At 40.0% G+C, this 71,917-nt stretch overlaps 11 protein-coding genes across 11 annotated transcripts in view; 8 read left to right on the top strand and 3 right to left on the bottom strand.

The window, feature by feature from the left end:
* MELLADRAFT_85306 (uncharacterized protein) overlaps nt 1-950 on the top strand; it is a gene marked incomplete at both ends in the record, with an annotated part of 3,696 nt that extends 2,746 nt beyond the window's left edge. Inside the window, 7 exons of the mRNA XM_007408700.1 lie at nt 1-6; nt 90-117; nt 213-304; nt 414-445; nt 547-560; nt 670-766; nt 849-950. The exon at nt 1-6 is cut by the window's left edge and continues 81 nt beyond it. Coding sequence (XP_007408762.1) covers nt 1-6; nt 90-117; nt 213-304; nt 414-445; nt 547-560; nt 670-766; nt 849-950 — 371 coding nt within the window. The remainder of the gene's footprint in view (nt 7-89; nt 118-212; nt 305-413; nt 446-546; nt 561-669; nt 767-848) is intronic.
* A 1,326-nt stretch (nt 951-2,276) lies between these two features.
* MELLADRAFT_35148 (uncharacterized protein) lies at nt 2,277-3,092 on the top strand (the record flags this gene model as incomplete). The annotated part of the gene is made up of 1 exon (XM_007408701.1): nt 2,277-3,092. A coding segment is annotated over one exon (816 nt), but the record flags the coding sequence as incomplete, so codon positions are not given.
* A 1,581-nt stretch (nt 3,093-4,673) lies between these two features.
* On the top strand, nt 4,674-7,553 carry MELLADRAFT_43054 (family 2 glycosyltransferase; the record flags this gene model as incomplete). Its single annotated transcript, XM_007408702.1, has 5 exons — nt 4,674-4,939; nt 5,012-6,349; nt 6,417-6,575; nt 6,651-6,816; nt 6,897-7,553. Coding segments are annotated over 5 exons (2,568 nt in total), but the record flags the coding sequence as incomplete, so codon positions are not given.
* A 468-nt stretch (nt 7,554-8,021) lies between these two features.
* Nucleotides 8,022-9,084, top strand: MELLADRAFT_71596 (uncharacterized protein; the record flags this gene model as incomplete). Its single annotated transcript, XM_007408703.1, has 3 exons — nt 8,022-8,071; nt 8,137-8,382; nt 8,484-9,084. The coding sequence occupies 3 exons, from the start codon at nt 8,034-8,036 to the stop codon at nt 8,548-8,550; spliced, it is 351 nt and encodes a 116-aa protein (XP_007408765.1).
* Nucleotides 9,085-14,134: 5,050 nt separating this feature from the next.
* MELLADRAFT_71595 (Hypothetical protein) lies at nt 14,135-16,282 on the bottom strand (the record flags this gene model as incomplete). The annotated part of the gene is made up of 7 exons (XM_007408677.1): nt 14,135-14,710; nt 14,804-14,953; nt 15,019-15,579; nt 15,668-15,807; nt 15,888-16,005; nt 16,095-16,103; nt 16,174-16,282. 7 exons carry the CDS (start codon nt 16,254-16,256, stop codon nt 14,452-14,454), a joined length of 1,320 nt encoding a protein of 439 aa, XP_007408739.1.
* A 3,609-nt stretch (nt 16,283-19,891) lies between these two features.
* On the top strand, nt 19,892-20,172 carry MELLADRAFT_35139 (uncharacterized protein; the record flags this gene model as incomplete). The annotated part of the gene is made up of 2 exons (XM_007408704.1): nt 19,892-19,944; nt 20,043-20,172. Coding segments are annotated over 2 exons (183 nt in total), but the record flags the coding sequence as incomplete, so codon positions are not given.
* Nucleotides 20,173-31,523: 11,351 nt separating this feature from the next.
* MELLADRAFT_35170 (uncharacterized protein) lies at nt 31,524-32,480 on the top strand (the record flags this gene model as incomplete). Its single annotated transcript, XM_007408705.1, has 6 exons — nt 31,524-31,589; nt 31,669-31,693; nt 31,789-31,832; nt 31,918-32,030; nt 32,129-32,251; nt 32,447-32,480. Coding segments are annotated over 6 exons (405 nt in total), but the record flags the coding sequence as incomplete, so codon positions are not given.
* Nucleotides 32,481-43,646: 11,166 nt separating this feature from the next.
* Nucleotides 43,647-44,487, top strand: MELLADRAFT_85302 (uncharacterized protein; the record flags this gene model as incomplete). Its single annotated transcript, XM_007408706.1, has 2 exons — nt 43,647-44,441; nt 44,482-44,487. 2 exons carry the CDS (start codon nt 43,647-43,649, stop codon nt 44,485-44,487), a joined length of 801 nt encoding a protein of 266 aa, XP_007408768.1.
* Nucleotides 44,488-53,437: 8,950 nt separating this feature from the next.
* MELLADRAFT_85301 (uncharacterized protein) lies at nt 53,438-54,017 on the bottom strand (the record flags this gene model as incomplete). Its single annotated transcript, XM_007408676.1, has 3 exons — nt 53,438-53,581; nt 53,642-53,767; nt 53,835-54,017. The coding sequence occupies 3 exons, from the start codon at nt 54,015-54,017 to the stop codon at nt 53,438-53,440; spliced, it is 453 nt and encodes a 150-aa protein (XP_007408738.1).
* A 6,354-nt stretch (nt 54,018-60,371) lies between these two features.
* On the top strand, nt 60,372-63,690 carry MELLADRAFT_105483 (Hypothetical protein; the record flags this gene model as incomplete). Its single annotated transcript, XM_007408707.1, has 7 exons — nt 60,372-60,506; nt 61,168-61,540; nt 61,631-62,265; nt 62,999-63,138; nt 63,237-63,320; nt 63,377-63,385; nt 63,603-63,690. 7 exons carry the CDS (start codon nt 60,372-60,374, stop codon nt 63,688-63,690), a joined length of 1,464 nt encoding a protein of 487 aa, XP_007408769.1.
* Nucleotides 63,691-64,664: 974 nt separating this feature from the next.
* MELLADRAFT_105482 (uncharacterized protein) lies at nt 64,665-65,858 on the bottom strand (the record flags this gene model as incomplete). The annotated part of the gene is made up of 4 exons (XM_007408675.1): nt 64,665-64,711; nt 64,741-64,759; nt 65,210-65,469; nt 65,834-65,858. 4 exons carry the CDS (start codon nt 65,856-65,858, stop codon nt 64,665-64,667), a joined length of 351 nt encoding a protein of 116 aa, XP_007408737.1.
* Nucleotides 65,859-71,917: the final 6,059 nt, after the last annotated feature.

The raw sequence follows: 71,917 nt of genomic DNA, 5'->3' as shown, positions 1-71,917 counted from the left end.
TCTTTAGTGAGTTCCGGCCATCATATCCGAAGCCGCACTAAATAGCTTCTTCCAGCGGTTGATTTTTGACATCCGGTGTCCATATCCAGTCTATATGATCTCGTTTGGATTAAGTTGGTATGTACAACCTTTGAATTCAAAACCATCAAGCGACTTTACTATCGTGGTCTAAGACAAGTAGCTAATTTTACCCATCGTTTCAAACATCATAGGGGCCCAGTACCCTGGGCGATACCTTCTGAAATCTTTCCATCTTCACTTCGTGCCAAGGGAGTGGCAGTAAGCACAATGTCGAATTGGATTAGTTGAGTCTTATCTTATCTTCAAAATCATTGTCAACTATGAATCATAGAGAGTTCCTTCTGTAGCTACGACTTTCTCCATGGCTTACTAATTGGTTTCCAATTTTTCAGATAACTTAATCATCGGCTTGATTACCCCACCAGTTTAGTTCGAACTCATTCCACAAATTCCATTCATATTCTACAATTCGAGTGTCACACATAGCTGATACATGGATGTATCCTTCATTTTTTTGATGCCCAGTTGATTGAAAGAACGTAAGCAAGTTTCATCTAATCTAACGTCTTCTTGACTATGATGTTTCCCTTTTGCAGTGAAACTGTCATCAGTATTGAACCCGTTTTTTCCCACTTCCTTTTACAATAGAAATTCAGGAGCGTTCATATTCTTTGCAGCAAACTCAGCTTTATCATTCGTGTTTGTATGGTTCTTTGTTCCCGAAACTGCAAATCGATCATTGGAAGTTGAGTCCATGACTTTATTCAATATATTGAGATTTTATTCGGATGGAACTAATCCAATTGTAAATGACTCGAAATCGATAGGATATGGATCAAATCTTTGGAGACTCTAAAGGAAATGTAGAGGAAATGAAGAAGAGAGAGTTGTATGAACAAATGATGTTGAATGAACAGATTAGGGAATAAGTACAAGATAATTATGTATATACGCATTTTACTTCGTGGTTGCCTTGTATATGATTGAGCAGGTTCTTTTTGTCTTATAATTTCTTGTCATGAAAACCTTTTTTCGAACCTTTCATTTTGAATGTTTCTTATTGAGGTAGAATTGTCTATATGTTTCTTTACATGATATCTTGTAGCAGAGTCAAGATTTCTTCATGCAATGTGTTTTCTTTCTTTTTTTCTTCGATGTATGATTTTATAAGATGGCGATGATTGCAGAAGAGGTTTTTGTAAAACCTGTATTCTATTACATCAGTGTACATACATGTCATTATCTGTCTCAAGCAAATATTTAAAGATGTGAATTTGTAGCTCTTGTGCATCTTCTTCTTTTTGTTGACCGACAATAAGGCATAACGAGCATATAACTGTTCAGACGCATTAGAAGATGCCGCGTTCAAAAGAAACAAGATGAATAAACTCCAGTCAAGTCGAAGATCACATGAGTGGCGAAGAACAAGAGGTAGGAGTGACAGTGTGATGAATTGTAAGTAAAGAGAGCATTCAGAAGTTGTTCCTGATTTCTATGATTATGTATCCTATGAGACTAGAGTCACATAGTCAAATTTTTAGTGAATTGCTTGAGTAAAGATGCTGTGTTGGGTTTGAAGTTTTAATCGATTACACAACAAACCACTTTACCATTCTCCTTCTCTTTCTTCTCATCCTCTCTTCCCTCTCATCATCACTCATTCTCATTCTCATTCTCATTGACTTTCTAAGTTTCATCGTCAACTTTCGTCCATCCACCACCATCATCATCAATCAATCCATCAGTCAATCAGTTCATCGGTCAAATCAATCAATCAATCAATCGGTCAATCAATTCACCTCATCATGACTTCAAACACTTCAGATCCTGTCTCACTTCATAATTTAACTCAAGTCTTACCAAATCGAACCGCATCTCAATCTATTTTATCAATCCCTTCCGAAGATTTAATCCTGTCAATCCTCAATACCCGATATCGTTCGGAACTTAATGATATTTATATTGGTCAAGCTACTTTACTTCATATTAATCCACTAGGTCCTACTACAGATCAAAATGACGAATCAGCACGTTCTTATCTCAACATCGACCCCTCTTCACCTTCTAATCCTCCTCATCTCTATGATCTCGCTTCTCGTGCTTTCTACACCATGCGTCGATCTGGAAAGACTCAGGCAATTGTCTATAGGTATCTCATCTCCTCTTTCATTTCACTCTATAACTTCAACACTAATCTGTTCCTCAATATCCATCGTTTTCACAGTGGCTTGTCGGGTTCCGGAAAGACGACCAGCATGTCACTCATCAGTAATCAGCTCATCCGTTTATCCGATCCGCTTGGGTCCAATTCTCCTAGCGGTAATGCAAAACCGGCTGATAAGCTTCAAAGACAACTTCCTCACTTCTTTCACCTTCTCAGTTCGTTTACTCAGGCAAAGACATATCAGAATCCAACTGCATCACGTATCTCAACCATGTTTGAGATCCATTTCGATGATCTTGGTCAATTGGCTGGTGCAAAAGCTTTAGTCTTTGGTTTTGATAAAACTCGGCTTCGGAATCCTCTTCGATCATCTCAAGATCGAGCTTTTGATGTCTTCTACCAGTTGATCGCTGGCTTTAGTCCCAATGATGATCCTAGCCTTATTCATCTCATGCCCCAACCCTCTGACTATCAGTTACTCGCCTCCTCAGGTTGCTATCGGCTCGCCGATCGTCCTGATGCTGATCAAATGGCCTTTGAAGACTTGAGAGCAGCTTTCAAAGCGCTCGGATTCAAGCCAAAGCATATTCAATCCATCTTCAAGCTTCTCTCCGCAATCCTTTTGATGGGTAACCTCGAATTTGACCTTTATAATTCTCGCGATTTCCAGGATCAATCTTGCTTTGTCACCGATGTCGAAACCTTGGCCGTCGTTGCTGGACTCCTTGGCGTCACTCCTGACGATCTTACTCGTATCCTCACAAATCGGGTGCAATACATACGCAAAGAAACTGTCACTGTCTTTTTGCGTCCTGATGGGGCTCGTAGGCAAAGGGACGATTTCATGAACGCATTATATGGAATTCTCTTGGCTTATGTGATTGAGACCGCCAATCACAAAATGTTTCCAGGAGATGAGATGATTCAAGAGATCCAAAGCCAAGGTGGCAGTAGTATCATTCAGCTTGATATTCCTGGTCTTCAAGGTCGGACGGATCAATTAGATACAGCAGAGAAGCGTAAATCGGTCAATCGTAACTCGACTCTCCTTGGTCAAGCTAATTCCTTTGGTGCTTCGGGTTATGAGGAATTTTGTATCAATTATCAAACTGAACTTGTTCAAACTTGGCTTAACAAGATGAACTTTCGTGATGATCAAACTAAAGCGGTTGCTGATGGGGTTGCCCTACCAAAGGTTGAACTTGCCGATCTGGCTTCCTCTCGTCTTGAGATGCTTCGTGGTGGATCCTTAGGCGGAAAAGCTGATGGGAAGCCCGGCGGGATCATTGGTGGCCTTACAAAAACAGCTCATTCTCACAGAAAAGGAAAATACTTGAGTATTGAAGAGGCTGACAATGACGTCCTAGACGGAATGCGTTCACATTTTGCTTCACATTCCAGTTTTATCTCTCGGCCCAATCACTCTACCTCTCAATCCGTTTTTGGAATCCAACACTGGTCTGGTCCTGTCAGTTATGATATCACCGGCTTCGTAGATTCAGATCTTGCACTAGTCGATGTCGAATTCGTTAGCTTGCTTCGTAATAGCGAAGATTCATTCATCTCAAGGCTCCTCTCAGGCCCTTCTCTTGCGCTTGACCGGCATCCACTGGATCACTCTGTCATCGTAGGGGCTCAGGTCTCAAGTAGTCCGCTTCGACGACCCTCGCCAATCATCCCTACGTATCGTCACATTGACGCCAATGACACCCAGGGTGGCTCACAAGTTGCATTTGATTCAACAGTGCCTCTCATAGATCATACTACTGTCCATTCTACGTGCTCTCAAATCAATGCTACTGTTTCTCAACTTCTCTCTCATTTCAATCAGTGTCAACTTTGGCATATCTTGTGCATCAAGCCTAATGATGATTTATACGCCAATCATTGGGAAGCCGCTCGGGTACATACTCAATTGCATTCTTTCAATGTTGCAGAGCTCGTGGCACGGAAACGAGTTGAATACCTCATTGATTTCGATCCCACTTTGTTTTCTATGAGGTTCAAACTAGTCGGAAATGAGTTGTCAGATATCAGAAGTCACCTGTCCGGCGAAGCCTTTGGTTGGATTGAAGGAGAAGACTACGCAATCGGTCGTTCGAGAATTTGGCTCACGTTCAACGCATTCAAGGCTTTAGAAGATCGCTTGAGCCTCGAAGAAGGTGGTGATGGAGGTAACGCCTCTGAGAGACGACGCCGTTCAATCGCGGGCCATCTTGCGGAAGTCTCGATTCCAGATTATGGAGCCCGACGAACAGGATCCTCTGGAGACGCTTGGGGAGACCTTGGTTATCATCAATCGACTGGTAGCCGAGAAGATTTATTGAACAAAAATGGCGCTTATGATAATAATGCAAACATTCCGCAGTCACCTGGCTACTTGGACACCAAGATGCGCGACTTACCTTTTGATGCGCCTGGTGAAGCTAGACAGAGCGTTTGGGCATCCGAATTCCAGGATAAACACAATGCAAGAGGAGATGCGAACGAGAAAGATCCACGATTTATGGACGGATTAGCGAAAGATTCAGCTGCAGGTACCGTTATCGATCACGATAAGGCACAAACATTGGAAGAAGTAGAATCTAGTCGGACAAGACGGATTTGGGTTAAACTAGTTTGGTTATTAACTTTTTGGATCCCTACTTTCATGTTGAGTAAGGTAGGAAGGATGAAAAGACCTGATGTACAAATGGCATGGAGAGAAAAGGTGGCGTTGTGTATCATCATCGGATTAATGTGTGGCAGTGTCTTGTAAGTTTCCTTTTGAATGTGTCTGCTTTCATCATGCTAAAAGATGAACTTTTTTTTGCGGTGTCAAATCAGGTTTGTCATTTTGGGATTGGGTAAAATTCTTTGTCCAAACCTCGCAAAGGCGTGGAATTTGACCGAATTAGGTTATCATGCCCGAGAAGATGATTACTTTGTAGGGGTCAGAGGTGGGGTATACGATCTGACCAAATTTTGGCGTGGTCAACATTCTGATATACTTGCACAACAAGTCACCAATTCTGATATGCTTTCACTGGCTGGTCAAGATTTATCTAATTACTTTCCACCTCCTTTGAGGCTTGCATGTCCATCGATTCAATCAGATCTAGTGACGCTTCAGTACTCAAATTGGACAGCTGAGGTTCCTAATGCGGTCCACACATCGGGAGCTAATCAAGTCGTGAAAACATCAAAGCTTGCAAGTGATCGATGGTACCCTGATAGATTCTTACCATTTATGACTCCTTTCTATAAAGGACCGATTGTCTATTCTAAGAAGACACTTGCGGGACTCAGCGAAAATCGATCGATTGCCATCTATGATGGTGGTGTCTATGATCTGACGGATTATTTGTATACATACGGCCTTCAAAACCAAAACGCGCAATTTTTGTATCTTGATAAATCCATCACTGACTTGGTTCAACAACAGCCGGGTTCCGACATCACTAAGGAGATTGATAAATTAGCACTCAACGTGACAGAGAAATCGGCCACACTTGCATGTATGAAAAACGTCTTTTACCTTGGTGATACTGACTTTAGGGAAGGACCACGCTGTACGGTCGGGAATTATATTCTCTTGGCATTTACGATTGTGATTGCATTAGCAGTAGTAGCCAAGTTTGTAGCCGCCTTACAATTGGGAACCAAGAGAATGCCAGAGCTCAGGGACAAGTTTGTGATCTGCCAAGTACCTTGTTATACAGAAGGAGAAGAATCATTGAAGAAGACGATTGACTCGTTAGCCACTTTGAAGTATGATGATAAACGAAAATTGATCTTTGTGATTTGTGATGGGATGATTATTGGATCTGGAAACGATCGACCTACGCCACGAATTGTATTAGATTTACTTGGAGTTGATCCTTCCATCGATCCTGATCCTCTGTTATTCCAATCTGTCTCTGAAGGTTCCAAGCAATTGAATTATGGAAAGGTGTACTCAGGTTTGTATGAAGTTGATGGACACGTGGTACCATATGTGGTAGTTGCTAAAGTAGGCAAACCTTCGGAACGGTCTAAACCTGGCAATCGTGGTAAACGTGATAGTCAAATTATGTTGATGAGGTTCTTAAATCGAGTTCATTTTGATTCACCCATGTGTCCATTGGAACTTGAGATTTGTCATCAGATTAAGAATGTGATTGGAGTTGAACCTCAACTATATGAGTCAGTACTTTCTTTTCTATTGATCTTTTATGAATGTTGAACTGACTGAATTCTCCGATACGATCAGGTTCTTGTTTACGATTGATGCTGATACGGAAGTTTATCCTGATGCCTTGAACCGATTGGTATCTGCTGCATCTGATGATGGAAGAATTATTGGAATCTGTGGAGAGACTAAACTTTCAAATGAGAAAGTTTCTTGGTGGACGATGATTCAAGTTTATGAGTTGAGTCAATGTTCCTTTTATCCTGATATATGAGAATAAGAATGTTGAGATTTTTTGCCATCAAACCGCCACAGATATTATATTTCTCATCATCTTGCGAAAGCTTTCGAATCTTTGTTCGGCAGTGTGACTTGTTTGCCGGGTTGTTTCACCCTTTATCGCATTCGTTCTGCTGATAAAGGAAGGCCATTGGTGGTTTCGAACTTGATCATTGATGAATATGCTGAGATTCATGTTGATGTGAGTATCTATGAGAGCCCAATGTTAGTTTGTACTTGGTTTGTAAGCTGACCCTTCACCATCACTCATTCTATCCACAGACTTTACACAAGAAGAATTTGTTCTCTCTTGGTGAAGATCGATTTTTCACTACGCTCTTGATGAAACATTTCCCGCACTACAAAACCAAATTCGTCTCGGATGCAACAGCCATGACAGCCGCACCTGAAACTTGGGCCGTCTTGTTATCACAACGACGAAGATGGATCAACTCGACCATTCATAATTTGGGTGAACTGATGTTTTTGAAGGACATGTGCGGATTTTGTTGTTTTTCGATGAGATTCTTCGTCTTCCTCGATTTGGTTGGTACAATCGTCCTACCGGCCACAACCGTCTACATTGTTTACCTGATTGTGATAGTATCTACCAAACAAGCTGCTGTTCCTATCATCTCTCTCATCATCATCGGCGCAGTCTATGGACTTCAAGCGGTGATTTTTTTGCTCAAACGAGAGTGGGGTTTGATCTTTTGGTTGATAATCTATCTCTTGGCTTATCCGATCTATTCATTCTTCTTACCAATCTACTCGTTTTGGAACTTTGATGATTTCTCTTGGGGTAATACAAGAGTAGTGGTAGGAGAAGGAAAACATAAGAAAGTCTTAGCAGATCAAGAAGATGTAGCGTTTGATCCATCAATGATCCCACTGAGAAAGTTTGGTGATTATCAAGCTGCGATGTGGGAAGAAGAATCAAAATCGAACTTCGGAGGACGTAGACCTGAATCGATTGGTGGATTCAGTTTGGCCTCTAGAAATCATCTCTCACAACATCCTGGACTCGGCAGTTACAATGCTCCATCACTTCATCATTCAGGTCGTTTAGACGTTCAAAACACTGGGGATTATTATCGTGATGGTCCTAAATCGGCTTATCATTCTCGATTACCTTCTAGAGCTAGTGGACTTAATATTCGTTCGCCTTCCCATCACGGTAGTCAAGTAGGTACACCTGGGGAATATGGTGGTGGGCCACTTCCGATGATGACGGGTGGACCGATGTCAATGATGGGCATGGGAGGTGGTGGACCTGGGTCAATTGCCTTTGGGCATGCTCCGATGAGCTTTATGGGACCAGCAATGGGAGGTGTTGGGGCTGGATCCATACGGGGATCAGGTATGGATTTCATGGGTGCAGCAGGTGGTCAAGGAATGATGATGAGTGGTTACCCTTCAATGGGTGGAATGGGAGATATGCATGCTAGAAATATGAGGTAAGTTCATTGATATTTTCATTGATATTCTTCATGACACTAACTTGATGGTTTAATTTTTTTAGTATGTTTAGCATGGGAGGTGGTATGATGGGAGGAGGAGGAAACATGATGATGATGGGAGGTGGGGGTAATGGAAATATGCCTGGTGTTCCTGGATCTGGAGGAGTTGGAGCACCACAAATGAATCCAAATCCGAATCCAAGTGATGATGAAATCGTTCAGGCTATTAGATCTTATCTTTCTACTCAAGATCTAATGAGAGTCACCAAACGATCAGCTAGAGAAGCCATCTCGAATTGGTTCCCAAAGTTTGTTTTTGTTCTATTTTTTAATATTCCTCTTTTTTTAGGTTTTGAAAGCAAAGGAGACTGATCTGTTTATGTTTTGTTTTTTTTTCGTATCTCTTTAGTGCTAATCTTGGAGAAAGAAAAGCGTTTGTAAATGAAATGATTGATAGTATTTTGGCTGGAAATTGAAGAAATCTTTAGAAGATGCGAAGAGTTTTTTTTTTTGATTAGCTTTTCATTGATTCAATGATGATTAGATATGATTGGTAAAATGCAAAAGAGAATGAAAATTGATGAGGAAATGCGTTTTTGGTTTTGTGTAATGTATTTTGTCTTTGGCCCTTTTTAGCATTAAAGTTTTTTTTGTGTGTGTCTCTTCTTTCTTCCCTCATCTTTTTTTTGTGGATTTGTTTACTGTTGTTTAGCAAGGTAATCTTTTTATCTTTTTCTTTAATTATTAAGTTTGCAAGATCATTTTTGTTTTTGTTTTGTGAATTTGTGTGGATTAAAGTTTTTTCATAGTTTCTTGTGTGAAGTGATGGTTTTTTTTATGATTTCTAGAAGTTACAATTTCAAAGAGTTTATCATGATAGAGATATGGGTTAGAAGTTGAACTTTTTTTTAATTTAGATTATAAGATTAGAAATGACTTTTTTTCATTAATTACAAATACAAAATTGATTTAACTTTTCAAGTAAAAGGTTCTCCTAAAGTGTCTGATATATAGAAGTTCAGAAAGCTTTATGGAAACTTGGTATGATGAGGATTCACGTGGTTTTTACAGAGAAAAGAGGTAAAAGTAGGCAATACCAGAATTCTGACAAGGAAATTTTGAGCATGATAGATTTCTGAACCTTGTTCATCTCTACATAATCATTCCTGAGTCCCAAATCTGATGGAGCTTCATGATTGGTGTTTATTGCAGATCTTTGGTGCTTGCACTGCATTCTTCACATCTTATTCCACCTTGCAGCCACTAAGTTGCAACCAATGGGCAGTAAGTAGCTATTACCTTCATCAATCATATTGTGTTTTCTCCATCTGAGATTGGTCTTTTTACATATGATTGAATCAATGTAAATTTGGAAAAATCTGTTTTCTGGCAAAAATTCTGCTTATGGCAAGGAACATGTGCACTGACCTTCTGATTGAACACAGAGAATTACAAGATTACACTTGTCTATGACACACCTCAGTTGCATCCACCAGAAATCATTCAAAATCATGATTTGCTAATACGGTGTGTGGGCATTTAAACTGCTTTAGCCTCCTTGAATGGTTAAGTATTTTTGTCAGTTGCTGCCCAATATAAGCAACATTATAAATACATCTAATCTGATGCTTGAAAGGTGCAATAGATTATGTCAAACTAAGCATAAAAGCATATCTGGGGAGAAAGTGAACCTAATGCTTATTTTGGGAATCAAATACCATATTTGAGATATTGTATCCCAATAAATTATGGTTTTTAGACAATTGCAACAGTCTTTTTAAGCATATCAAGCTGATGTAAACATAGTTATGCTTATAGAACTGCCCCTTGTAAGCATATTTTCACAAAAGATATGCTTTTAGCCTATATGCAAATATGTCCAAATCAAGCTCCCTGCATTTGTGTTTCATCAAAATTTGGTATCTATAGCATGATATGCTTACTCAATGTGTACTTATATTGAGTTGGAACTGTATTGGATTGTTGATCATTTGGCTTCAACTCCCTTTCCCTCTGCATTTTTATGTCTCATTGTTGGCTGGTATCTTTTTCAGTCTAGCCTACACCAATCAAGTTTCCTAATACAGTCAACTCTCTCTAAGTTGATGTCTCTTGAAGTGCATAAGAATTGTTTCTACCATTTTTGGTGGAACCACAACTGAGTGTTGGCTGCATAAAATCCCTTGACTCTACATAAGGTTTTGAGCTGCCATAAGTCCATTTAACTGCATAAACGCTATGTAAAATCCAAGTTCTTTCAGGTTCTCCCTGATTCTGCATGTTTCTGCAATCCCACCAACCCTTCAGAACCGCCATACTTCATCTACCCTATCTTCATGGAAGCTTGTTTTTGTTCCATGATCATTTCTGCTTGACTGCCTTTGGTCATGTTTATACCTCCTTCCTCCCAATCAAGTCCATGTTTTTGTAAGTAATTGGTGTGTGCATGTTGAATCTCTACAAGGGAATTGACACAATGTAGGTGAGCACCAAATCTGGCTTGCAGCGCTGCACAGCACTGCAACCCTTAGATTGGCAAGTGCAGCAAAAGTCAGGCTTTCTCAAGCTCAGTAGCTTTACAGGCAGTTTGATCAAAAGATCTTGGTAAATGTCACCCAAATTCCAAACTTGTAGGCTCTCACAAAAAGAGTGCCTACATGTGTGTTCCCATAAAAAAGGGCCAAATCTTGGTTTCAGGCAATGGAATTGGCAATGTAGGTGCTTGTATGTTGTAAAAGCGCCTACATTTCAAAATTTAGATGTAGGTGCTCAAAAAGTGGCAATTATTTTGCCAAAAGGATATTGGAGGATGGGAGAACCATTTTGGGTTGAAGAAAGGATATTGAAGCTCGGAAAACTTATTTTGAGTTGCAAAAAGGATATTGGACAACAGAAAAAGTATTTTGAGTTGCACAAAAAATAACACAGGGCGGAAAAACTAGTTTGAGTTTGAGACACGATAACAGAGGTCAGGAAAATATTTCAGGTTGCAAACAGGAGATTGGAGGACTACTGAGTTGCGGAAAGGACATTGAAGGATGGAAAACTTATTTTGGGTTTTGAAAACAATAATGGAGGACAGAAGAACTATTTCAAGTTGCAAACAGAATATGGGAAGACGGGAAAGCTGTGTTGAGTTGCAAACACACTAATGCAAGACATATTTGGAGTAACAATAAGGGAGGATGGGAAAACTATCTCAAGTTGCGGAAATGATAAAAGAGGATGGAATGATTCCATTGAAAAGACAATGCAAATTGTTTTTTCTGTCCTGTAATTCTTTATTTTGGCAACTTGAAAAGTCATTCCAACCTCCATGATCCTTTTTGCAACTTGAAATAGTTATTCTGTCCTCTTTTATGGTTTTTGCAACTCAGAATAGTTCTTCTGTCCTCTGTTATTGCTTTCATAACTCAAAATTGTTTTTCCATCCTCCAATATGCTTTTCCCACCTTAAAATATTTGTCTGTCCTTCATTATTGTTTTTGCAACTCAATAGTTTTGGTGATAGTTTTCCTATCCCTCAACATATTTTTTGCAACTCAAAATACAGTTGTTATCACCAAAGCCCTCTGACTGGCTCCCTGCAAGAACAATTGGGGCAGTTGACCCGGTACTTTGGTATTTTTTATGCCATGATATTTCTTGCAAAGCCCATTTTTGGACTGTTCAGGTGTAGAGGAACCAAGAAATGGTACTCATGAACCTGTACAGCCACTTTGCAAAAAGAAATTGATCTAAGACCCCAACCAGTCAGACCACGGGCTGATTTGAGCCTGATGCAAGCCTAATACAGGCAGATTTCATGCCTTTACATAACTAGATATGTACTTAACATCATAGTTAAGTCAGATTTATAGCATAAAAACCCACAAAAAATACAAAAGTTTGCCAAAATTGGTGAAAACCCCCAAATTTTTGATTGTTTTGGTGAAAGTAGGTGTTATTGGGACCCCCTGACCAGTTGGACCGGGGCCGGCCCCAGCCAAACCAGTCAGAGGGCTTTGGTGATAACAAATGTAGCTGTTCCGTCCTTCAATATTTTTTCTGCAACTCAAGATCATTGCTACATTTTGAATTACCAATGTAGGTGCCAGCTAACTGGCCTTTTTGAATTGTAGGCGCTTATTTCAACTCCAGGGCCTGAAACCCAAATCTGGGTGCTTTTTTTGTGGGAACACACATGTAGATCTACTTGTGAGGGCCTACAAGTTTTGAATTTGGCTGGAATTCGGCAAGATCCTAGAAAAAGCTCCAAGGAAAAATTTTGGCTGAAAGTATCACTTTCCTTATGCAGAGCTTCACAGCACTGCAGGAGGTAGATGAGCCAGCTGTGGAATAATACTATTGGTGATGAGTCCAATGTCAACTTGACAATTTTCATCAACTCTGACAAATTGATCAATTTTTCTGAACAATCTTTACAGTTGAAAATTATAAGCCTGGATTTGAATAGATTTGTGCATTCAAGTAAAGAAACCAAGCAACAGTCAATCATCCAGAGAACTAAAAAGGGGTGATGACTGGGACTGACAAGTCAATGGGTCCAACAGCTAACAGTGACATACATTTTCTCAATCACAGGGGCCAAAGTTGATGTTCACATACAGGTGAGCATTGTACACTTTCCCCAATTCTCCAAAAAAAGATTGTTGTTCTTCCTTCAATTTACAATTTTGGTAGTGCTCAAGTGATCAGGCTGTTTTGCTCAGGTTTTGCTGTACATTGCTGGAGAATTCTCATTTCCATCTTGCATGAGCATTCTGTGAGATCAGTCTCTCAGATGAGTTTCAGAATTGGTTCATGAGTCACTGCATACTGAGAACAGCTCAGGACCTTGTCTGAAATCCTGGATCAGCAGGCTCCAAGGCATGCCGCTGAGGATCAACTGAGGGGCTGAGATGAAGTGAACAGATGGGCCAGCCCTCCCGTTATCAATTGATGGGTTTAGAGTAACTTGGTCTGATCTAATTGGTTGAGAGTTGGTATGAATGGCATTCCAGCTGAAAATGCTGAGTTTTATCAAATTTTTCAAAGGTATTATGAATGTTGAATGAGCTCCATCTGATACATGAGTGATCCTTTGCTCTTGCTTACAATATAGGGATTGGTGGCTTGATGTAACTGGTATTATTGAAGGTCTGTAAAAAAGATGTGCTGTGAGAATGGTGGCTGATTGGCAGCCGCAAGCACTGCACCTAGAAATGTCAGCAGAAGGCATGGTGCACACTGCACATATTGGCAGCCCTTTGGCTAACAGAGCGGCTGCGCCTGTTGTGAGCACAGCTAGCTATATGAAACTACAAAAAGGTGGATCTCACAAGGGTGCTCTCAGGAAATGTGAATTTACTGTAGTAAGATCTTTGACGTTAAAAGGGGTTTTTGGACATGAAAGAAAATGGATTGTAAAGCGGGGGCACGCCCAAGGGGAACCAGCAAACCTGAGGCAAACAAGACCTGTGATTGAAGAGGTTTGCAGGCCTGGTCACTACAATGCACCTCAATCTGGTGTCAAGCAAAATAATTCCCTGGGTATGACCGCTACAAAACCCATAGTCATTCTATTCAACTATGGGTATTCCCAAAAATTTCAAAATGTTCATCATGTGGCACTGCCAGCAGAGATTCCTTGGAGCAGAAAATTCAAGGTATCCACCTTGGATATAGATTCCCTTGGACTGCGTGTCCAAGGAAACAATCCAAGTTTTTCTTTGGACCCAGAGATTTCTTCAGATCATATAATCAGATGTTGAGTCCAAGGCTATTGCTGTTCAAGGATAGCTGGTAATCAAAGAAAGTAAAGGTCCAACAGCCAGATAGGCCTTTGAAAACCTTATCAGAAGCTTCTTGTTATACATGCATATTGATAATTGTGTTTTTGTTTCAGGGATGATGCAATGTACTTTGAAATGTGCTTATTTCCAGTCTACTTTTGAATCAATTGATTTAATCGCCTTTTATTTGATTATTGCAATCTTCAATGAATAAACGCGTTTGCCGACTGATCAGTCAAAAACACCTCCGTTTGGATGTGGACAGATGATATAGTCCCAAGAAAAATATTGTGACTATGAAGCGCATCAACATTGGACAAAATCAGGATTCAGGGATATACAAAGATCATTGAAAGTGAAAAATCGCAAGGTTCCAATACAGACAAATGATGGTACTTCCAAGTGTGATGATTTGAAAATGAAAAGAAAAAACAATTGATGAGATGATGGCAAGTTGAAGATAAGAAAAGCAAGACGAAACTAAAAAGAATACGCGAATACAGACGATGTAAACCTATTCCTACAACATATTGTCTTGTCAACCCGACCAAGGCCAACCTGCATAGGCCCCAAAGTACATAATAAAATGGTCGCGTAAAGTATTCAAAGCTCGTCTCTTGACTCCTCTTTGTCGAGCTCTTCGGTTACTCTCTGTTGAGCTGCATCCGCACGATCCTTTCGATCCCGTAAATCTTCATCATCCACCTTGTCCTGTTTCTCTTGGGTTGCAGCATGTTGAGATTGAATGAGCTTCGTACGATGAAGATGAGCAGCTTCAAGCCATTGAGTGATATGTTGGACTGTGTCCTTGCCCAGAGCCCAATACCCACTATTTTCTTTCTCGTTGAACATTGAAATATGTCTACCAGAGCGCAATCAAGAATGCAAGAGAAGAATTTGTACGATCAGTGAGCTGGTGAGGGAAGAAACCAAAAACGATACTAAGATGACTCACGCGTCAATCTCATTTTTCGCTCGAATGTTTCGATTGGCAGTAAAATGCTTTCGAATGTCACGAGGAATAGTGGAGTCCGGCAAAACGATCAAGTGGCGACTATCGGAAAATGACTTGCTTTCAAACACTTTGGGAATCTCAGTGTAAAAACTGTGGTAAAGCACATCAGCTCACCACAAAGACCAAACAGAAGATAACATTAAACGGAGCTATACCAATGGAAGTTAATCGTGGGTTGAGTATCAATCACTTCAATCACTCTCTTCTTCAAATTGTCTCCTTTCCATAATTCTCCTACAAAGTCTAGATGACTGGAAGCCCAAGTGAAATTCTCGGAGATAGCATCCTTCTGCCAATAAGATGTACCTGCAGCCGCTGCTAGACCGGCGACACCTGCAGCTGCCATACCCATCTTCCACCAATCTTTATTAGCGTTTGATGGCGCTGGTTCTTCTTTCTTCTTAGACCCACTTGGGGTAGCTTGCGATGTCTTGGTTTTGTCTTTAGATGCTTGATCGGTCGTAGAGCCAGACATCCAACCCAAAGCACCGAGACCGAGGCCCAGACCACTGGCAATTTCTTGAGCACTTTTTGCGTATTTCAGGTATTCATTGGCAGCGTTGGCGAATACTGCGGGATTGAGACCATAATAAGGAGTATCGTAACCGATTAGGCCGATGATACCAGGCCAGACTATAGTTTCGTGCAATTTGCTTGCAGAGTCTCGATCTCGGAGTAGCTTGAGAGTTGCGTCGGCTAACACTAAACCCCCCATGCTGATCTCAAAGAGCATATGAGAAAATTCAGAAAGACTATTCTGAGCTTATAACGCGTGGCGTACATGACTTAGGTTTTGCAACATACCTATGTCCAAGGAGAACAATATAGGCCTTTTCGCGTTTACCATCACCTAAACCTCGTTCCTTGCGTTCCTCTGAGACTACTGCCTCAATTTCGGACGTCTTGACTGTGAGCCAATCCAAGAATAACTCAGATGCTTTGGCCTAGGGAGAGCAAAAAATGTTGTCTTCGCTCAGTAACAAGGAGAAGAATGAGGTGATTGGTAAGGCAAGATTGTACAGACTAGAGAGCCACGGGTATCGTAGGCTGGATAAACGATAGATTCGGTCTGAGTATTGGACCAAGTCTCCGAGCAAAGAAATTTGATTCTTTCAGGAAATGTTCCAAATGTATCATCGCCACTGTTTGATTGCAAGATCGATGACATAAGCTTGAGTATACATATATGCGAATTGGAAGTTGAGATTTTAAAAATGTATTTTGTATGTACCCTTTAAAACTATGACCATGACGTCAGTGAGCATATCAATCAAGATTCGAATCTATGTTCACAAAAATGGCATACATACCCATGTAACCAGACTAAGAGAAGGATAGCAGGCGCACCGATAGCCGTGTTGATAAAATCTTGACTTGCTTGAACGAGCGACATTGATCTATACGCCAAAAGAAGTTAATGTGATGAATCTCAATCGGACCACTCATCACATCAAACCACTTTTGACTGCGTGACCTGTCTCAAGCCTGTCCAGGACATGTCAAGATATCGTTTCATCTTTCACAACCATTTCATTCATATGTATAGGCCAAGAGTCCATTTGGATATCAACATTGAACAAGTTTTGGAGTATTCCTCATCGTCTCAAAGCAAATATTTGCTCATTGAATCATCTTCATTACGACATTGATCAAATCGACGTTTCCATAACCACTTTGAAGAGGTTTGAAGAGTCCTTTTTGACTCCTTTAATCACAAATCTTTTCCACCTGTTGCATTTATTTGTCATCTTCTATCCTCATTGTTGAGATTATCTTGAAATCCTATCACTGCAATGAAATCGATTTATTGCTTGTTGTATCAGAAGCCCCCCTCTCGTTCTAAAAGCAATAAGCGTATTGTCGCTCCTCTTGATCGAAGACCCCCTCAACAAAAAAACGAGTCCGCTGAGCACGAACTGACAGTATCCAGGCTCCCGTCGACGGCCTGTAGGCCGTATAAGCTCGACCTGCAGACCGTGTTTCACAGAAAGCCTGCAGGCCGACATCTGCTGATTCAGGCTGAACCCCACTGACCTGCGGCGGACGTTCGGTGAAAAAACAGCCGGGATGTAGGCCGCCTTCGAGCCCGCCTGCGAACCGGCCTAATCTCCCTTAATCTTCCCGTGGTGTATATATTCACATATATCTCTTCTCTCTTGTGTTGGTAGATCAGAACCTAGTTTTGTGGGTGAGAACACATTTCCCCTTATAAGCAATTCGTTTTCTCTCTGGTCCTGGTAGATTAGAACTTTAACGCTAATCTTCAGCTTTGTCCCACTCTAATATTGCTGGTACAGTCGTTCTCAGAAATGTTGGAAAAATGCAAAATCTCGAGCTGAGCTCGGGGTCCGTGCGCTGAGCAGGGACACGCAGATACAAACACTGACAAAAACTTTGATTTTGACAGGTATCTCAAGATGAAAATTCGTTTACTTTCCATCATACCTCGATGACCACACACCTATCTTGCCAATGGCCAGGCTAACGGACTGATCTCTTCAGAAAAACGGTGAAAACGTATGATTTCATGGTTAAGGGATTGTAACACGAGTTGAGGATCAGAGGAAGGATGGCATAGAGAGGACACAAGGGAGTTGAGGTTGGTGAAAGGGACACTGATCTCCACTCGACAGCTGCCATGACTTTTCCGTGACACATGTCATGAAAAAGTCACCTCCTCGGGACCACGACCTCAGCTCGAGATGTTGGATTTTTCCAACATTTCTGAGAACGACTGTATCACGCGTGCTACATAGAGTACTCGATTTTAAGAATTGGTTATTCCCCTACGACGGCACCTGAGAGCGACCCTCTCCGATTAACAGCTGTCGAGGCATCGAGGGACACCCGAGCCCTCCTAACGGCCAAAAGATATTGTCTCAGGAAATTCGTCAGTTGCAAGAGATGAGAGAAGATATCTATATAGACTCTTATTTCGTTGTAATTTTTCTCCTTGTTAATCCACTTTCCTTCTTCCAAATTGAATCTACTCCAGTCAATCAGTCATCAGGGGCAATCACTTTTGTTAGCAGGATATTCACTGGTTTTGATATCGATACGAGATGATATTTCTTGCCCTAATCCTCATAATACATTTACTGGTTCTTAGTCACGCTCGTGAGTCCAATCCCCGGGCCCGCGGGCAAGGTGGCACACTTGAAAGACGCAATACCAACCAAAACAAAAACGTCATCACATGTGAAGGAGATGGAGGGCAATATGGGGGAATCATACAAGACTGCCATAAGTTAGTACTATTTCGCCTTCAGACTAATTGGATTTGTCACACATGAATCGAAGAGAATTAATTGAATTCAATCTTGCTGTTTGTACGTCATCCAGAGTCTGTAACTACATGGTAAATCCGAAGAACGCGCCGGTTTCATGCGCCATGTTCCAAACTTGTGCAGTGAGTCAAACATGAATTCTATCTAGCTTTGCTCATGAAGCTGATTTGTTGAGTCCCGTTTGATTTGCAAAGATTATAGTCTTGAACCCAGATGGCTCACCCACAACGGTCGATGGCGTGTAAGTCTTGAGCTGATCAATGTCGTGTGTGCCAGGCCTTTTGTCCAGAATCTGATTCAACAAATTGGCGACCTCTCCAGAATCCCTGCAAACGAGTTTCGGTTTGCTGTGGGGCAGAGCATCACAGACAATTGTGTTGCGGAGCCCAAGCTCCATTTTGTGAGTGAACCCCTGTGAATACGTCTCTTCGAGACCACCACTTAACTTACAAACAATCGCCCTGTTTCATAGCGTACAAAGCCACTTTCTGCTTACCCGGATATCATCCTGGGGCTACAGTGGCTCGACTCGCCCGGGGGATCTGCATCCGCTGAGCCCTGCGATGAAGCAACCTCGGCCAATTTTTCCTGAGCTCTTGACGTTTGGGCTCGCAACATGGGACTGTTTTCTTTCCAATTTCTGACTTGTTCCTGTTGGTTGAGCACTAGAAACTTCACACAATGGCAATAGTCCGTTGGTCTTTACAGTGTTAAATGAGCTACAACGAGCTACATATAGTTTGAATCATCTGTATCTTTCTCCAAAATATAGCTGTCCAACCAGGATATCTTTGTTGAAATTAATAAACCTGTTTGCTCAAAACATGACGAGTGGGATGTACAGCAGTAAGTTTAACAGAGAGGTGATACCTCATGATTGGATGGAGCACTCTGTTATTGTGGTACAGTTCCAAACAACCTTGAGCTCTTGAACCCAACCCAGATATGTAGGGGTGGAGTTTGATGAAAGGCATGCATATACATCATGGCTCATATTGGAAGGAAACGTGAAGAATCTCAGATTGTCATCAAAGGAATTTTTGAACTGTTGAAGCTTTTTGACAATTCACAATTGATATAGTTACACCTGCCATTTGGAGGAGTGAAAGTTGTTTATGAATAGGTGCACTAGCTTCGTGAGCATACCTCGGATGTTCCTGATAATTTGTTAATTCTTGATTGGTGTACTGATTGAGAACGGACGTTCAACTGTTGAAGTCGGCTGAGCGTGTTGATCACGTGACGAGTGAGATGTAAGCTGATCGAACAGTTCAAGAAAGAAACTCAACATTCTCATCCTACTTACAATCAAGGAAAACAAGAAAGAAACAAATCCACATCACTTTCTCCAAGGTTTGAAATTTAAAATGAGTAACGTAACTTCATTTTCCCTTGTTTGACTAGATACAACCGCTTTTCAGCTTGAGCTGATGTTCTCAATGTTTTGATATTACAGGAAGCATGGCTTTTTCTTTCAGGAGTCATCATGGCCGCAGTTTTATCTTTACAGCAGTATTCTACGTCGGCGTTCTTGTCAGAAAATACTATCGATCACTATCGATCATCCGACTGACCAGGTTGAACATGTCCTTCAAATCAGATTATCATGTTTTCAGATATAGAATGTCGGTATGCTCACTGATGTATTAGGGTGATGTAACTTCACGGCCATTCAAAAGCTGGTGTTGGTTCAACAATTCTGGATGCACTTGCCTTCATTCTCATCAGGCGATTACTTTTTCAGTTAATTGCTAAACTCATCAATGCGCCTCTGGTTGCATGGAACGTCAATAAGTTTAGTCAATTATCCTCTTCATTTTTCTCCCATCCGCAGAACTCGTTCCACTAGACTATGCGACTTACAATTATCATAATTCCTTCCTCTGTTGGAGAGTACTCAATAAAGATCACATGTATGATGCTACAGAGATCTTTCGGACATTGGGACAGCATAAGAAAAAGACTTTTTTCAAACTGGGGTTTCACCTGATCACCTCTTTTTATTCCTTTATCGGTGCGTAATTTTTCATTGTTTGCCTGCCTCCTCGTAGTCATTATGAGACGATCTGATGATATATGATCTACTTGCTATTCCACGACTTATGCACGATACCCCACATATGCACGTCATTTTCACATCATCCGATCTCTAAATCATTCCACATTGCTTATCAGCCTTCAAAACAAATCACACTGAACTATATGTAAACAGGATGATTGTGGCTTTAGTGGCAGACGAAGTATAAGGAGTTCAATGAAGTAAAATAAACAGATTGGCCTTCAATTCGCAACTTTGTTTTGAAGGCTTGTCTTGGTTCTGGCGACGTTCCCTTCAACTATCAATGTATCATCTTCTTACAGAGTCTCTATATAAAATAAGCATACCAAGTCTTTTCTTCTCGCCCGCGCCGCGAAGATGGATGCGAGGCCTGTTTCCTTTTTGTATATTCCCGAATCCTCGTTCAAGTATATACAGGCGGAACAATCCTGACATTTTGAATGATCATTGATCTCTTTGGACTTTCTGCTTGGGCTTGAATCTGCTAGGAATGTCCAGCGTGCATTTCTCACAGCCAACACATTGACCCTAGGTCCTCGAGTGCTTCTAAACAAAAGACGCCCAGATTATTCTCCATGGATTTCAATGGTTTGATACCGCGTCAACTTGATTAGGATCAAGGATCTCTTACAAAACAGAACTTTTCAGAAATGGCAAGTGCGGCTGAACATTAGGAGAAAAGCCACAAATATGCAAAGGGATCAAAAGGCATAAAGTCTTTGTCAAATGTAGTAACAAGCAAAGAAAATCTCCTGACAACAGGAAACTGGCTAAATGAGTGGATGAGATGATCTGATGGGTGGTAATACGTATAAGAATGAATGACATCATTGCGGTCAGTGATTCTGCCCGGGAAACGAAACCTGGCTCTAAGAATGTTAGCGTCAGCGTCAATCTAATCATGATTTTCTCAAGATAGAATATTCATATCAGAGACACTCACAAAGAGGGGAACGTAAGGGCGAAATTTTAGTGACCCTTTTCACACTGTTTTCCCCTGAGGCACTGGTTGTAACAGGTGCATGGTCGCTTTCGTGCAGCGTGTGGATTGACTGGCTTCGCGCAACTTCCAAATACCAAAGGGTCACATCTTTTCTGTAGTGGTACCGTTGCTGGTGGTCTTGAAACCACGAGGGTGAGGCTGATGAGTAAGATCAAAGTCACAATGTTCTTCATTATGATGTACTTGACGAGAGGTGTCGAAGGTTAATTGATGAGAGAAAGTCTTAGATTCTGGACAAGCCGGAAAAAAAAGAAATAGAGAATTACAGGGAAGAAACCATAAGAGAAAGGCTCAGCTGCAAGTCCACAACTCCCAGTTCCGCAAGACAGAGGTATATGATTGCGTACCTATAAGAGACCTATAGTCTTTAGCTCCGAGTTCCACAAGAGAAAGATGTGGAACCGGAGCTGATGCTGAGCGGCCGGCTCTTATAGCAGTCCAATTGGCCATGGCGTGAGAACAATCTTCAACAGAAACCTGTGTGGATTTTGTAAATCTCCGATTCGACATAAGCCATGTCACGAGAGTACACTAGGCTCCAATCATGACATGGGACCAATATCATTTTTTGCAACCTCGGAACTTCAAAAGGAGATACGGTCGCTCCGATCCTCGATGATATCAAAAACCTCGGCGCGATGTCTTGGATTTGGGTTCCGCGAAGGCTCTACAATTTAATTTTCCAAATCAGTGGAGTTCAGAGTTAGCTTGAACAAGCCCTCTCTGCGCGGCCACGTCCGCGCGCCTCGCAGAGGGGCTTGGGACTAATCGTGAGTTCCTGGCACGGAGACTCCACGAGTTAAGTCCACTTATGTAGTTTTTTGCTTTTCCCCGCTTTCCTCACTGATAAAAACAACTTTACCTTGCAGGAAAAGTTGTTCATATTTTTGTTCTACACATCCTCATAGCCTCATATTGTAGACAAACTATCTGATGCGGCCAGAGATGTGGCTTTAACATTCTTACAACACCCGCCTGTATTGTGGTCTGGTTTCAGTGCTTTTTGTACGCTAGTTTCTGCCTGCGCCAAACTCACCAAATGTTTTGCACATCCTTATGTTTAAATCACGTACGATGCAAATACAGGCTGTACATTCATTTACATATGGGACATAAGAGCTTGAAAACACAACTCATGACCAGGGTGATGAAGTAGTGATAACCAGGATATCATGATGGAAACACATGTAGAACAAAAATACGAACAACTTTTCCTGCAAGGTAAAGTCGTTTTTATCAGTGAGGAAAGCGGGAAACAGCGAAAAACTACATAAGTGGACTTAACTCGTGGAGTCTCCGTGCCAGGAACTCACGATTAGTCCCAAGCCCCTCTGCGAGGCGCGCGGACGTGGCCGCGCAGAGAGGGCTTGTTCAAGCTAAAGTTCAGAGTTGGCGTGTACAGTCGGTTCACATTCTATTGTGTTACGTAGAAAAGATGTCGGAGTGTAGACTTGACTGGATGCCGAAGGGTAGACTAAACAGGGAGCATCAGACAATAACTTAGCGGCTAACCGCTAACCGCTATCCCTGACACTTTTGTACACGCAACTTCCAAATCGAGACATCTTCTCACGCACTCAACCAAAGTAGATGTCACATATACATCTGGCGTTGACAACGCCTCATCATCCTTCCGGGACGAATTTAGCCCACAGGCCGAGACCAACATTCCGGGACAATATGCTCACCGACTCACCAAAGGACACTTGGGCAAAAAGCTCGGCAAACATCTCCAATACAAGCCATTCGCAAGGTGACCATATCGCCTTTCTCTCGAGCAATAAGAGAGGCGATGATCTTCAATCCAGGACACATACACCGTGTTTGTCTGATGTTTGCTTGTTGGCAAGCGCACGAGTTGCCTTTGTGCCTCAAAGGGAGTCCGTGTGCGCTCGTCCTTGAGAGACTGCCACATGGACACGGTGATATGCTCAAGGACAACAACTTCGCCTAATCCTAAGTAGGCAAGTAATGCCGCGGGTCAATGCCAGAGAAGCTTAAAGCTAAAGACTTCTGACCCATGCACCTGGCTTCCTTCGGGATGAGGATGTGGCCCTTTGCGAATATACAGCTGGAATGACTTGGAGCCGGTCGTTTTGGCATGCACGGGAAGGGGATGGACGAGCGGAGGTGGGTAGATCTAGATAGGGAAGGGAAGGGGATGGACAAGCGGAGGTGGGTAGATCTAGATAGGGAAGAGGTGTCACACAGATGCGTATTTAGGGAATTGGATTGTAGTACAGACAACTGTGGCGTAGATGTTAGCAGGGATTAGCCGCTAACGTATAGCGGCTACTGAATTGCACTCCCCTTCCAATATTCTGACTAAACACATCATCTTTTCAATCAGAGGAGCCACTAATCCTGAGAAATGTTGTTTACTGGAGTGACGTAATCATGGCTAATATTCCAAGCCATCTTGTTTGTGAAGCACAGATGCTTCTTTATCTTGTGAAGGCCAATGCCTCTCATGACCTAAGCCTCAAACGTCGAAAACGTCTCATGAGCTTTGGCGGATTCTGGGTCAAGTATGGTTTTAACCTATGGGGTTAGATGAAGAAGGGGGTGAACTTTGAAGCACGGTACCACATATTGGGATATGCATAGATTTCACACGTCAGCTGCCAGGTTTGTCAGGGTTTGTCTCACCAGCAGCAGTATGTATGCAGTCATGTGAAATTGTGGTAGCTCAATAATCAGCTGCCTGGGATTTTTTTAAAGTGTGATTGCTACAATGACACGGCACACTAATTATTATAAAACAATGTGATAAAAAAGGAAATATGTACAATCTTTTTCTAGTTATATCTGATACATTTGATACACCATCAACTAGCTTGGGAATGGTGCGCTCACATTCGCTTGACTCTCCGCACTTGCCAGTTTGCCTCCGCTTGGAATTCTCTGACCGAGGTGGGAAGGATGTAACAAATTCAAATATGTAGATGTATAATATATGTAAAACACTTTTCAAATGACTTAAAAGGATAAAACAAAACTACAGATTGATGGTCTTACCAAAGGAACGACTTACGACTTAGTTCCATGATACAGTTTTGCGGAGAGAGGGAAAACCCATAACCATAGGCAAAGTTTTCACATAGTGAATTTGGGAGTTGCATAAGCAAACCGAATTCCTCACTCTCTCAACACGTCACCAAAACTTCATCCATTCTCAAGGTGGAAATAACTGAATATTTCATTTTGATTCAACTTAAGTTTTAAAATTCCACCCACCCACCCAGCTGGGCGAGAGATCAACAGGCGTCAGCGGCAATTACACCGTGACGCAAAGCCTGCCGATCCCGCGCCCGGGCTCCCCCAAACACACCTCAACCTCAGCAGAAAATAGTGCCAAGGTTGAGAAAAATTTGTATTATAAGTAACAAACTTAGTAATACAACCTAAGTAAGAAAGTTTAAACCAAAGATAAGATTTGGTAGGAGGAACAACAACCTTTCTTACATATACCTTACCCAAGAAGTAAGGAACTGTGAGAATGTATTAAGATAGATAAGACTTGTTGATAAGAAACAGTTGTTAGACAAAAATTGGAATTGCATTGTTAAGGGAAAACATGTTAGATAATAGGATATGTATACATAGTGTCTTAAGTTGTGATTTCTTATGTTTTCTTTTTCAAATTATTAAAGTATTTGTCACCTTTGAAAATCTGAGTAAAATCTTGATTAGAGCTATGCTCTTTGAGACCCTAGACCAAGGCCCTTACAGTATAATTTGATCATTGAAAAAAATCTCTTTCTTAATTTGTTTTGTGTTTTTTCTTCTTTTTAGTTTTTTTTGCCAGTTTGTTAATTTTGTTTACATCTCGTTCCAATATCACTGTATATGATATTTTTTGGTTCTTTTGTATAGTTAGGCTGTTGATATTTGTGCATAATCTGTCTTTTCAGTCTTTTAGGAGGTTTATCTTACAGTTGTTGAACTCTGTGATTTGTTTCTGTTTACGGATATGTTATCACATCATTTTCTTATCTTTGTGCATATTAGAGTTTCTCTCAATTTTGGATATTTTGTTATCTTTCCTTTTCTGGGCCATTGATCTATCTATAAGGGAAACATCTGGAGATTTTAAACTGCTACTACTTTGTTTGATCTCTAGTCTTCAATCACTTTTTTGTCTATCTTTCTGTTACATTGGTTGATGATGTCTCAAACACCAACTGAATTGTCACCAAAGCAGGTGGTACCACTCTATGTTTTATTGTCCTCAGAACAACAACTTATCTAGCAATACTTGGAACCACGATTTGAATCTTTCAACAATTCTGTCAACGCTGTTTGTTATCAATGCTTGAAACAACACGGCTTCTAATGCCATTGGTACCATTATTGCCACTTCCATTGCTCAGGCTCAGGCTGAGGTAATGGATGTCTTGCAGACTGAATTTGAAGAGAATGTTTCTGTTAAAGGTTTGGAAGTCAAGATTAATGATGGATTACATGATGCTTTTGCTACGGTAAACAAGGACTGTATGAATGCTATGGATGAAGAATTTCAAGCTTTAAAACAAACTTTACCTTTGACTTTGGTTGTCTCTTCTTTGGTGTTGGTGTAACCTCCTGTGTTGCCTGGCGTCACCTTGGTGTTAAGGCTCAGAAAAGGGTTTGCCAACAAGGTTCAAGGAGCAAAACTACACCTAATGAGTTGATTGTTGGATGAGGAAAAGGAGAGCAATCATACAGATGTGACGTATACAAATAGAGTAGTCTGTCTTGTGACATATAATACAAGTCTTTCACAGGCCTTTACATGCATCCTGAGATCATAACATTATCCCCCCTTTTACGTCCAAACTCTCTCTTGTAAGTTCTGTGTTCCTGAATTCCACAGGCAGCATTAAAAAACCCAGTGGGAAGAAGCTTGCCCTATCACTTACTCCGTGTCCTTTGGTAATTTCTTATTGCATTTGGAAACTTGCTGTTTAATTCATTGCATAATTCACTACTTTTTTTTTAAATTGATTTCAGGCTCCCATGAATTATGCTCTGAGCTGAAACATTTCCAACTAACTAGATATTCCACCTTATTGTATCTCTTGTGGCAATCTAATATTTATAATACTTCTAATTCTTCATTGTCTTCAATAAAAGCTGGTCTTGGTTCTTTTTGTTGGCATTGTTGAGTAGAATCTGGTTTGTGTTTCCTAAGGAGATAAACATGAAATACCAGATCATGTACTCCCCTCATTGAAGCAGGTAATTTCAGCTTATATGTGGATTGAGAAATCTTTCATGACATGCTTTTCAATAGCAGGCTTTGCTTTTTGAAAGTATGTACTTGTCTCTATGTATAGACTGAAATTTGGTGATGTTTATGGCTTTTCATAATCATGAGAGCCCCTGAAACCCTGCATAGAACACCAGAGGGTGGTGCCCGCTGCCTAATTTGCTAGTCCACAGAACATACCAATACATCATCCTTTATCATAGAAGGTTTTGAGAGTGTCATACTATTCTGCTCACCCAAAGGAATCTCATAATCTGGTTGCCTTGATACAGGGTCCACCAAATTTGCTTCCCCAGGAGTATGTAAAATTTGAAAATGGAATGAGCTACAATAAGAGGCCCATTGTGCTTGCCATGGCTTCAACGTCTGCCAAGGCATGAAATAACACGGGTTAGCATGATCAGACTTGTAAAGCCCTAGGTTTATTGAAAGAGGAAGGAAGAGGAGCAGTAGTGAAAACTTTTAAAAGATGCATCCACACTTTACTCAACGATGTCTAAGTGTGTATACTTATTTTTTTCTTATTATTCATTTTGTATACTAACATAAGACTTAATAATGTAATATAATATATAAGTTTGTCTTTGGTTTGTCCTATGCAAACCTAAAGTATTTGTAATGAATATTCTTGGTTTCTTGGGGGGGGCCAACCCTGACAAGGGCTGAGGGAGATAAGACCACCAGTAACAGTAGGAGGGAGAGCGCTGAACGGTGGGCTAGGCACTCCCTCTACAACTTACATACAACATTTTCTACACATACCATCATATCTCTAATTATACCAAGGTTACCCTTTATTACACTTCCCTGTTTCCTATTGAGGGCGGTGGGTGGGTTTGAAAAGGAAAGACAAGCTGCAGAGCTTGTAATGTGAGAGAGAGAAAAGAGTTGATGTGATGATTTCCCAGAACGAGCAGGGATAACGGAAAATTTTCAGAGAGTGAGAAAATTTTCAACCTTGATTATTCCAAGGTACTCGTCACGGGAAATTTCCCCTCCCCCAGTATAGGGATATTTCCCTGTATGACCCATAGTCCAACATCCATCCTGTCTCGTGGAAATAGACGGTACCGTTGTGCCTTTGGGCACCGTCTGTCAAGAAAGAAGCAAACTACTCAGGCTGATCAAACCAACCCTGCCACTACATCCACATTTTTCTAAGTTAAAGAAGTCAAGCGTCAATAAAAATTGGTAAATTCTAAAAAAGTGAAGTTGCTTGGAGTTAACAGGGTAAGGACATTCAGAAATAGTTTTCAATTTAGCTGGATCCATTCTCAAACCATCATTTGAAATTACAAACCCTAGGAATGCAACCTTAGACTTGAAAAATTGACATTTATCTTGTGATACACTGAGATTATGCTGTTGCAATTTGTCCAACATTTGAGCTCCATGAATTTGATGTTCTTCACAAGTTTTAGAAAAACAAGAATATCATTGATGAACAAAAAACAAGAGATACCTAAATATTCAGACAAAACAGAATGAATAAAGCACTGAAAACAAGCTGGTCCATTGGCCAACCCAAATGGCATAACCAAGCATTCAAATAAACCCCACAGAGTGTGAAACACAGTTTTCCACTCATCTCCCTACTTGATCCTAATAAAATTGAACACCAATTTCAAGTCTAATTTAGGAAAAAAATACATCCTGACACTGTAGTTAAGAGATCTCCCAACAGCGGAATCAGGAAACTGTCATGAATAGAAATAGAATTTCAAGATTGATAATCCACGCAAGGTCAATTCTTTTTGCCTGGACATTTGACAAAGAAAACAAAAGAAGAAGCTGGTGACAATGATGGTCAAATTTTGCCTTTTGCTAACTGTTGATCAATCCACTCCTTCAACTGACATTCTTCAACTTGAGACAACAAATACAACCCACCATATGTTGGAGCTGCACCATACGTTGGAACTGCACCATCCTTCAGACCTATCTTCATATCAAAACCCGGTCAATGTGGAGGTAAAAAAACACTCTGTGGTTTAAATACATCAGCAAATCTGGTGAATTCAAACAGAATTGCAGGTAAAGTGACAAAAGTTGAAAGCTTTGCAGAAAAAATTGAAGATTTTGAAGAAGATGGAACAAGAGAATGTGTTGAATATTCACCAAAAGAGTTAAAACTCTCTGATAAAGAAGGAGCTTTGCAAGGATGGAGAGCAACCAACCAACCATCCATCATGCCTTCTAAGCAAGTTCATGCCTAAGATCACATCATATCCTTGCTGCTCCCAAGACAGTTACATCTAATGATCATTCAGAATTGAATAATTTGTTGGAATCATCTTCAATAGAAAGACAACCAGTCCAAGAGTGAGTCACCAGACCATCCTTCCCAGAAAAACCATCAAAAGTTACACACAAAATTGGAAAAGGTCGCAACTTCACAGCCAATCCATGCTTTGAAACAAAGGTTTCATCCAAAAAACTACCCAATGCACCTGAATCAATTAACACCTTACCCTTGAAGCTTTTCCCACCAGAAGATAAGATGCTTGAGAGGATTAAACCCAAATCCATAGACAAATTCCTAAACGTATAGTTGAGATGGACATGGAATCTGTGATACCAAAGCAAAATGCAAATTGGGCTTTTTCATCATATGGGGCCACCCATCTCCAAGGCTTGCTTGGTGTGGTGCTGTTCAACCAACTACGTGAGCTTTTCTCCATCACCACGGTTGAAAGATCCCAAAACACATATGTTACCAATTTGAATGAGTTGCAAGAGTCAGTCAAGTATTTTGGCAGAGGTGTCTCCAGCCTCTCCAGAGCTGAAATGAGGTAACAAAGCAAGGACTATATAGACTTTGAACTGATATTGCCAGTCCTCCGCTTTAGGAGCTGACTTGGAAGAAGCTACATGTAACGACTTGCCCTGCCGTCCTTTATAGGACTGATATTTGGATGGAGACATACACTGATTTCCATTTGTATGTGCAGCCACTTGGCTGCCAGGGAAAGTGTTGAAATGGAGTCTATGTTCTCAGCAAAAGGAAACTTGGATTTTCCATTGTGTGAGGGTGCCACCTTGTCCTGACATCTCAGAGTTAGTGCAATAATTGGATTGCGTGCAAAAGGAATGTGATACTTATTGATATGGAGCCTCCATAGCTGTCAAACACTTGTTCAACACTCAGTTGGGATCTTACCAATGACTGATCAGGATCTTTCTGATGACTGCACAATATCTTTGTGATAACTGGTAGAGATATGCCACACAGCATATTGAAAACATCTTTAAACAAAATTAAGAAAAAATTGAAAAAAGGTTTCAAGCCATGGGCTGCACTGGGCTTCCACTCAGTCGTGATTGGGGGCTGTGAATGACCCACACAGTGATAAGTACCATGTTTAAATCATTATGAAGTCCTGGTGAAGTTGTGGTAGTCTCTGGCCTACCAGTGACTAGAAGCTGGGGGCTGTGGGAGTTCCTATCCATGTTGATCTTATTCAGCACTGTGTCCTGGTGGCAGTCGCCCGTCAACAAGCGCACACAGACTGCCTTTGAGACACAAAGGCAACTAGTGTGTGCTTGTTGACGAGCAAGCACCACACGGACATGGCGCAGGTTTCTTACACGTATATTTTGTGTGTTGTTCTGTTACTGAATTTGCTTGTTCAGTTGTTTGAAACTCTATTTTTGTGTTTTGTTGCTACAATCAAGGCTTAAATATCTCAAATCCTTACAGAAGAGACAGTATAGGGCAAGAGAAGACAACCTGCCCCAAAGCTTCTCCAGTTGAATTTATCAAATGTGAATGGCACATTGGCAGTGTCAAACAGCTTGCGGAAGCAGAGAGCCATCCTTCAGGCCTTGAATTATTATATAAGATGATCTGCCCAACACAGCAAATCCAAGTACAAATTCCTACCAAAATTTCCCCTTGACTAGATTCCAACACCCAAATACCTGGTGAGAAGGTGGTTGTGATGACATGCCAAGATTGAACTCACTACTTCTTCTTTCAACAAATAAATTATGTATTGTTTTTGCCACTCTCATTCCAACTGTCATTTGGCTTATGATATATTTTCACGGTAGTTAGTCTTGAATTGGAAAACACATGGGTCAGGCTGATTACTAGGATGAAGATTGTGAAGTTCTTCATTATTGTAGTGGTTGAAGAGAGGTGTTCAATGCTGATAATTAGGGATTGACTCTTCTGTTCAATTGTAGTGGAAGAAAGTCTTAGATTCTTGAGAGGATAGACAAGAAAGAGACTGACAAGGTGAAGGGAAGAGGACCTCCCCCCTGCAGCTTCTCCAGTTGGATTAATGTCTAGGGAATTGCAAATTGTGAGTATTCAACTATCCAAAGGGTTGTGGAAGAAGAGTGTTTTCCTGGAGTACTGGAATTCTTTATATATCTTAAGACTAGGTATCAAGAGTATAGCCAAGATGCTAGTTGCTTGACTAGGATATTGAAATGTAAAGAAGAGGAAAATGTAAAAGGCTCTAGTCGAAGCAACTAGAGTAAGTATAAAGTGGGTGACACAGTATAAGCATATACCCAGTACTAGGATCTCGAACCATTGTGGAAGGAACGAGACTGATTGCATTCCAAGGTCACCCTCTTGAGCAACACCAGCACGGAGCAGCCAGGTTTTAATACCTGCTATAATTATCTGTGAGATGTCATTATCAGTCAGAGTGAGGAAAGTTGAAGTCGGTGGATTGTGTTGATCACGTGACGAGTGAAATGTAAGCTGATCGAACAGTTGAAGATACAGAACTTACTGACATGTCACCCAAACCGATCAAGAAGCTTCATCAGCCAAAGACTCAGCAGTGATACTGATCAAGACAACAACTCAAGTTCTACTTCACCAGTCATCATCATCAACACTCCAATCAAGACAATAAAGCGGAAAGAAGGAAACTCAACATTCTCATTCTACCTACATTCAAGGAAAACAAGAAAGAAACAAATCACACTTTCTCCAAGGTTTGAAATTTAAAATGAGTAATGTAAGTTCATTTTCCTTTGTTGGACTACATAGATACCACTTTTCAGCTTGAGCTAATGTTCTCAATGTCTTGATATTACAGGAAGCATGGCTTTTTCTTTTAGGAGTCATCGTGGCCGCAGTTTTACTCTTTACAGCGGTATTCTACGTCGGTCTTCTTTTCAGACAATACTATCAATCACCATCGATCATCCAACTGACCAGGTTGAACATGTTCTTCAATTTAGATTATCATGTTTTCAGATCTAGAATGTCAGTATGCTCACTGATCTATTTTGAATCCACGGCCATTCAAATGCTGATGTTGTTTGATCATTTCCGAATGCACTTGCCTTCATTCTCATCAGGCGATTACTTGAATCCGATCGACCTATGTAACAAGTTGAATCAGGTGTGGATTTTCTCCCAGACCCTTTTGACCGCCTGAATCACTGGATCGGTTATCATTTAGCTGATGATACATTCAAATTTAACAGTTTGTACTACCGGAAATGGGGGCACATATGTTCTTAGTAGTCTGCTTTGTAATGGGCTTTCAGTTAATTGCTACAATCATCAATGCGCCTCTGGTTGCGTGGAACGTCAATAAGTTTAGTCAATTATACTCTTCATTTTTCTCCCATCCGCAGAACCCGTTCCACTAGACTACGCGACTTACAATTATCATAATTCCTTCTTCTGTTGTAGAGTACTCAATAAAAATCACATGTATGATGCTACAGAGATCTTTCGGACATTGGGACAGCATAAGAAAGAGACTTTTTTCAAACTGGGGTTTTATCTGATCACCTTTTTCTATTACCTTTATCGGTGCGTCATTTTTTCAATGTTTGCCTGCCTCCTCGTCGTCATCATGAACTGATCTCATGATATATGATCTACTCGGTATTCCACGGTTATGAACAATACCCTACATATGCACGACATTTCCACATCATCGGATCTCCATTCCACATTGGTTATCGACAATCAACACAAATTATACTGTGAATTATATGTAAACAGGATGATCGTGGCTTTAGTGGCAGACGAAGTATAACGAGCTCAAGAAAAAACGTATTAATAACATAGTGTAAATCAAACAGATCGTCCTTCAATTCACAACCTTGTTTTGAAAGCTTGTCTTGGTTCTGGTCACGTTCCCTTGACTTAACAACATATCATCTTCATACAGAATCTCTATATAGAATGAACAAACTTAGTTTTTTCTCCTCGCCCGCGTCGCGAGGTGGATGCGAGGCGTTTTTCCTTTTTGTATATTCGTAAAGCCTCGTTAAAGTATACACAAGTGGGAAAATCCTGACATTTGAATAAGTGTTCATCTCTTTGAACTTATCGCTGCTTGGGCTCGAATCTGATGTAAATGTCCAATATGCCTCTATCACAGCCAACACACCTGCCCCTAGGTACTCGAGTGCTTATAAAGAAAAAACACATAGATTATTGTCTATAGATTTCAATGGTTCGTTAGCAAATTAACTTGATTGGGATAACAAAAAATTTACTAAAGTGCGAGAAGCTTTTCGTACAATGAATGTATACATTCATTACATGTGTTTTACGGTTTGTCCTATGCAAACCCAAAACCTAGGGCTATGACCCGGCCCCGGCGCTGCGTGGCCGGCCCCGGGGCCAGGTAGGATCAGGCCTCGGCCGCGAGGCACTCAAGATGGCCACCGGGGAGCTCGGGATGGCCCTGGCTCGGCCCAGCCTTTTGTGAGCTAATTCAAGGGCACCAGAATGATCAATTTCAGCATGTATGTAAAGGAAAAACAAAAAAAAAACAAGTTAAACAAAGGAGCGCGTAGAAAATTGAAATAAGAAACAACAAGAAAAAAAAATTAACCAGAGTAGAGAAATAAAAAGAAACTACAAGCTCAAAACAAACCCCCATGACTTGAGACAAATCTGAGCTTCAAAGTTTTGATTGGTCATACTTGAACAATAATCAGACATCACCCTCAATCCAGCAGAAAAGATCCTTTCTGAAGGGCCACCCAAAGCAAGGATGGCTAGCATGAACAGAGCCATGCGAGCAAGTATTGGCCAGTTTGACTGATTAGTTTTCCAGAAGACTAATATATTGGTGCGTTCATCCACAAGCGGGGCAAGAAGATACTCCCTCATCTCGCTTCAAGTTGGATAAATTTGTGTCGTTTAATAAAATGGTGTGGTCTGTTGTCGTCACTTTTGAGCACGGGGTCCGGTTTGACAACTTTGATATCAGGATCTTGAGCCCGTTTGAAATGACGAGCTTGCTCGGTAAAGTATGCTATAAGTTGATCCTTGCCAAAACCAAGCTCTTCCAAAGTAAAATCCGTCACAGTGTTGAGCTTTCGGCCAGGGTCGAGTATTGGAGAACATATGTAGACCAATTTCTTCAAAGCTAATGTGGAATATCTGACTAGCTTCTTGACCACAGGACGAATTGCAGCCTTCAAATTTGTACAATCAGATGTGCTCCAAGCCTATGATTGGTAAAAGGATGAGTTAGAAATTGAATAAATATGAAAAAGTTAACATGAAAAAACTTACTTTTTTAAGTTTCTCAACAAGCCATTGATAGTCAGGCATTGCTCGTGAGAAGGTGGGATAGTCATCACCTTCAATCTCCTTGATGACAATTGCAAGAGGTCGTAGGAATTTGACCAAGGTGCCAACCAATACCCATTCATCTTCGGTTAGGAGGTAAGGTTCTAAGGAATCATTGATGTTGCAATAATATTGAAGGACTTTCTTGAGCTCAAAGAATTGCTCAAGGGCCTAAAATGTTGAAGACCATTGAGTTGAGACCTCGTGGATCAGTTCAACCTTTTGAGGCTGAGAGGAGAATGTGATACATTGGTCAAGCGCCTGTTTGAGCTGAGTGCTCAAACGGACTCGCTTATGAAACCCACAAATTTGAGTTAAGATAGAATGGACTTGGAGATGGGGGGTAGGTTCGATTAATGAAGCAGTACCATCAGGGAGATCATTGTTTTGATCTTGAGGTAGCTGAGGATCTAAAGCACTGAGAGGATCTGGTGGGGTCTTGCTGTCGAAAATCAAGACTCCAGCTTTGGCAACAAGATTGATAATGTGGCCAACACACCCATGAAGGTTCTTCTCAGGATCAAAATGAGGTACAAGATTCTTGAGCTCGCTTCCCATGGTGATATTGTTTGATGCATTGTCTGCAGTGATGCAGTAAAGTTTTTCGGTGATAGAAAATTGATCTAAGGTATGCTTGAGGAGGGCAGCCATGTTCTTACTGGTATGAGATCCATCAATCTCTTTCAATGCTAAAACTACTGATCTCATTTGAAAATCTTCGGTCATCCAGTGTGCGGTAACTCCAAGCATTGGTACACTGCTGGGTGATGTTCAAGCATCACAGGTGATACTGATATAATCAATTGAAGAGAAAAGGGAAGTGAGACGATTGCGACCGAGTTGAAATTGAGCTACAATACCATCGGTGATGGCGGTTTGTTTGGACAGGAGAGGAGCAACGGCAGGTTTGATCCAACACAAGAGCTCACGGAAGGCTGGGGCATTGACTACAGAGACAGGTAGTTCTTGCTTGACTATAAGGCAGATAACAGCATTCGTGAGATTTCTTCAGTTGATATTTCCTAACTGGAAATTAAAGATCAAGTGAATATCAGCCAGAGTTACGATAAGAAGAATAAAAAGAAATAAAACTTACATTAGATGCTTTCCCAGTTTCAGGAAAGGTTGTAAGGGTTTGTTGAGATGTGTCAACTGGAGCCTCAATGCGGTGAGCATGTGAGAGGTGACGGATCATCGACTCCGTGCTGGACGTTGTAGAACTTAAAGCTCAACAAGAGCTTTACAGAGCTTAAAGAGGGATAATCTACTAATATAACTAACTAGTAGAAGTTGCCTAAGACTGCCTCTTTGAAAGAATCAACACGGGGTTTTGCTGAATTCTTTGGGATAAGGCACCAGAGAAATATGTCTCAATACTCAATTCAAGTATTATTCCCGTGATTTTTAGAAATAGAGAAATCTCAACACTGTTGTAGTGTTATTCCAATCTGAACACAACAAAAACACAACTTTAATTACTAGCAAAAGCAACAATCAGTTTGATTGTTATTCCAATGAAGACTTGTAGTCTTATCACACGTAAAGAAATCTCTCCTTTGATGTAAAGGGGCAATTTAGTGAACTTAGTACTGCTAAAGTAATTTAATGATGATTAAAAACACTCTAACAAAAGTATAAGATGAGTAAAAAGGGGAACAAAAGCCCGTAAAATCCTTAACAATAGTATATAACCTTCCAACACCCTTCAACAATGGTCAACAACCTCCAAAAAACCTCAAAGACCGTCAAAATCAACAGAATTTCCTCCAATGTAATCATATGATGTCATGAATAGTATTATTTGTAATGATTTAAGGCGTGAATTCAATCAATTGATGTGAATAAATGATGAACAGATCTTCTTATGATGAATACAGGTGATTTTTTCCTAATATTCATAGCTGAAATCAATTTTTGGGATTACGAATTTTTTGTAAAGTTGTTCAATTTTGGATTACTATAGCTCATTTGATAGCCCTCGTGATTCTGATCATTTATCACCCCTATATCACCTATTTCTGATGTGTGATGAATAAGTTATTGAGTTGTAAAGATTGCAAAAATAAAGTTTTGTCATGTAAATGTCACATGTAACCTCCAAATTCGAAATTCACTCCAGTTTCTTTGTTGCCTTATAACTTTTTTACTACTCCTCCGCTACTAATGATTTAAAGGTTGTACATTATGAAACCAATGATTTTGCGTCGAATGAACTATCACACACCCAATTCTGACAAGTTTTACCATATGTAATTAACTGAAAACTCCCATTTCTGATGAATTTTGACTATTTTCACGTCTAATAATGATTTTCCTTCTATCAAAAGATCATTCCACAGCACTCCAATCAATCACACAGCATTGGAATCATTCTGAAAAACTCTTGGCGCAATCAATCCATCAATGACATCACTACACAGGAATTAATACCATAGTACCCTTCTTCGAAATTTCCTTTTTCTTGAATAACTTCACACCTCCCTTATCAATCCTCATGATCAAAGTTGCTGCTGACTAAAACAATGTTTCTCTTTCACAATAAAACCTTCCTGAACCAATATCTCTTCTAATAATAAGCTAAAAACCACTTTCCAAGCTTTCATACCCATATTTTCGAATTTTTCTCCAACTTTCTTAATATTCTTCTTCTTCTTTCATTCTTTTCATAACAGTTTCCATTCCCAAAGATCCAAACTAAATGTTCTTCTTCCTCCAATCTCTTCTTACTAATTCTCTTAATTTAATTTTCACTCTTATACTATTTTTATTGATCTTTTCGAATTTTTCTTTACTCTTAAATGTCCTTATCAATTGCTTATGTAAATATATGATTTGAAAGATAACGAAATGAAGATAATGAATCAACTTTGATAGCCTTGATGACTAATAAATTCAATAATAATATTGCCTTTGACCAAAAACTCGAATTTTCACATAATTTTTAAATTTTTTGGTTAAGTAGAGATCTTGCTCACCACATCCTCCTCTTCTTCTCAAACTGTCCCCAGTTTACCGTCAAAACAATTTAAAAATAACATATCCTTCAATACTAAAACTTTTCTTTTAACTTTTATAATAAATTTCGACAAAAATACCTAAAAATGACTTCTCATCCAACTATAAGAGCTCCATGTGAACAATGCCGCCTTGAAGAAGTAGATTGTTTTTATGAATTAAGTCCTCTCAGCATTACTCAACCTTTAAGATGTCAAAGATGTGTAATATTAAATTCTATGTGTGGTAAGTCATAATTTTGAATTTCTTACTATTTCTTTAATTCTTTAATTTTTACTAATGTTTTTTATTCTTTCTTTCTTTTATTTAATTCTTTATTCAGTTGCTCATTTCAACCACCAAACCACCCATCAATATTTCCGTGAAGGCTCTTCAACACCCTTTAATAATATATTTGATCTTGATTTACAACACGTAGATTTACCTCCATCTCCAGTTCCTTCAATTTCTTCTTCTGTTGAAACTACTTTTCCTACTACAGATCCATTATTTCTTTCTCTTTATGATCACAATTTACCATGGAAAACTGATTATATTACTTCTCAAAATTGGAATTTTGGCGTATTCTTGATGATGTTATAAGACAATTTAAAGATAATGGTCATACCATTCCAAACATAGTTAATAATAATTATCATTTTTTACGTGAAGCTGATATTGATGAATATCTTGTTAGAAAAGGTCTTGATGGAGCTCCAAATATGAATACTTTTATTCCCTGGATCCACCACACTGAAAATGCCAACAGACTTCATAATAACAACACTCATGCTCCTGATTCTCCTCTTACAAATCCGCCTAATACTGGTCCTCCTTCTCATTCTCCTCCTGATTTTAATAATATCAACAATGTAACTTTCAATTATCCAAGTCCTGATAACTCTGATGTTCCTTCTACTCCTAACCATCTTGACCCACGCTTACTCAATTAATTTTAAATACTTTAACTTGTTCTTTTATTTGCTTTTATATTTTATTTAACATAACATTATAATAATAATAAAAAAAAAATGAAACATATCTTAATAAATTTATATTCTTATCTTTTAATCTTTTTTATTCTTTTAAACTTTGAAATTAATATTATTATATATCTTTAAGTAATTTTAAATTTGCGCCTCTTCTTCAACACTGACCACCTCTTCTTCTTCTGCTGTTGGAATCACACCACGTGGATAAAATCTTTTAATATGTTCAGCTGCATATCTTCGTGACAATTCCACTCCATTTAATTCTGCCAATATATAAGATCCACCTACATGTTGCCTAACAATTCTAAAAGGTCCATTCCATCTGTTATTAAATAACTTACCCCATTGAAACTCTAAGCTTTTATTATAAGTTAAAACCAAATCACCTTCTTGTAAAGGTTTCCTCATTCTATGCGCATTTCTTTTATCCCAATAAATTATTCCTTCAACTCTTGCTTTCATCATCTTCTTATAAGCTTTCTCAATAATTTCTTCTCTACATAACAATTGTTCCATTCTTGCTTTAATTAATTCTTCTCCCGTGTAAACATCTTCCCAATCAATTCCCAAGAAAGTTCCAGCTTCTAAGTCCACAGGTAAAACAGCCATTTGAGAGAAAAGCATTTCATAAGGTGACATTCCAGCAGTTCTCTTCGTGGAAATCCTATCAGCAAATAAAGCTTGAGGTAAGAAAGCCTCCCAAGATGTACCAGTTTCATCACTTAATTTTACAACAGCGCCTTTAATATCTTTATGACCTCTTTCAACCATACCTTCAGCTTGTGGCCAATAAGGCGTGGCTTCAACTACCTTTGATCCTGCCATAATTACAGCTTCTATAAAGATTCCTTCAAATTCAGATCCACCATCAACAGTAAAGCATTTCACGGACCCATACCTCATAATCCATTCTTTAACAATAAATTTAGCCACAGCAGTTGAAGTTAATTTCTTTAAAGGAGCTGCTTCAACCCAACCAGACAAATCATCTCTAGCAATAATTGCATAATCATAACTACCCGCCTTTATATGAACAGCATCCAAACTTACTCTTCCAAATATAGTACTTTCTCCAGTAGCTCTTCCCACCTCTTTTTGCTTCTTTCCACCTTTCTTTTGACAAATTTCACACGTCATTACCCACCTTCTAACTGACTCTTTCATTTCAGGCCACCAAAATCTAATTAAACACCTCTTGTAGGTCTCTTCAACTCCTCTATGACCAAGTTCTTCATGTAATTTCTTTAATATAAAATTTTGACCAATTAATTTCGAAATTACCAACCTTCCTTGAGGTACACCTCTTTTCTTTAACCTATCTCTTTCAACATAAAATAAAGGCGCCTTACTCTTGATACTTTGAAACTCAGCATCCATACAACCTTCAGGCCTTCTCATCTTCAATAAATACTCTTGTAAATTACGCCAAATACCTTCTTGATCCCACATATCATCTTCAATTTTCTCCTCTTCTTCTGATCTTATTTCCATATCCTCTAATGAAAAACTTTCATATACTTTAATCTCTTTTAATTCTTCATCAAAACTCTCAGCTTCTTCTGATTCACTTCCTAAAACTCTTCTTGATAAACCATCAGGCATTCCAAACCCCTTCCCGTGTTTATGAACCAAATCAAATGAAAATAATTGAATATAAGCTACCCACCTTGTCATAGCAGCATTAGGTAAACTAGGCGTGTTTATCATTTGAATTAAAGCCTTAGCATCCACTTGCAATTCAAAATGCTGTCCCCATAATTTAGTTTTAAACTTTCTCATCATTTTAGCCACGCCACATAATTCTAATTTAGGTTGAGAGTACCTTGATTCCACCTCAGAAAAGACTTCAGATTCATAAAATACTGGTCTTACCACGCCATGTTCATCTCCTTGCATCAATACTCCACCAGCAGCAATGTAACTTGAATCAACAGCCAATATAATTTTAGGCGCACCTTCACTATAATTTAAAGCTCCCAATACTATATCTTCTCCTATAATTTTCTTGAATTTATTAAAAGCATCCTCACAATCTTGAGTCCATTCCCAGTCCACTTTCATCCGTGTCAACCTTCTCAAAGGTGCTGCTAAATGTCCAAAATTAGGAATAAACATCCTTACATAAATACACGTACCCAAAAAGCTTAATACTTCAGTTTTATTAGTTGGAGTTGGCCAAGTCTGAATCTTATTCTTCTTCTTTTGGGCCACACTTCTTCCATTCTTACTCACTATATGTCCAACTATTTCTAAAGCTGGTACACACACAGCAAATTTCTTTCCACTAACTGTTAAACCTGCTTCCTCAATCCTGAATAATACCCTCTCTAAAACCACGGCATATTCCCAAATAAACTTTCTTATTCAATTATTTTCCTTCAATACTTCATTGTTATAATCACTTTCAGGTCCTTTAATACCACCATCATCAATAAAAATTCCCACGTGTTGAGGAAGTTCTTCTTGTAAAATCCACATCATCTGCGCCTGATATACTGCTACAGAGTTTGTTGCTCCTTGAGGTAATCTGGTCAATTGTAATCTTCCTAAAGGAGTCTCAAATGTTGTTAAAGGCCTTGAGAATTCCGCCAACTCTCTCTCATCATAACCTCCCATTATATCTCCCATTCCATAACAAGCTCTACCAGAGAAAGATTCCACGAATTCCTCAGGTGAAGGTGGTACTCCAGAATCCTTAATAGTAACTTTATTTAATACTTGAAGATCATGAACTATCCTCAACTTTCCATCACCTTTAAGCACGCAAAACACTGGACTAGAATAACTTGAGGAAGATTGTTCATAAAGACCTGTCCTAATTCTTTGTCTAACCAATTCAATATAATCATTTCTAATTGCAGTTGGTATAGGTATAGGTCTTATTTGCCAAGGCACGTGTTCCACAACTGGAATTGCATAAGGTAAACCATAACTATGCTTCAATAAACCTCTTTCCTCCTCACAATACGCTATTGCTGCCTCTCTTAACACCATAATAAACAAAAACAACTTCCATTCTTCTTCAGAAAGCCATCCTTCAGGTCCAAAATTACACTGCTTCAATCTTTCCACCGTGGTCTTTTCAGTTTCAATAAATTCAGGAGGGTTTTGAATTAAAGGAGTAACATAAGGGTCTCTAGATAATGGAGGCCTTTGAAGTGGATAATTTAAATACTGTGGCATAGGCGCATTCACAGGTTTAACTTTCTTATCAGATGGCTTATATTTTGTACTAAAACTCCTATAATTCCTTCCTTCATAATCCCTACTCAACATATCTTCATCTTCCATATTCATAATTAAATTCAATTCATTTACCAATCCTTCATCTAATTTAACTTCATCTTCAAACTTGAATCCATATACCTCATCTTCATTTAATTCCTCACGTAATTCCTCAAATAATTCTTCTTGTTTAAATTCCTCAACCATAAAGCCTTGCCTCTCTTCAATTGACACATTTAATTTCCTTTCCCACGTACCTCTATCAGGTTCACACAATCTAATTTTCATCCAAACACCTCTATTATCTTTCACCGTCATTCTTTCTCCTACATCTTCCTCAAAATTAAGCTGAGCCTCAAAGTCAAAAAGAAAAGGTCTTCCTAAAAGAATTGGCGTGTCTTCATCTTCTGCAACAAAGAAATGAACCAACCCACTAATATTTGTTCTGATACTAACTTTAACATTCTCAGCAATTCCACAAAGAGGAGTCCTATGTCCACTTATCCCCTTCACGCCACTTTTTAAATTTACCAAAGTCTGAACAGGAAGTAATTGCATAATCTTCAAAGGAATAATATTAATTTGAGATTCAGAATCAATAAGAGCTTTGATCTTCTTCTTTCCAATAGTAATTTCCACGAATCCTAGAGGTGTAGAATAAAGAGTAGCCTGAGGAACATTTACCTCCAATGAAGAATCTGAATCTGATTCATATTCAAAGTCAGAAACAGCAGTACTTTGAACAACTGACACCATAGTATTCTGATTAAGATTCAATCTTCTTTTTGATACCCACTTCTTAACTTCATCAGATATCACGGGTGAAATAGCACATAACTCCTTGATTTGAAGCTCTATAGCACCTTTCATTATCTTTTCCACAACCTCTGACACTACTTTTGTTTTATCAGCAAAGGCTGGTAAACCTCTTTCTGATCTGCTTCTAACAAAATCCCCGTCATTTGGAATAATATAAGAAGGCTTCTTTGTTTGCTGACTTCCTTCTTCACTCTTCTCACTTCCATTATCCTTAGGCCATTGCTATTTGCAGCCCACAAGAGAACCATGTAGGCGCTGCCAAAACAGCGCCTACATGGGTGTTTCCCACGAAAAATCACCTACATTTATGATGTAGGCGCTGAAAACCATCTAAAATGACGCCTACATGATAAACAACCCATGTAGGCGTCATTTGGTTACGCCTACATTCAAAAAATGAAATGTAGGCGTAATTTTCAAGCACCTACATATCTAATTTGAAATGTAGGCGCTATTTTTGAGCGCCTACATTCAATTTTCAGCTCAAATAAGCGCCTACATGCAGTCTTGCATATGTAGGCGCTCCAAATCCAACACCTACAACTCCAGACTGGTCTGAAGGCTAATGAAGAAGAAGTTTCAAGTTAAAATGAGAGTATTGGAAGACAGAAAAAGCAGTTCGGAGTTGAAATGAGTGTATCGGAAGATGGAAAACCCAGCTTGGAGTTTAAATGAGTGTTTTGGAAGACGGAAAAAGCAGTTAAGCATATTGGAAGATGAATATGCTCTTTTCAACTCTGAAGTGAGTGTATCAGAAGACGTAAATAGCAGTTCAGAGTTGAAATAATCTACTTCTTTTTCCGCTTCTGATACACTCATTTTGACTCCAAACTGAGTTCAGAGTTGAAATAATTTACTACTTTTTCCGTCTTCTGATACACTCATTTTGACTCCGGAGTTACTTTTCCGTCTTCCAATACACTGATTTCAACTCCAAACTGCTTTATCCGTCTTCCGATACACTCATTTTGAGTCCAAACTGCTTTTTCCGTCTTCCAATACTCTCATTTTGACTTGAAAATTGTTCTTCATTACCCTTCAGACCAGTCTGGAGTTGCAGTTGCCGGATTTGTAGCGCCTACATATGCAGGACTGCATGTAGGCGCTTATTTGAGCTGAAAATTGAATGTAGGCGCTCAAAAATAGCGCCTACATTTCAAATGAGATATGTAGGTGCTGTAAGGGTTATGTACAGCATGGGTTTACAGAGGTCACCTTTCAGCATACTCTCTATTAACCCTGGCTCCACGTTGGGTTCTTCTTCTTCACGAACCCCGACTGGAGCTAGGTAAGAGTCATCATCTAGTTATCTCATTTCTCTTTATATCAGTTCTGATTGTTTCTTCCTTCTTGACGAACCCCGACTGGAGCTAGGCTAGTGTGCTTGTAATGCAAACAAGAGTTCTAGAATAGTTTTCAGTGGTTAACGGCCACCGTGAGAGTTCCCAGAGTCCCAGTGAAGGTTTCTCTATCGAGAACCTTACACTTTTTTATTCTATTTCTCAATCTTAATTTTCCTTCTTGACCATCGTGGGATTTCCATACCCACATCCTGACATCCTTGCAACTCCGACGCCGATCATATGCCATTTAACTTACCTGCCAATTTCGCGACAAACCCTGAAGCCTTCTTGAGAAAACCTAGACCATCCCAACTTGTCGATTCACCACCAGCGCCTGCTCCTCCTCGGTACAACTGGCCGATTGAAGGAGAAGACGTCAACACGCCCAATCGGACCCTAAGGACAATCTATCCTTCGTCATCACATACGCTCGTCACCTCGACCGAACCAGAACCAACCTTGACACCTGACACTCACATAGTCCGAAATTTTTTTGATCGAGCCAATTTATCGACACCGTTGGTACCTGGAAGTTTTATCTTCACACCAATGGCACAGCCACCAACAGGATCCTTGCCACGTATTGGGGAGATTCCGAACACGGAAGCCATGTCTCGAGACGAAATTATTGAGACGTTGCAGGAGAAGGTTGAACGGTTAGAACACGAGAAGCAGGAATGGAAGACCAAGCTGGAAGTAGCAGCCGCTGATCGAGCTCGAATCGATGCACTCGAACTGACCATATCGCGACTGCTCACTGGAAAATCGCCCGAGACAGCTCGAAGTACCGGATCCAACAACCCTTTTGCTGCGTTTCGAAACCAACTTACGACGCCAACTCCAGCAGGACCACGAGAGCAGCGTACTGTCAATACGGAGATTGCCCAAGCTTTAACTCAATCGTCCCCAGTGCTAGCTCAACAGGATTCACCCATCCGGCAGGCCTTTATACGACCCACAGACAGTGTCCAAAGGGAATCACGACGAGTCTCGTTCACCCAACTCGTAGACCCCGAACTAGAGCGCCAAGCATCAGTGGATCGAGCCGACCAGGTCATGCATAGAAAAGTTGAAGAGATAGACGTACCACCCTTCCAAAATCGTCCATCAGTGGCTGAACCGAAAGTGTCCAAGGTCTATGCGAGCGATCTGAAACTTTCGGAGGTACCGAAATTTACTGGACCATCTGAAAACCCGGCAGCACTGTTCAATTGGCGAAGGCTAATCGAGCAATACTTCGAGTTGAAAAACCTCTCCGATCATCGCCAACGTTTCATTATCCTAGGATCTGTCATGGTTGAACCGAGAGCAGGAACGTGGTACGTGAACTCGCGTGTCGAACTGGAGCACTTGACCTGGGACGAACTTATGCACGAGCTGGCATCTGAGACCTTACCAACGGGTTGGCTGGAAGACACGGAGCGAAATATCAGACAACTACGTATGGGACCGAATGAAGACTTCAAGAGCTATGTTGGTAGAGCGCGCGATTTGTACAACCTTGTCCAAATCAAATCGTCACTTACCCCAAGAAACCTCGCGGAATACATCGTATGGGGGACACCAGACATCTTCCAACGATGGGTCAAAGACCGCGGGTTATTACAAGCCACCGACTTTAAACTCTTGCCGTTCATTTCGAAAGCGAATAACATATGGGATTTGGTCTTGTCCAGCAATCTACTACCATGGATTCAGCCTCGTCAATCTTCCAATAATCACGCCCCACCGCCACGTGCCTTGAATAACACCAGCACACCGGATAATCAAACCACGGAGCAGCGCGCCGATCAGGCATGGAGGTACCACTCATACATGAGGCACTTGGGTTTATGCGGAGTTTGTCGAACTGCATGTGGCAAATCTGATTGCCGCGGACCCGCCAAAGGACCCTACGTACAACTTCCTAGTTTGGACGTCTTCAACCCCGGTCCTCGACCTACCCGTCGTCAAGATGCACCTGCAGCCAACAACGTGCGACCGCAGAACGTGAACCGACCAGCATCAGCCCCTGGAGCCCCAATTTCAAAACCGGCGGGCCGTCATTCAACTCAGGCACCATTGATTGCGAGCATCAACGAGACACCTGATCTATTTGCTCAAGATCTGGCACGATATGAAGAAGCGGATCATGTTTTAGTGGCACATTTGGCAAGCGAGAAAGAGGACACAAGGTGTGTCAAGCCCTCTGTCTCACATACCAAATCAATCATCCTGAATCTGAGAATCAACGGTGTTGACGTCCGCGCACTTATTGACTGTGCAGCGGAAACGAATCTGATGGTGGATCGACTATCAAAGCAAGCCAAAATTCCTCGATGTCGCCTGGTCGCACCAATTGAAGCTTGGTTAGCAATTGACAATAAAGAAGCTGAACCCTTTTACTTTACTGAATTCTGTTTTGCCAACGTCTCGTCAGCGGAACCGTCATTACGCTTTGGATTGACATTTTTCAAACTTGCGCCGTTGGGAGAAAAATTCAATGTAATCTTGGGTACCCCATTCTTGGAAAAAAATCACCTTGATGTATCCCTGCATGACTGGACCGTGAAACATGTACCATCAAAGACTATTCTTATGGAATCAGAAAAAATGATTGAAAAGATTAATGAAACAAGGAATGAAATGATATCATGTGTTGTGGAAAATTTGAAGAAAGTGCAGGAGTCCAGAGAGTTGACAGCTAGAGAGGAGCGAGTTTTTAAAGAGTTTGCTGCGTTGTTTCCAGAGGAACTACCCCCGGTAGACTCTGATGATGAGGATGATTTCTTCCCTCCAGAAGGCCAAAGTGATTCTTCCAAAGTCCGTCACAAGATCATTCTAACGGACCCCAATGTGGTCATAAATGAAAAACAGTATGCCTATCCACAGAAGTACTGGGGCCCCTGGCGAAAGCTAGTAGACCAGCACTTAGCTGCAGGCCGAATTCGACGATCTACAAGCCAATACGCGTCGCCTTCAATGATCATACCAAAGAAGGACCCCAATGCCCTGCCGCGTTGGGTATGTGACTACCGTACACTGAACAAGTATACGGTGAAAGACCGCTCCCCTCTGCCCAATATTGATGAAGCAGTACGACTCGTGGGGAAAGGAAAGATCTTTTCTGTAATTGACCAAATCAATTCTTTCTTCCAGACAAAGATGAGAGAGGAAGACATCCCACTCACAGCAGTCAAGACACCTTTAGGCCTCTACGAGTGGGTGGTGATGCCAATGGGTGTCACCAATGGGCTGGCAACACATCAAGCATGGGTGGAAGAGGCATTAGGTGACTTAATTGGAGTGATCTGCGTTGTTTACATTGATGATGTTGTCGTTTTCTCAGATTCAGTTGAGGAAAACGAAGCTCATGTAAGAGAAATCTTACGACGACTACAGGCAGCAAAACTCTACTGCTCACCGTCGAAAAGCAAGCTATTTCGAAAGAAGATCAACTTTCTGGGGCATGAAATAAGTGCAAACGGAATCTGCCCAGACGAACAGAAAGTCGACAAAGTCACCAAATGGACAACACCTAAGTCACAAAAGCAACTGCTTCGCTTCTTAGGAACAGTTCAATTCATGAAGAAGTTCGTAGACGGATTGGCTCATTATGTCGGAACACTATCGCCATTGACTAGTTCTAAACGCAAGAACCAACCTTTCAAGTGGGGGGAAGCAGAAGATCAAGCATTTGAGAACATTAAGAGAATCATGACCACCCTTCCAGTGTTGAAAACCTTAGACTATAACTCAGATGACCCAGTCTGGCTCTTTACGGACGCCAGTGGACATGGTTTAGGTGCGGCGCTATTTCAGGGCGCGGATTGGGACAAATCGTCGTCAATTTCATATGAGAGTCGAACGATGACACCGGCCAAAAGAAATTACCCCGTCCACGAGCAAGAACTTTTGGCCGTCATCAACGCCCTTCAGAAATGGAGACTATTGCTTTTAGGGTTGAAAGTGAACGTGATTTCAGACCATCACTTGCTCACACACCTGCTGACACAACGCATTTAAGCCGTCGACAGGCACGATGGTTAGAAACACTCTCCCAATTCGACCTCAACTTCAAGTCCTTGAAGGGTGAATACAACACCGTTGCGGATGCCCTATCCAGGATCGAGGATGTAGCATGTTGCGAAGTCAAACAGGTATTCGAAAAGCCAGTCCTAGATAACATCAAAGCTGGGTATAAATCAGACCATTTCTGTACACGACTTCACTCGACCCTACCATTACAAAAAGGAACAGAAGTCAAGGATGGCCTCATTTTCCTGGACAACCAATTGGTGATACCTGACACGCTCGACCTGAGACGTAACCTGATTGAGCAAGTCCATAACTCAATTGGACACCTAGGAGCATTGAAGACCCTTTCACACCTACGGAACGAGTTTTTCTGGCCGAATCTTACCGCGGACGTCAAGAAATTCGTCGAAAACTGCGACACGTGCCAACGAACGAAAGCCCGGACAACTCTTACCTCAGGACGAATGCAGACAAGCAAAGTGCCGAAAATTCCAATGGAACACATCGCGCTGGATTTCATCGGGCCATTTCCTAAGGTGAAGAACTATGACATGTTACTGTCTGTTACCTGCCAAATCTCAGGTTTTGTTCGAACAATCCCAGCCTGCCAAACCGACACCGCCGAGAGAACAGCTCAGCGACTATTTGGCGCTTGGCTATCGATATTTGGTGTACCACGTACCATGATAGGCGATCGAGATAAACTTTGGACTTCCACCTTTTGGCAAGAACTCCACCGACTGCTACGTATCGAGGTGCACCTCACCACAGCGTATCACCCTCAAAGTGATGGCCGCAGTGAGAAATCGAACAAGACCATTGTCCAGATTCTCCGCCAATTGGTGTCAGCAAAGCATGGCAAGTGGCTTGAGTCCCTACCAGCTGTCGAGTTTGCGATCAACACGGCGGTCAATGTCGCGACAGGGGTTTCGCCGTTTGAGTTTGTATACGGACGAAAACCACGACTTTTCCCTATTGAATTACCGGCAACAGAAGTCAACGCCGACGTCAAGAAGTGGTTTGAGAAGCGACAATCTGCTTGGGCCAAAACTCGAGACCGCCTCTGGACGAACCGAATCTCACAGGCAGTGCAGTACAACAGCCGACGTAGAGACGGAGACACCGTGGCGGTAAACGACTGGGTCTTGATTGACAGTAAAGACCGTCAGCAGATCGTAGGTGGTTCCGGCAGACCAACTTCAAAGCTTCGACCACGATACGATGGGCCATATCAAGTGATCGAATGTTTCAAAGACGGCCGTAATTTCAGGTTAAGACTCGACGACGAGGATCAGTCACACCCCGTGTTTCATATCTCAAAGCTGAAGAAATACCGAGGTGAAGGACCCGTGATTGAGCAGGAAGGGACAGGCAATTGACCTGAGTGTCAAAGTAAGTTCCCACCTTTCTTAGTATGCACCGCCGAAGGCTACCCCCCCCAAAAACCTTTTCAAAAACAACTCCTTGGCCACGCCCGTGAGCACCGCACAATTTTTTTGCTTTGCTTCACTTCAGTTCAAACGACACGGACAAACAAGGAGGGACGGTAGTTGGCGCAGCAAGACTCAAGTTACTTCAAGCATTCAACAAATTATGTGGTTTTCAGTTTCTCATTTTTCTTTAGTTCTCTTTTCTTTTTTTATATAAACATCTTAAGTGTGGATTTTTTTTCTGCTTCTAAATGATATTATTTTAAGGGCGAGTTATGCCAATTTTTTCTTTTTTTTCTTCTTTCAGACTTAGTTACTTTTTTCAATTTTCTTTTCCTTTTTATCAAAATCATTCAAGGGTACAACGGCGTGGAGGTTTATTACTTAGTATACATGATTTAGGAATTTTTTTTAGAAGGGGAGGGATGTAAGGGTTATGTACAGCATGGGTTTACAGAGGTCACCTTTCAGCATACTCTCTATTAACCCTGGCTCCACGTTGGGTTCTTCTTCTTCACGAACCCCGACTGGAGCTAGGTAAGAGTCATCATCTAGTTATCTCATTTCTCTTTATATCAGTTCTGATTGTTTCTTCCTTCTTGACAAACCCCGACTGGAGCTAGGCTAGCGTGCTTGTAATGCAAACAAGAGTTCTAGAATAGTTTTCAGTGGTTAACGGCCACCGTGAGAGTTCCCAGAGTCCCAGTGAAGGTTTCTCTATCGAGAACCTTACAGGTGCTTGAAAATTACGCCTACATTTCATTTTTTGAATGTAGGCGTAACCAAATGACGCCTACATGGGTTTTTTGACATGTAGGCGTCATTTTGGATGGTTTCCAGCGCCTACATCATAAATGTAGGCGCTTCTTCGTGGGAAACACCCATGTAGGCGTAATTTGGCCAGCGCCTACGTGGTTTTCTTGTGGGCTGCAAATAGCAACGGCCTATCCTTATTAATTCTTCTTAAAGTATCTTCAAGAATTCCACGTCTTTGATCTTCAACATCTTCTTCATCAACATCCATAGCATCAATCTCTTCTACCACGTCATTAATTGCCACCTTCTTCTTTTTCTTCAATTTAAATCCTGAACCTTCTTCCACGTCCTTTCCACTTCTAGTCTTCATTTCTACTCCATATAATTTTGTTCCAGCTCCTGCCTTAACTTCTACTTGCTTCTTATTAACCTCAGGCATGCACCATTCTTCTAAAGTTCCACAACTAGCCTTCAATTCATGTACTCTATCCTTTCCATCATTTTTAGTTATAACACTCGTAGGAATAACTGGTGGTGGTACCACAACTGTATTGGTAGCTGGTGGTGGAACAGGATTCTGTTGTTGTTGTTGAATATTACCACGTGCAACAGCATTTGCTTGCTCCTCAGAATACTTAATTACTTGTTGCCTAATTCCATCTTCACCCTTCTTAGTCAATCTTGCGTCACTTCTTGGTAAAAAGAATCCATCCATTCTATCTTGAAGTAACCCAGCCTGCTTATCTTGAATAACCCATCTACACCTACCAACTGTATGACCTTCAGTGCTACAATACACACAAAACAAAGTTATAGGCTGATTATTAAAATTATTATTATTATTAACAGCTGGTAATTGATTATTGGTATTAGGATTATTGGGATTATAAGGCTTATTAACATTGTTATTTACGGAATGCGAGACGTTCCAAAGTGACAATGCGAAATTTCAAAAATCAAAAATCACAATTCCCGGGTGCAAAATTCAAAAATCAAAGACAAAACTCCAGAAAATACTCAAATACAGGGATAAAACCCCTGTACTGGAGTAAAAGTCATGGCAGCAACCCCTTTTTGCCCAAATTTCCAGTGGTCGACACCGTTTTCATTGCATTGTCACCTTTCGACAAAAAGTACCAGCAACACCAAAAATCAAAAAATCAAAAAACCAAAAACCAAAAAATACATTTCTCAAACTGTACAATTCAAACACCAATGTTAGATTCTACTGCAGCCAAAAACCACATGTTGGCCAACTAGCTACAAGCTCGGTCTCACAGGTCTCAACACCTCCGACCGGAGACATTCTACCATCTGTCTCAAGAGCTTCAAAGTACCTGCTTCCTGTCTCGCTCTCCTCCAAAACCTCTTTCATCATCATCAATCTTTGTCAACCGTCCTTGATCTTCTTCTTTCTTCGTCGACCGTCCTTGATCTTCCTCAATCTTTGTCAACCGTCCTCGATCTTCTTCTTTCTTTGTCAACCGTCTCATATCTTCTTCTTTCTTCGTCGACCGTCCTTGATCTTCCTTGATCTTTGTCAACCGTCCTTGATCTTCTTCTTTCTTCGTCAACCGTCCTCGATCTTCCTCAATCTTCAACAACCGTCCTCAATCTTCTTCAATCTTTGTCGACTGTCCTCAATCTTCTTCTTTCTTCGTCAACCGTCCTCGATCTTCCTCAATCTTCTTCAATCTTTGTCGACCGTCCTCAACCTTCTTCTTTCTTCGTCGACTGTCCTTGATCTTCCTCAATCTTCGTCAACCGTCCTCAATCTTCTTAGACCATCCTCGATCTTCTTTGATTATCCTGAATATTCTTCGACTGTCCTCAATCTTCTGCAATCCTCATCCAAACACCTTCAGTCTCCATCACCAACTACACACCAACATGCCAGCAAAAATATCTGATGAAATCTTGCGACCGCTTGTGGAAGAAGCTGTGGCTAACAACTAGCCAGCACAAACAGTATGCAACACTGTTTGGCAACGGCACAACATCCGAGTATGTGTAAGAACTGTTAGAAGACGGATCAAAGAATGGGACTTGAAACAACAAGGAAATTATGATGTGGAGGTTGTAAAGGATGCAGTATTAGATAATTACAAACAATCTCTGAACCAAAAGCGAGCTCTCATTGCCCTCAAAAACGAACATAACATCATCATCAGCCGGTCAACTTTAGCTCAAGTTGAGAAGCAACTCAATCTTCACCGCCAAAAGGATGATCTTGACATGGGTGTAGTAACATATGCCACCGTATGTAACAAGATTGAAGAACTTCAGATTGAATATGGAAATGTACTTGGAATCAAGAGTATCAAGAAGATGCTAGCTCAGGAACACGAGCTTCACATCCACCGGCAAGTGTTTGGCCCTTCTTGATTCATTTTGCTCTGATGCTAATTACATTCCAAATCCTCTTTTATATAGTGATGTTATTGCGGCTATGATGAAGGCAATGGACCCAGATGCTGTCAGAATGCGAGCTGCTCATAAACTCAAGCAACGGGAATACTATGCGGGCGGTCCCAATGAGGTTTGGGCTTCCGATGGACACGACAAGTTGATGAACTTTGGAATTGGTATATATGGTTTCATTGATTGCTGGTCTCGAAAGATCTTGGGACTTCATGCTCATGTCACCAACAGCGACCCCCGCCATGTTGACTTGTGGTATCTGGGGCTTGTAAAAAAGCAAGGTGGCATTCCCAAAAAGCTCACCACAGATCGAGGAACTGAGACTGTTCCTCTTGCGGGACATCAACTTTATTTCGGAGAAACTTACAGTTCCAGAGCTCCAAACTGGCCGTATCATCAATATGTTCCATCCCCTCGTAACCAAAAGATTGAGTGCTTCTGGGACAAAATGACTTGTGGACTGACTGGAAATATCAAAGCTAAAATTCAAGAGCGCATTGATCAAGATTTATATGATCAATATGATCCAATGGCTAGGTGAAGCTGCTTTTCATTTTCTTTGGTGATTCCATGCTGAAATCTTGATTATTGCTTTTCAGGGCCTTGTTTCTCCACCTGTTTATTCCCGTCTTTCAACGAGCTCTGGACAAATGGGTCAAGTTTTACAATGGTTTCTGCAGACGATACGACAAGCGGTCTAAATTACCTACAGGGTGTTCTGCAGACTACTGCTACAAAAACCCCGTGGAAGAATTTGGTGGGATTGATTACCTCATACCAGTCCCAGGTGAAGCGGTGGATGCTATCATTTCTGATGAATACCCGGAGCAAGAAAACTTGTGGAGCACAACCCCTGAGTGGTTTTCCCCGGTTGTTGAACGAGTCATGGAAGAAGTTGGAATTGTGAGCAGGGATTTGGACATTGGAAATTTTTGGGGTTCTTTTGATGTTGTATTAGCAAGATTGAAAGATTTGTCTTGGAGTAACACTCCCTTTGCCCGTGTTGAAGGTGATGACTCTATGGTATTTGTTTGATGGTGGATTTTTAAAACTGTTGCATTGAAACATGATTGTCATTTCAAACAAGTCTTTGTTCCATTTACCATCAAATCATTTTAAAAAATCTTGTATTGATCTTTGTTACTTGTGACTTGGAATATTGTGATCTCCAGTTCCTGTCAAGTAATTACGGCTGCAGGATTGTTCCCACATGGTATCCAGGTGGCTTCATCTATGCACATGTGGGGAAAGAGAAAATTGAAAGACTTGTGTCAAAGTCAATACACATGTATATTTGTATGACAGAAGAGGGCTTTGATTTGGTGTCCCTTCACATGTACAGAGGGAAAAGATATAAGATCACAACAATGAGCAACATTTTGATGGATTCAAATCTGTCTATACCTTCTACATCTTATAGCACATATTGACATCAAAATCTTCAACTTCATCACCCATAGTATCACCAGCCCTGACACATTGTTCTAGTTGATCCTTGGGAACCGATAAAGTAATTACTTTACTTGCTAAAGAAGCCTTTTTCTTCTGAACCTGAAGTATGATGGGGTTTGTCAGACATCACAAATTTTTCACACTTGAGAGGAAACTCACATTGAAGAGGTGCTGTTCAACAGAATCCTGAACAACTACATGAAAAACATTGACTGGATGAGTCTGACCCATTCGTTGAACCCGGTCAACTGCTTGCTGTACTATTTGGGGGTTCCAATGGGCATCCTAAAGCAAGGGCACTGGCAATTAGTGTATGCATCAGAGAAATCGAGGTTTGTGGATTATATCATACCATTATGTAGACCTCGTCTGCACAAGTCATATCTAAACCAACCCCTCCAGCCTCTATAGAGACCACAAAAGCATCAACTTCTGGGTCCTGATTGAATTTTTTGAGTTGGAATGTTCTCTGAGTATTGGTCATTCCACCGTGTAAGGAGCAGGTTTGAATGTGATTATTATCCAGAGCCACCATTATCCTGTAGTAAAGTTGAGTAAGATTAAATAGGCCAGAACTGTCTCAATGAAGAAGACTGGGACTATACTTACCAGTCAATGAAGCACCTCCACTGGGTGTAGATCACAGTCTTCTTGATGTCTTTGTTTGAATTTCTAAGTCTAAGATTTTTCTTTTCAATAAGCTTGCTGACCAAGTAATTTAGTTTAGTGCTGAGTAACCAGTCCTGTGTATAAGCTGGCCTTGCATTCCCCTCAAGCTTCCTCTCATCAGGTACCATTATTCCGAGTTCCTCCTCCATCTCAGTGATTCTCCTTTCCTCTGACTTGTTTTCCAGTTTAAACAAAAGTGGGTGATCACATGTCATTCTGAGATTGCTCAATTGTTTAAAGTACTCCCCTGGTTTGAATGTCCCTTGACGAGCAACACCATATTGGGTTAGAAATTTGTGATAATGCTGCTGATGTATAATCTTCACTTGTGGATGCAAACCTAACAATATGGTCTGATGGTGGATTGGAGGTAAATCTGGTAGATGGCTTGCTTTGGTCCGTCTGAGCATGAAATATCTCAATAGTTGTAAAAGTTTCCGGAGGTCACCATTATGAACTGGTCGTACAATTTGATGGTACCATACTGAATCTTGCTGAAAAGGCTTGATGTGTAAGAATTTGAGCAGCATGTGAAGGTCACAAATTCTGTTGTGGAGCGGAGTACCAGTGAGACAGAGCCTGTTGACTGAGCTCAAAGATGTCGCAATGGATTGTGTACAAGTTTCATTTTGAATAACACTGGTTAAAGTCATTAATTAGCCTGGGTCCCAATTCATGGGACTAACAAGGATTCAGAAAAGGATGAGACTTACTGAGCCTCATCAAATACCACCCTATACCACCTTGTTGTAAAAGGGAGCCGGGGTTTTCCCGAGTGCCGTACATCAAACACAAGTGTCATTGGGGTGGTGAATATGATATCAGCAGATTTCCATTCCTTCAAGTCAACTTTCATCCTACTTGCACCATGCCAGCGCATAAATTTCAAACCACCTCTTTTTGTGTGTTTTATAATCTCCTGTTGCCAGGTGTCCATAAGCCCTGTAGGACATATCAGTAGAGTGGTGTGTGAAGAGCGGAGATTGGTGATGAGATCTGATTCTGGATTATCAATCTCAAATTGTATTGCAGCTGATAAGGTGGTAGCAATTAAAGTGATTGTTTGTAAAGTTTTCCCAAGTCCCATGTCATCAGCCAGTATAGATGCCCGTGGACTAATTGGGGCCGGGTTATCTGCTGTTGAAATGAATTCCTCGCCACACAAACGGTGTGTCCACTTGTTAAAGGAGCCTTTGTTAACACATTGCCACAGTGATCTATAGCTGGTGGATAATGGGTTTTCTCTATCTAATAAAAATGCCAGGCCCTGTTTCTGATGAGGTTTCAGCTGAGATTTAATGATATCTGATGGTTCTGATGGCTGAAGATCTTCTCCACACTGGATTGATGCAAGTTGGGCAGCCTGCGTAGCCGAAAGAAGGTGAGTTTCCGGGAATGCAGATTTCCAGTCAGGGGTGGTCAGTCCTGTAATGTTGATAAGATCTACATGATGATGAAAGCTAGGATTGTAGCTTGGAGGTTGATCCAGTGAAATTTCATGTTCACACATTGTCTTGATGACTTGTGATTGATCAGAATACTTGATAAAGACTAATGCAGTAACTAAGAATTGTGTTGTTCCATTACCCTTGTCTGATGTGTTGAGGTAACAACTGATAAGTGGTGTGTGTAAGTGTTGGATATCCTTCTTTGGTGTCCATCCACCAGCTGGGAGTGAGTAATGCTTTCCTGCTTTATAGTGGATGAGATCTAAAATACAGTGGTCTACACCTCTGGGAACATAGCCTACAGAGTTGCCATTTGGGAGATAAAGTTGAATCTCGTGACTGACATCAGGTTCATCAGAAACCTTTGCAATCATGTGCAAAGGTGAATGGAATGGATGAGTGATTTCAATAGCAGATGAAGTTATTGAAGCTACTTTGAAGTTGATACCCCCAGCACATACTGGTTCTTTAATGTGATGTGTGGGTAACATGTGGGTTGAGTTGTAGATCTATAAATGTGAAGAAAACAGGATGAAATAATTTGATCTTTGGAGGGGAAAGGACTTCCTCAGAGAGGCAGTCTTTATATCACACATTGTGCATCACCCTAGACTCCAGATTTGCATGCTTTTGAGTATGGATCCCCATATTGCGTGAATCTGCAGTGTTCTTGTGGTTTCCCGCATATTCATGTGCATACTTTCACATACCTGCTGCCACTTGCAGATCCATGCGTGCATATGAAGATCCATGCACATGCACATAGGAGATAAGACTGGAACATCCCAGATGTACAGGGTCTGATCATAAACTTGTTTGCCTAACATGATGTATTTTCAAGTCATGAACACATAAAACTATCTTTTCAGAAATGAATAAAAAGTAAAAAGAATGAAATAATCAAGAGCAAAGACACCAGATACAATCAGCTCAAAAAAAAGGTATCCAAAACCTTGACAAACATTTGCAAAGTTATTACCCGATGTAAGAAAAATTAAAAGAAGAAAAAACCAATTACAAAATATTCTTTTCAATGTTACAATTCTGAAAAACAAAGTTCCAGAAAATCAGTTGTACATTAGGAGGTACCTAATCTTCATTGTAAGCCAGAACAGATAAAGAACATTCACAAGGGAAAGTACAAGTTAATACTAGAAGTGTGAAGGAGAAACAAGAAGAGGAATTAAAGTAAAATTCATCAAAACCAAATTAAGAGAAATGATTTCAAATTCAAGATTCAAAAGTAGAAGAAATCAATAGACAGATGGCCTGCTTAGGTGAATTGTATTCAAGTGCGGGAAAGGAAAAGTGCTAAGATTGAATCTAGTTTAAAATTGAAAGATTCTTTAAAATGATGGTTTCTTTTTGTTTTAAGAAAGAGTAATGAACCCATCATTTTAAAGATTTTTCCCTTTTATAAGCTTATTAATTGAAATCATATATTAAAATAGGTATTCATCATGTGTCGAAAATAATCAAAGAAAATATGAAATTCTTTCAGAGTTTCTGATGATGATTTTTACTACACACATAATGACCCGGATTTGTAAGATCCACCGGTGGTAAGATCTGGTACCTCTGTGTATCACTGAAAGCCCCATCTTCCACTCGATCACTCAGTGATCGAGTGGAATCCAAGTCCCTGGGACTGGGACCGTCAAGGTCCCAGATACTGTACCTTTTAAAGTTTGATGCACTTAACTTTAAAAGGTATAGTACCTGGGACCTTAACGGTCCCAGGTACTTGGAAACCACTCGGTCACCCAGTGATCGAGGAGCCCTGTGACAGGCCTCACAGACTCTAAACCACTTGATCACCGAGTGATCGAGTGGTCTAGAGCATCTGTAGGCCTTTCAGCACTGCGACAGGCCTACAGAGCCTTTTCCACTCAATCACCGAGTGATCGAGTGGAAAATGGGCCTGTCAGCACTGTCACAGTGCTGACAGACTCTAGACCACTCGATCACTGAGTGATCGAGTGGTCTAGAAGGACCCTGGAAAGCCCCGATATACCCTCCTAATGGAAATCCCGAAATTTTCCCCTCCTACCTACACAAATTTCGCCGGTTTTCACAAAAAAAACTCGGATTCCTACCTGTTGACAAAGGACCATTTTTTTTTTTGGAGAAAGGTCCCAATATTCCTTCCATCTGCATAAGGACCCTCAAAATCTGTGTTTTTGGGCGTTTCAGAGCAATTAGACATCTTGATTTTTTTTCCGGAAAAACTTGTATATTTTTTTGGGAATTTGGTAGAAGAATCACAAGAGTTGAAGTTGTTGAGAGAGAAATAGACTAGTGAGTAGTATAGCTATGTAGTGTTATGTAGTTGAGTTTTAAAAAAAACGAGTAATTCAATTCCTGGCCAGCCACTGGAGGGACTGTGTTTCCAGTTCCTGGCCAGCCACTGCAGTCGGTCCACTGCTGTAACAGGTAAAAACATCAAAGTGAATCTCTACACATGAGGGAGATCAGGGTCTGAGAATTCAATATCAAGAAGTAGAAAAAGAGCAGTCAAACGTTTCAGAAAAGGGACTAAAGAGACTGGTATTTTTTTGAATTTGGGAGAGATGAAGCGAAACAACTTGAAGAAATAACACAAAATCAAATCTCTAGATAAGGTGGAGAGAAATAAAAACCAAGTTAGATATTACAATTCAAGTATAGCTTATTTTTTTCTAGCTTTAGCGTGTTCAACAGCAAGTTGTTCGAGAATTGCCTTGATGTACTGTTTCTGGCTCATAGCCTTTAACATAGCACGATAAGCTTGAGGAATCCATATGGTGTTAGCCTTGGGTTCAGTAATATTCATTGATGAGGTGGGGGGAAACACATAGTGAATATCTGCTATATCAAGATGCGAGAATATGAGGCGATTTGGAAAGTTTTCTTCAAAACTACACGCTCCAGGATTCCCTTTATACATGTAAAGCTGGGTAGATGCATATGAGAGCTTAGATCGAGTGGACGATTTGGTGATCCACTCGTGCTTACCATTCTGGTAAATGTAGAGAGCACAGATCTTACCCAAAAAAAGCATCTAAAACGAATCAAGAGTACATTAAATGATCAGAGTCGGCAGCTTCATATTTGAAACAGGGGATGACATACATTGTTTTTTATAACCACAACAAACTTGTTTACTTCAAGTGGATTGTCTTCTGATACATTGCCACTTGTATAAAGTGTTTGTGTTGCGATGTCGAGAGTTGTTGATGTATTTTTTGCAATCCAATTGAGGTCAAGCTTTACATGAATGTTCCATCGATGTAAGCGATCCAGAGCCTTGTCCATCTGCTCAGAGTTTTTCAGCATGATGGCTACCAATTTACTACATGTCCGAGGGTCCAATTTGGTGGCTCCATTTGCATTGGCGTGATCAGAAGCCACAGGATCCTGGTGGTTGTTTTTTTTCTTTTGCTACGCGAGATATAGTAATTGTGTCTAATATCAACGAAAACTATCAAGATCAAACAAAAAAAATGTTGTGATCGAGCAGAATCAAGCTGTTTCAGCAACTTTCAGGCCATTTCAAATGTTTGGACTCGGTTGAAACTGGTTGAAACAACCTTCTTGCTGACCCATGCCAGACTGTCAGACATCTCGATTTCAATGACCATCAACTGTCATAATATGACATTTTTCCACACCCTTTTACATAAAAATGTGCAAAAAATTGTCTTACCTGAGCTTCAAACTCAATACTATCATGATTGGTATCTATACACAATAACATCGGGTTTCATTGTGACTCGATGATCATTGCTACTCACCTTATGTATTGAAGTGGGTAGCCTGGTGGCCCTGAGAACCCTCTTTCCTACCTAATGTGTAAGAAACCTAATTTTTTTTTCCACACTTTTTGACATATTCCTACATACAAAATAAGGCTCCTGTGTGACTTTTTTTTTCAAATTTTTAGAATTCCTACACAGAACATAAGGACCATTTTTACCCAAAAAGGCCAATTCCTACATACCCAATTAGGCGGGTATATAGGGGCTTTCCAGGGTCCTGGTCTAGAGCATCTGTAGGCCTGTCATCACTGTGACAGGCCTACAGGGCCTTTTCCACTCGATCACCGAGTGATCGAGTGGAAAATGGGCCTGTACATATGTGGCTGACCACTTACCTGGGTTACTAGGGTTTTGGCCTAAGTCAAAACCCTAGTAAATGATTCCCTTTCTTCAATCGATCGTTGTGAACGATCGATTTCCCTTCTCCTCAACCAACTTTTCCAACTCAACTCCCACTTTTTCACAACTTCAACACAAACTTCAACACCAATCCAAAACCACAACCTCTTTGAAAACTGGTAAGCCTTTAAATATCCATATCAATCACAATGAGCTCACATAAGCTGAAATGAAATTCATTCTGGAATATTGAAACAGTCTAGTTAATATCATTACATTCACAACCTTTTCTCAACTACTCCATCCAATATCAAATATAATCAAATATCAAGATTTGAATCGATTTACATCCTAATAATTTAATTCAATCATTAAATCAATCAATTATACATTGATATCATTTTATATATATATCTCAACAATCAAATCTTGTCAATCTGAAATTCAAATCATTGAAATACTCTCAAAATAGTGATCTTATTGAAACATCAGCGATTGAAGTAGTAGAATTTGATCAGATTGAAATATAATTTTAAATTATTGATTAATTTCAGGGTCAAATTAGTAACTCTTTCATAACTTTTTATATACGGGTCTTCATCAAATCAAAAACCTTTCAAAGATTAGTTTTGAACAATGTCATCTGAGTTAGACAACCGTCCTACACCACCAAAGACCTTCTTTGATCCAACAAGTGGGTCCACATCTGATGATTATGCCAGATCTAGCAATGAAGATAATTCTTCCGATGACGAGAGAGCAGTACCAAAGGTGGAGCCTCCTTCATTCAAGGCTTTTCCTCAAGCCCCTTCTACTCATGGTCCTCTGGATGGAGTCCAAAGTGTCGGTCTCTTTGACAATGAAATAGTAGAGTTGACTGAAGAAGAGTTCTATCACAATGTATCAAAAACTATAGCTATGTGTCATAGCCAAAAGAGCATCCCAGGACTCCCTCCTCGCGCCTATGATATAATCAAGGAGCTTGAGGAAATATGTGATAGGGCATATGAAGGTGTGTTCTGAACAAGCTGAGGGTTGATATTATCGTAGTGCTGACTTCGGATTGTATTTCTTGTTTCTAGATATGCAAAACGGTATCACTCCTCCTACTCTTCCAAATGTCAAATTCATTGAAAAAGGCAAGAGTGAACCACCTCCAAATCAAAGGCGCTCAGATCGAATCCGAAAAGGCTCTGCGAATTATACTAGTACTCAAGTTCGAACCAAAAGACCACGGTTGGCTCTGAGGTCCAAACCACCTTCAGACAACCAAAATGATTCAGAAGATGATGCAGAAGGATCTGATGAGGAAGACGAAGAAAAAGAGGATGATCAGATAGATAACTTAAATCAATCAAGTAAAAACAATGTCAAGGATACTGAAGACAAAGTCGAAGAGGAGGACTAAGGCAATCAACAAAAAAAATTCAAGAAATCTGAATCAAGTGGAGAAGAGGAAGAAGATGAAGAGGAGGAGGAAAGCAATCAACAACAAAAATCCAAGAAATCTGATTCAAGTGGAGAAGAGGAAGAAGATGAAGAGGAGGAGGAAGGCAATCAACAACAAAAATCCAAGGAATCTGATTCAAGTGGAGAAGAGGAAGAAGACGGCAATGAACTTCTTGAAACTGATAAATCACACCCTCAACAAAATCAAGAAGACTTTGATACTAATTTAGATGGTATTCCAATGGATATATCGAATGAAACTGAAGTAATTGATCAAGTAAATGAAAGTCTTTTACCAGTGGAAAAAATGATCAAACATAGTGAGGGTGGAGTTGAATACTATCCTTATCCTTCAAGTAGGTCAAGACATTTTCAATAATCGAAATGATGACTGTATTGGTGCTAACATGTTTTGTTCCCACATTGATTATATACAATTATTACAGCTGAGCCTTCAGGACCTTCAACTGGATGTGTTACATCCACTATGGCCGTGGATGATCAAACCACTCAGTCGACTGGAGTTTCACCATCTGCCAATCTTACCATTCCTCCGTCTTCACACACTATTTCAGCTGATACTACACAGGTATTGAATAATGTTAATAACATAACCGAAGCCAACAACAACCCCGATCATTCAATTTCTCATGCTCAGTTATTGAAATCAGTTAATTCTCTGGAGTTAGATAATGAAAAATCTCCTACTCCTGAAATCCAACAAAGTGATCATTCTCATCCAAGTGAAAATCAAAAAACGGGGCAAGACTCAATTTCTCAGACTGTATTATTAAATTCAGATAATAGTACAGAAGTAGAAAATCCAGTGTCTCAGTCCACTGAACCTCAAAATACTCCAGCCAAAGAAACCTCTCAGTCTCTTCGAAATAATGTTGCTGAATCTATTTATAAGTCTCCTCCAAACTCTATTAATGAATCGATTTCTCACCCTCTTCAAATTATTCCTGAAGAATCGAATTCTCAAGCTCAACCATTCAAATCAGGTGATACTAAGGAAGTTGATAATCCAGCCTCTCAGACTAACAAAATTCAAACAGCTCTCTTGGTCAATACTATGGAAGTAGAAAATTTGATTTTGGAATCTCAGCCTACTCAAGCTCAACAAATTTCAGTTTCTTCACTTTCTCTACCTATATCATCAACCACAGATTTGAGTATCACAAACAATTCTTCCCTGAATAATCAGGATGTCCCTGCAGTCACTGCCAACATATTTGGCTCGGATACTTGAATCCGAGGAGTCCTCGGATCATGTGTCCGAGATTTCCACCAACTTATGTCAACCGACATAGCACCGACTTGATCAGACCGACTTAACCAGCCCAACTTAATCATCCGACGATTAACCGAGGCTATTCCAAGCCGATATATACTCCGACTAAATCTAACCAACCATTCTGCGACCTAATCACCGGATCAATTCCCTCATCCAAATCAACCCCACCGAGTTATCAACTGGCCGAGAATTTCGATCTCCAAGTCATGAAGGTAAGGATAATTCGAATCCCATGGTTAGTTATCTCGGCAGCAATAGTTCTAATCGACTTAATGCTCTCTTTAACCGAGGTTTTGTAGCTCAAATCCGACCTAATCAATCTTTCCACCGACCCAACTATACACCTCACCGACCCAAGATCATCTTCGTCCGAGTCAAAACAAACAGAATTATCAGACTAAAGTAAGCCTTGTATTTAATCACTTTGCTGAGTATCTTACAAACTGACTTTCAATTGCCAGACCTCATCCTTAACACCTGAAAGGAAGCATTGAAAAACATTTCACGATTGTACCAGGTACTACACACTGATCATGTGGATAGCATCCAATTCGCCGATGTTACCCGTTCACCCGTTTCTCAAGAGCACAATCTAATGCCTCGACCACGAGAATCTATGCAGAGAATTTACCAAACTCATCTCAATACATTTAAATGGTATTCCTGTCAGAGCTTCCAATGGGAAAGATGCGTCTGAAGGAGTTCTCAACACCTTGAGTTGATGTGGGAGCGGAATACAAAACCGATGCACATAGGCATGATCACCATCAACTTGGTTTCGATGAAACTTATCCGACTTCTCATTTTACTAAATTGTCTTCTACTGGATTGATTTATAAGTAAGTCTTCAGATTCTAAAAGCTATTTACTTAAAATTTGATGTGACCTTACATAGTATTGATAGGTATGTGTTTTTAGATACTCTGGCAAACAAATTATTGCTACGCATTTGAAACTTGAATCAGATGACAAATCATTACCCATTTTGATGGCCGAAATGTATGATGATTTTGTAGAAGCTATTGATGGGGTTGACAATGTTAGTTTTGACGCCAGATATCCAATTGACTGGAATTGTAATTTATATTTAATAAAAACCCAACTCGCTGATCCAATTGTAGGGAATCACTCAGTATGAAGCTGTTAATCCGGGTGGTAAACCTGCTGAAGTTAAAGTTTGAAAGAAGTATAGGGGCAGTACAAGCTTGAGCAATTGGATCTCTTGGTTTAGTAGATTTCCATTTTTGGAATCAAGGAACATTCATTGAATTAGCTGGTTCATTCATTTCATCTTTTCTCGGTCTTAGCTGAATCCATATTGGAACAAACCCAGTAATTTGGATATATTAGACGTCAGTATCATCCCAAATAATAAGTACTTTTACATTGCTTGATAATTTCTCTCATTCTCTCAGATAATTATAGGTCAAGTTTGAAATAGTTTCCGAATTGGCCAGTTCCGAATTGTATGAACATCTTGACTATTACGCTAAATCTTGATTCCCAGGTCAAGATTTAGTGGTCAAGGCTTGCAAAGATTGGTTTACTAACAATGTTCAAGTGCCACAAAGTAGCGTGCTGGTTTTTGAATACTTGTAGTGCTATCATGGTACATATTTAGTAGTACTATCATAGTACTTATTGAGTAGTACTACTGCAGTACTACCAGTAGTAGTACTATCATATTTCATAGTACTATTGGCACTCGCAGTGGCACCAGTAACCTCAGTGACATTGGTATTGTCTGTACTATTGTAGTAATGGTAGTACTATTGGTACTATCAGTGGCACTGGGAACAAAGGGTTGTTGGTATTAAGAGTGTCACCTGTGAAGAATTGAGTTGTGTAGTATTATGTTGTGAGGTGTGATCTTTTTCTCAAACAATTTTCTCAATGATCTTATTACTATAGTCACTTACTCCTATCAAAACTTGCAATTTGCCCAAACAACAATTGTATTCTCATGTCAATAAAATCTCAGATGATGTCCATGGTTGATTTGTGATCTGGTTTGATCTTACCACTCTGGTTCAATTTATTGATACTGTCGTTCTTGAAAAGCTTGTCCAAGTTTTCCCGCCAAATTGCTCGAGTTTTGCGGGAAAACTCGGACAAGCTTTTTGAGAACGACAGTACAACAGCTACTATTGAAGATAAAGGATCTTATCAAAATTCAACTGACACTAGCATGCCAGCGGCGCGCGCTCATCAATTGATCTGACTACAATAACTACAAATTGAATGATCAAATAAAATAACTTTTAGTGCGTAGTGCGACCTATAATCGTCCAAAAACCCGTGCACCAAAGCATAAAAAGACAAAAACCATTGAAGGGTCAAGTCAATAAAAGCAAGCAAATCACAATCAAAGACAACCACAACAACACAGACCACAATATAGTAAAAACAAAAGCACAGATAGTGTAGTGCAAAAGAAAAATATATCAATCAGCAGATTTAACACTAAGCCCATGACACACACTGAAGAACAAGAGACATAACCACAACACCAGACCAATGTTCAATATCTGAACAACAAAAGAAGCCTCCTACAAAATAAAATAGGCAAATGTGCCACTTCAACACTGTACACATAACAAGAAATCTTTCATACATCCAAAGAAACATATTTTATGTCAAAGTCCTGAAAGCCTCCACTAATTCATCATCCTGCATAGACATTTCAAGATGAAAATGCTATAGCTTTCAAATTGGGTGGTTAACTTACTGTTACATATTCAAACAATCCCAAAAGTCTTTTCCAATAAGGATCAACATGACAATAGATAGTGATGAGGACTACCATAGTTTGAAAAATTGGCATTTGCAACCAAGTGTATCTTTCAGGTGTAGAATTGCACACCAGGCAATGTCTCACTTGCAAATCAGCAAAGTTGTAATTGAGGACATCAACAGAAAGTCTAGCTGGGACAGGATCAACAAAGCCTGCTTGTAGGGAATGCTTTAAAGTCTGCAAAATATGTCCAGCTAGATCCAACCACCAGTGATTATCAGTTCAAGTAATATGATGTTTCTGACCTCAGTTGCACAAAGATTGACAAAATCCCAAACATTGCTGCTGTATAAAACTAACCAGAGGTGAAGCCAGTTGGGTGGAGGCACCACACTCCACATTCAAGGATGATGATGATGCACAGTGGATTGGTAGGGATTCCAAATTAGTTTTTGAGTTGAGTAGATGCATTAAAGATTTTGAATTATTTGAGTATTGCAATATTTTCTGCCAACAATCCCCAAGACCTTGAGGCATTTGATACAACCAATTCTGTCACACAGAACACAAGAGAAACAAACTGCACAAATGAACAATTAAGATCTTTGAAGTGCTGACCACAAAGAGCAATGATTTCTGCCATCACGTCTATGCGAATGGAGGACGGATCCAATAAGCTTTCTGGAAAAGGCAGATGGCCCTGAACATAATTTTTGTCCCCAACCAATAAAACCTCCTTGAGCTGCTCAGACACAAACTACATACCAGTGAAACAAATGCTTTGCACAGCAGAAAAAGTAGTAATCCGGAGTGAATCCCTCTACGACAGCAGCAGGACTTCAAACATCACAGGAGTACACAAATATAAAAATTCATAAACGAACAGAAAAATAACTGCACTGCAAGATTTGGACAACAAACGCAAGAAAGTATGTGCTTCAAAGGTATCAAATGTAAAATGCGGTCATTCTACACCAGGAAAGCTGATGATAATACATAAAAAACTTTCATGACATGCAATACACACAATAGATGCAAGCCATGCCAGACATACAATATATTATGTATACAATATACAAAAAATTCCAGACATAACAGACATACAATATATACAATATATTTCAAGAACAAGCAAGTTGTTGTAGAGTAAAATTATGTAAAAGCTGAAACCCCCTAACATACACTGACATTCAATCAATGACATGCATTACATTTACAATACAATACAATACAATACAATACAATACAATACAATACAATACAATACAATACAATACAATACAATACAATACAATACAATACAATACCCACTGGTCAAAAGCTTATAAGTTCCTCAGGAGAACTGTCAACTATAAAAAGTGTCATTAGGAAGTTTTGTTAAGATTTCCTCTGAGTTCCATTGTAGACTTCAGTTCTCTTTCCAGTTAGGGATAACTTTGGGAACATTTTATTCTTTTGATAAGTAAACTGATGAGTTTCTCTCTGTTGTGTTGTGTATGCTGTGTATGTATTGTATGTATTGTATGTTTTGTATGTTTTTTTGTATGTATCAAGGGGTTTGAAGTTTATTTGTTTTCTATGTAGACCTCTATTTCACATTACCCATGGAATGCATTGACATTCAGGACACATTTCTTGTGTAGTTCCTCTCACACAAGCAAGCCAAGTGCTATATGTCCTGTATGTCTGGTATATAGTGAATGTTTTGAACTTTTCAAATTTCTGAATGTTTTGTGTCTTTGGTGCGTAGAGTATGTATGGTGTGTATGACATGTAAGGCATTTATTGTATGTATGCATTATATGTATGGTGCGTACATGTAAGGCATTTATTGTATTCATTATATGTATGGGGCATATGTGGCATATGGTATATACAAGGCCGCCACATATAGGGTGCCAGTACCGGTACTGTACTGTACCGTACCTGGTCTCCTTGTAATTGTATTTGCGGTTATTGTAACCGGATGAGGGGTACGGCACCATGCCCCCCTGTTGAGCGGTAGCGGAGGACCCAGTACGGTATTGCGTACCGTAATCAATTTCTGGTACGATACCAGATACCCGGTTTTCCAGTATCACAAAACAGGTACAGTATCAGTACTGTACCCTAGTGGCGGCCCTCTGGGCCATGCCTTCATATCTATACACATTTATAAGTCCATTCCCTTGTCATCCCCCTCAATATACCTGCATTGGGCTAAAGTCACCCAACTCATCCAACTAATGTTAAGGTACTACAGTACGGTGCCATACCGTTGGTGCAAGATACGGTACGGTACCATACTGCCGTTGTGTCTCACAATACAGTATAGTACTGTATCCTCGCTGTATGGGAAGATACAGCATCCCCTCTGAGTAGAAATAGTATTGTGGACTACGGTACAGTACTCAGTACCGTACCATAGGTCAGGTACAATATCAGATACCAAGTTCATGGGTATTGTAACCACAGATACGGTACTGGTATCGCTGGTACAATACCAGGATCATATCTGTGGCGGCCTTGGTATATATGAAATTTACAGTGTTTATGTTATGCATTGTATGCATGGAATGTATGGCATGTAGGCTATGTATTGTGTATTGTATGTATTGTATGTTTATATTGTGTGTATTATGTTTTGTATGTATTAGGGTGTTTCAAGTTCAATCAATTTTTACATAATTTTTATAAATTTGGGTAAGGTTTTTGTATCCTTTTTTTGTAAAAACAACATGTCTTTAATTTGGGACACCTAAAAAGGTGTCCTGCTTTGAAAAACTAACACATATATTACAACAATGAGCAAGTTGTTGTAGCGTAAAAATTTGTAAAAAAAAAGTTAACTTGAAACCCCCTATTGTTTCATTTGTTTCATTTGTATGTATTGTATGTATTGTATATATTGTTGGTGTTGTATGTTTAGTTTGAATCAAGAGATTCCAAGCTTATTTACGTTTCATGTCTACTTCTATCCCACAGTGTCCGTTGATTGCAACCTTGAAGTTTAGGTCACATTTCTTGTGTAGTTCCTCAAAGTGATATGAGTGTTGTATTTCTTGTATGTCTGTCAGTGTGGCGTAGTACATTCTTTGCATTTGTGTATATATGGTGTAGACAGGTAAGGGGTATATGATATGCATGGTATATGCATGGTGTATATGGTATGTATGGTGCATATGATATGTATGGTGTATACAGTGTATATGGTATGTATCTATTACATGGTATATATAGTGTATATGGTGTATATGGTATGCTTGGTATGTATGGTATGTTTGGTATGTCTGGGATTTTTGTTTCCTCTATGATCTTTGTATCTATCAAGGGGGTTCAATTTTGTCTACCTTTGTTGTATACCCCTATTCCACAGTGCCCTTTGAATGCAAACTTGAAATTGAGACCACATCTCTTGTGCGGTCTGTCTCACACAAATGGGTTTAGTATAATATGTCATGTATGTCATGTATGTCTTGCATGTCTTGCATGTCATGTATGTCATGTATGTCTTGTATTCAGTGTAAGTTTTGTATTTTTGTTATATATGTTGTGTATTTTTTGTAAGTATAGTGTGTATAGTATCTATGGCATTTTTGGTATGCACGCTGTATATGGGGTAGATTGTATGTAGTGTATGTATTGTTTCTGCTGTGTGTTTTTTATCTATCAAGGGGGTTCAAGTTTCTTTATTTTTGAGTTATACTTCCATGTTACAATACCCATGGAATGTCCCTGGTATGCTCCTCCAAAGGGTGTCATCTGGAAATGTGCCTCGATGTGCCTTTTGAGCTCCCGCGGAACCCCAACCCTTCCAAATTGATCAAGTCATCTCACGTCCTTCCCTGGCTTTGCCCACAGCGGTCAAAACAGTTTGATTGGTTTCATCTTTGCACAGACTTCTTTGGTACCTTTCACAACCTCACAAAGCCACAATTAAATTGAAAAGATGGCCAGAACAAATGGCAAAAACGGGCAGAAAGAATGAGGCCTGCTCATATCCCATGAAGCACAGCCAACAAAGATGCCTCGGATTGAAAAATCCAAGGTAGCATCGGACTCAAATCCTCGGACAAAATCTTTCCAAGTTTTTGATCCGAGGTATTATTTTGCGTCAAAAAATACCTCGGATCAAATCTCGGACAAGACCTGTCCGAGGGTTTCCATCCGATGATGCCTCGGATTTTTCAATCTGAGGCATCTATGTTGGCGGTGAAGTGTAACACCGCGGGATCTCTTAATTTCACACAAACACATTGAGTATGATATGTCATTCATGTCTTGTATACATTGTATGTCTTGTATACATTGTATCTATTGTCAGTATGATGAACAAACCTGAACACCTTTGGTAGAAAAAAACCATACAGGACAAACAATAGATACAAAAAGGGTAGTCAAAGAAAGAATCCCAGGGCTGTACGGCCCCGGGGCTTTATGCATTATGACCACCATCATCCAGATTTTTCCGCCAAAACGCTGTGCATTATTATATTATGCATTAATCTTAAAGTTGGCCCACACCCTCGTGGTGGAACCCAAGCCTTATGCAAGATAGCCGATTGTGCATTTGCGCAGGTATGCATTTGCGCAGGTTTAACTGTATGCTAATTATGGTATGTAATGTGTCTATTGTGTTTGGTATGTATTGTATGTATTGTTTGCTTTGTATATTTTGTGTGTATCAAGGGGTTTCAAGCGTGTTTATTTTCTACTTGTATGTCTATCTGACAGTGCCCATTGACTGCAGCTTTCTTGTGTAGTCCCTCTCACACAAGCAAGCTGAGTATGGTATGTCCTCTAATTCTGGTATGCAGTGGATATTCTAATTTTTGTTGATTTTTTGATTTTTTTGTGTCTACAGTATGTAAGAGATGTATGATGTTATGCTGCATATAGTATATATGGAACACATACTGTAGTGCTACTATCAGTACCATTAGTACTACTATCAGTATGGGTACTATAGTACTAGAGTACTAATACTGATAGTACTATATAGTAGTATAGTACTAAGACTGATAGTACTATATAGTACTATCAGTCTTAGTACTATCAGTATGAGTACTATAGTACTATCGGTACTATAGTACTATAGTACTATAGTACTATAGTACTCATACTGGTAGTACTATAGTACTAGACTGATAGTACTATATAGTACTATAGTACTATAGTACTAAGACATAATAGTCATACTGATAGTACTATAGTACTAGAGTACTAATACTGATAGTACTAAGACATAATAGTCATACTGATAGTACTATAGTACTAGAGTACTAATACTGATAGTACTATAGTACTAAGACATAATAGTCATACTGATAGTACTATAGTACTAAGACATAATAGTCATACTGATAGTACTATAGTACTAGAGTACTAATACTGATAGTACTATATAGTACTATAGTACTATAGTATTAAGACATAATAGTCATACTGATAGTACTATAGTACTATAGTACTAATACTGATGGTACTATAGTACTACAGTATACTATAGTACTGATACTGATAGTATTATAGTGCTATAGTACTAATACTGATGGTACCATATTACTATAGTACTATAGTACTAAGACAAAGTAGTCATACTGATAGTACTATAGTATTATTGTACTAAGATTTATAGTACGATAGTACTATGGTAGTCATACTGATTGTACTATAGGACTATAGTACCATCAGTCTTAGTACAGCCGCCTCTCAGAAAACCAATACACGTCAAAACCAATACTCTTGCAAAACTGATAGTTTTTTGTGCAAATAAATTTTATTTGCGGTAAATTTTGTCAAAAAACCAATAAACTCACCAATACTGTTTTTCTGAGTTCCCGAGTGTAAAATTAGTTAAAAACCAATAATTTATGTGACTTGTGGGTACAGATTTGTTTGGATTTTTTTGTTCATACTACATGTTTCATTGCGCAACTTCACCTTGCATCAATCCTTGTTGACACAAGTAGAGGGTGGTGGATTCAATCAAAGAGATTTGTAATGTTGCTCACGCACCATAGAGCTACATTTCTTTGTCATAACCAATAATTTGAGTGCAGATTGTTTTCTATTGGTTTTGACAGAGATTTGACAAAACAGATACTCGGTCAAAACCAATAGCTTTTGTTCCAAATAATTGGGTATTGCTTTTCACAGAGGCGACTGTATGGTACTATAGTACTATAGTACTATCAGTTCAAGTATTATAGTACGGTATTAATATAGTACTATCAGTATGAGTACTATAGTACTGTAGTACTGTCAGTTTGAGTACTATAGTACGGTAGTAATATAGTACTATCAGTATTAGTACTATCAGTACCATTAGTACCATCAGGGCCCTGGAGAGCTTGTATTGAGGCACACGATGTAAAAAAAATCTTACACTACATATCCTTCACAAGAGTTTGAACTCATGAGAACTTGATACAGATCCAGAAAACATAAATAGGAGCTCTCGGGGGTCCTTTCCGATAGTACTATCAGTACCATCAGTACCCATTAGTATGTATGCAATAAATTCAATATATTCAATACATGAAATCAATGCAATACAATCAGAGCACTCAAATTGGGATACTTTGTTGCTTTCATCATAAAAACATTTGCTGGATCTCATAAATTTGACAGTAAATCTTACAGAATCCAGTGAGGTACTTTGAGATCTTAAGCTATAGGTTCTTCAAATAATCACAAACATGTAAAAATCTGTTGCTTGAC

Source organism: Melampsora larici-populina (genome assembly GCF_000204055.1).
Source record: "Melampsora larici-populina 98AG31 unplaced genomic scaffold MELLAscaffold_13, whole genome shotgun sequence".
Taxonomy (NCBI): domain Eukaryota; kingdom Fungi; phylum Basidiomycota; class Pucciniomycetes; order Pucciniales; family Melampsoraceae; genus Melampsora; species Melampsora laricis-populina.
This window is presented reverse-complemented; position numbering and strand designations above follow the sequence as displayed.